At 48.9% G+C, this 72,089-nt stretch overlaps 1 pseudogene; it reads right to left on the reverse strand.

The window, feature by feature from the left end:
• Positions 1 to 27,039: 27,039 nt before the first annotated feature.
• LOC100612941 (uncharacterized protein C3orf38-like) lies at positions 27,040 to 32,382 on the reverse strand (annotated as a pseudogene).
• Positions 32,383 to 72,089: the final 39,707 nt, after the last annotated feature.

A 72,089-nucleotide genomic window follows, 5' to 3' on the forward strand; every position in this document is an offset into this window, starting at 1 on the left:
CCACATTGATTGACTCTGCCTTTCACAGGAGATGGCCCCCAGCACTGGAGGCTGCTTGATACCATTTTACCCACACTAGAAGGTCTTTCAAAATTAGAAATCCTCTCAAGCCTGCTGTGTTTTTTCGGTTATGAAATATTCTGAATCCTTTGTTGTCATTGCAACTATGTTCACAGCATCTGCCCCAGGAGGACGTTCTGTCTCAAGGAACCACTTTCTTTGTTCATCCCTAAGAAGCAACTCCTCATGTGTTCAAGTTGGATCCTGAGATTGCAGCAATTCAGCCCCTTCTTCAGGCTCCACTTCTTTTTTTTTTTTGAGACAGAGTCTCGCTCTGTCACCTAGGCTGGAGTGCGGTGGCGCAATCTTGGCTCACTGCAAGCTCCGCCTCCCGGGTTCACGCCATCCTCCTGCCTCAGCCTCCTGAGTAGCTGGGACTACAGGCGCCCGCCATCACGCCCGGCTAATTTTTTGTATTTTTAGTAGAGACGGGGTTTCACCGTGTTAGCCAGGATGGTCTCGAACTCCTGACCTCGTGATCCACCCACCTCACCTCGTGATCCACCCACCTCGGACTCCCAAAGTGCTGGGATTACCAGTGTGAGCCACTGCACCTGGTCTAGGCTCCACTTCTAAATCTGGTTCTCCTGCTGTTTCCCCCACATCTGCAGTGACTTTCTCCACTCAAGTCCTGAACCCTCAAAGTCATCCATGAGGGTTGGAATCTACTTCTTCCAAACTCCTATTAATGTTGATATTTTGACCTCTTCCCATGAAGCAAAAATGTTCTCTTTTTTTTTGAGACAGGGTCTCACTCGTTGCCCAGTCTGGAGTGCAGTGATGTGATCGCGAGGACATCAACAACCTTCTGGGCTCAGGTGAGCCCTGCCTCAGCCTCCCAATTAGCTGGAACTATAGGCATGCACCACCAAACCTGGCTAGTTTTTTTTTTTTTTTATAAACAGAGTCTCCATATGTTGCCCTGGCTGGTCTCAAACTCCTGGACTCAAGTGATTCTTCTACCTCAGCCTCCCGAATTGTTGGAATTAACAGGTGTAAGTCACCACAACTTGCTGCTTTTCATGGCATCTAGAATGGTGAATCTTTTCCAAAAGGTTTTCAATGTACTTTGCCCGAATCCATCAGAGGAATCACCATCTATGGCAACTATAGCCTTATGAAATGTATTTCTTGAATAATAAGACTTGAAATTGAAATTACTCTTCAATCCATGGGCTGCGGAATGGATGTTGTGTTAGCAGGCATGCAAACAGCTTTCATCTCCTTGTCCATCTCCATCACAGCTCCTGGATGACTAGGTGCAGTAATATTTTGAAAGGATTCTTTTTTTTTTTCTGAGCAGCATTTCTCAACAGTGGGCTTAAAATATTCAGTAAGCCCTGCTGTAAACAAATGTGCTGTCATCTAGGTTTTCTTGTTCCATTTCTAGAGCGCAGGCAGAGAAAATCTGGCATAATTCTTAAGGCCCTAGGATTTCTGGAATGGTGAATAAACATTGGCTTCAACATAAAGTCACCAGCTGCATTAGCCCCTAACAGAGCCAGCCTTTCCTTTGAAACTTTGAAGCCAGTCATTGACTTCTCCTCTCTAGCTCGGAAAGTCCTAGATGGCATCCTCTTCTGATAGAAGGCTGTTTCACCTACATTGACAATCTGTTGTTTAGTGTGGCCACCTTCATCAGTGATCTTAGCCAGATCTTCTGGATAACTTGCGGCAGCTTCTACATCAGCACTTGCTCCTTCACCTTGCACTTTTATGTTATGTAGATGGCTTCCTTCCTTACCCTCATGAACAAATCTCTACTAGCTTCTAACTTTTCTTCTGCAGCTTCCTCACCTCTCTCAGCCTTCATAGAATTGAAGAGAAGTAGGATCTTGCTCTGAATTAGGCTTTGACTTAAGGAAATGCATGGCTGGTTTGATCTTCTATCCAGACCACTACCACATTCTCCATATCAGCAATAAGGCTGTTTCACTTTCTTATCATTTGTGTCTTCACTGGAGGAGCACTTTTAATCTCCTTCAGGAACTTTACATTTGCATTCACAATTTGGTTATTTGGTGCAAGAGGTCTAGCTTTCAGCCTGTCTCAACTTTTGACAGCCTTCCTCACTAAGCTTAATCATTTCTAACTTTTGACTTAAAGTGAGAAATGTGCAACTCTTCCTTTCACTTGAACACTTAGAGGCCATTGTAGGGTTATTAATTGGCCTAATTTCAATATTGTTGTGTCTCAGGGAATAGGGAGGCCTAAGGAGAGGGAGAGAGATGGGGCATGGACAGTCAGTGGAGCAGTCAGAACACACATATTATCAGAAGTTCACTGTCTTATACAGGCATGGTTCCGGGCCCAAAACAATTACAATAGTAACATCAAAGATCACAGGCTGGGTGCATTGGCTCACACCTGCAATCTCAACACTTTGGGAGGCTGAAGCACGTAGATTGCTTGAGCCCAGGAGTTTGAGACCAGCCTGGGAAACATGGTGAAACCCAATTTCTACAAAAAATACAAAAATTATCCAGGCATGGTGGCACACGTGTGCCTGTGGTCCCAGCTACTCGGGAGGCTGAGGTGGGAGGATCTCCTGAGCCTGGGAGATTGAGGCTGCAGTGAACCATGACTGCAGTACTGCACTCCAGCCTGGGTGACAGAGTGAGACCCTGTCTCAAAAAAAAAAAAAAATCATTAGTCATGAGGCAGGAGAATAGGGTCTGGAAGCAGGGAACCTAAATCCTCACCTTTTCTGCACTGGCAGATGGGAAATTGGCTGTCTTCAACAAATCCGACTGATTGCCGGTGGAGTCTTTGTTTGCAACTTGTTAATTTCACTCCGGCCTCGGAATGGTTGCTGTCCACAATCAATCAGACTGATTGTGGGCAGAGTCTTTGTTTGCATAGAAGTATAACTCTGTAACTTCATCCTAGCCTCTGATTGCTTTTTGCAACCAATCAGATGTTTGCACAGGAGAGTGACCTTTGTAACATTACTTCAGCCTCTGGTTGGCTGCTTTCTGCAACCAATCAGAACGATTGTGGGCTATCACTTCATTTACATGAGATGAACATGAAGTGGCCAATGGGAAACTCCTTGGGGGTATTTGAACCCAGGAAGATTCTGTATCCGGGCCCTGAGACACTGCTTGGGCCCGCTCCCACACTGTGGCGTGTTCTTTCATTTTCAATAAACACCTGCTTTCATTCTTTTGTTGCTTCATTCTTTCTTTGCTTTACTGGGTGTTTTGTCCAATTCTTTGTTCAAAACACCAAGAACCTGGACAACTTGCAGTCACGACCCTCTACCGGCGACAGTCACCGATCACCATGATGGATACATAATAAGGAAAAAGTATGACATATTATGAGAATTACCAATGTGACACAGAGAGCCAGAGGTCACATACTGTTGGAAAAATGGCACCAAGAGACTTGCTAGACACAGGCTTGCCACAAGCCTTCAATTTGTAGAAAACACAATATCTATAAAATGCAATAAAGCAAACTACAATAAAATACAGGTGTGCCTGTATTCTATTTTGCCCCAACCTCCACAACAACCATGAGGTGCAAAGATATTTCACCCCCATTTTGTAGACCAGAAAACAAGCAGAGAGAGGCTAACTGTAAGGGTGTGTTTTTAGATCCCAATGCCAGGAAGGGTCTGAGTGCAGGTTCTGCCACTTTTGACATCATGCGGTCCAGGGGGCCACTGCACCTGATGCCCGTGTCATCAGGGCTGGGATTTGGTCTCCAATGCACCTGTGTGATCAAGGCCCAGGATGTGTGCCGGGGGGTGGCTTTCCTTCCTGGGGGAATGTGACTGGCCCATACCATTTCTGGGTTAACTTTCTAGTGAATCGATTTTCATGTCTTTAGAGTTTAAACTGTGCAGGCAGCCTCAGGGAGAGCCAAGAGTTCCGTGGACAGTCTTGAAGCTTGATGGGCTCTTCTGAGTGACAGCGTGAGCGCCAGGCACGAGTCCAGACTGTGATATGGGCTTTGACCCTCTGACCTCATTGCCTCTCTGTTTATCCACTTTGCTTCCTCTGCAGCTGATGTCATTGTGGTTCACATTTCGCAGTAGGATGATCCCTGGGGAGTGGGTGGTGAGGGTCACTTGTTGGGGAGGGCCTGTCTGGACGTAGGGACAGAGCTGGGATCACCAGCTGTGACCTGTTGGCCAGATCCCAGCACCGCTCTACCCCATGGCTCAGGGCTCAGGAGCTTACTATGTTTGTTACATTGCTAAATGGTCAGAAAGAAGGAAGAAGAAAGAAGGAGAAGAGGAGGAGGATTATTATTCATGATTGGCCTAAGGGGCTCACACCTGTAATCTCAGCACTTGGAAGGCTGAGGCGGTGGATTGCTTGAGGCCAACTCAATCCCCGTCTCTACAAAAAATTAAAAAATTAGCTGGGAGTGGTGGCATGAGCCTGTAGTCCTAGCTACTCAGAAGGATCGCTTGAGCCCAGGAGTTGGAGGCTGCAGTGAGTTATGATCGTAAAAAATAAAAAGATTTCATGACATGTGAAAATGATCTGAAATTCTAATTCACTGTCCATAAATGAGCTTTACTGGAACACAGTGGTGCCCATTCCTTTTGCTTTGTGTGGGCTGTTTTGCTCCCACGGCAAGGTTGAGTAGCTGGGACAGAGGCCATGTAGCCTGCAGAGCCTAACATATTTACCAACTGGCCCTTCCCACAAGACGCTTGCCAAGCCCAGGCCCTGCGTTCCCTCCCTTCCTGTGATGACAAAGTCAGGTTGGTAGTCACATTTCATGGGGTTGGCGCAAACCGTTGGTGCTTAATCAGAGTGGAAGAGGCTGTGCTGGGGGCCAACTGCACAACTGCACGGGTTCCAGAGAGAAGGCAGCGGCCCACATGCCATCAACTGTCCCACACCTGTGGCTGCCAGGGCCTGCCTCCGAGGGACACCCCCCCACCGCCGTGTGTTCATTAAGAGGGCCGGGGTCTGTGGTGGCCCCGCAGGCAGCGGGCCTCTGTCCTGTGCTCAGGTGGTGCTCTTTGAAGGGTGGCAGGGCCGGGGGCTCCTCTTGTGCTGCCAGAGCTGGTCCCAGAGACCCACCTGCCCAGGGCCAGCCCATGGGATGGCAGCCCCGTGCGTGACAGTGGCCTTCGCATAGTACCATCTGCTCCCAGTGGGGCGGTTCTAGACTTGCTCTGGGAAGCAGCCTTTCCAGATAACAGGAGACACCCCAGCCAGTCGGTGGGGAAGCAGGCCTGGGGTCGGCCATGGGGACTCTGGGGGGTCTCTTCAGGCCACAGCTGGTGTTTCCTGAGGAAGTGGGGCCGACACAGAAGGGCCAGGGCCGCATGGTTGAGAAGTAAGGATGAGGATGATGGGGGCTGCTAAGATCCCTGGCCCCATCACTGTGCAGCTTTTCTACTCACTTGTGGTAACAAACACCCAACATGACATTTATCATCATAACCATTTTTAAGCACACAGTTAACCTAAGTATATCCTTAGTATAACCTAAGTATATCTGCATTGTTGTGCATCCAGTCTCCAAAATCCTTTTCATCCTGCAAAACTGAAACACTGTACCCACTAAACCACAACTCTCCTTTCTCCCTTCTTTTCAGCCCCTCCCCAGCTTACCATTCTGCTTTCTGTCTGTGAATTTGGCTATTCTAGAGAACTCATGTCAGTGGACTCACTCCGCATTTGTCTTTCTGTGACTGACTTATTTTACTTTGCATAATATCCGCAAGGTCCATCCACGTGGCGGTGTGTGTCCGAGTTCCCTGCCTCTCCAGGCTGAGTGATGCTGCCTTCTGCGGATGTGTCATCTTTTCTTTATCCATTCATCTCCTCATGGGCACTCAGGTTCCCTCTATCTCTTCAGCATGGGTGTGCATTTGCCCCAATCCTGCTTTCACTTCTTTTGGATCTACACCTGGAAGTGGTGTGCTGGATCAGAGGCTCTTCTCACTTTTAACTTTTGAGGAGCAGCCACCCTGATTTCCATAGCAGCTGCACCATCTCACATTCCCACCATCGGCACACGAGGGTCCCACCATCAGCACATGAGGGTCCCACCGTCTTCATTCACATCCTCACCAGCATGTGTGTGTGTGTGTTTTTAATAGCAGTCATCCTAGTGGGTGTGATCGGTTTTGTTTTAAGTAAGGCATAATTTTCATACAACAAAATGCACAGATCTTGTTTCCCATAACAGGAGTTTTGGCAGATGAACTTTCATGAAATCTACATCCCACCCAGGGATAGGACATTTCCGGTGCTCTGGGAAGCTCCCTCTCACCTTTCCCTGTCATCCCTCCCCACCCGGCACCGGGTTGCTGTCACACCGGAAGAGCAGTGCCTGCCCCTGCCCTTGGTGCCGATGCACCCACAGTAAAGACAGAAAGGTTTGCGTGGGCCCAAGCCTGCCTCCCCATTAGGCAGCCCTGCTCAGGGCTGCTCCTCGCACCGGGGAGGAGGTGCCTGTGCCTCCAGGAGCAGGGAGAGGGCTGGGTTTGCAGGTGCTCTGCATCCAGCTCCAGCCTCTCCCCAGCCCGCTGTGTTTGCTTTTGGAGGGCCGAGCACAGGATGTGCCCGTCCTCTGCCTGATGACAGTGGAGTGATGTCAGGCCAGGTGCTTCCCGGAGGGAGGCAGGGCGTGCAGCCTGCTGCCTGGCAGGGGAGGGGGTGGGCAAGGTTCCCAAAGAGAGAGCTGAGCTATGGGCCGACTATGCATCAGCGATGTTTACAACAGCTTCCCGCCCTCACCAGTTTCGAAGTTTGCGTTTCCATTCTGAGAGCCTAATTTTCAGCCCCCCTTGCTGCTAAAGGGCAGTTTATCTTCAGAATCAACATTCGGATAGAATCGCGCACCCTCTAACCAGGGAGCAGAATGTGCTCGGCTTTGAAAACTATACAGTTTTTATGAGCAGCGGGCTCCTGAAAAGCTTGTGCTCCCAAGGCCAGGCTGGTGCCACAGGAAGGCCTGTCCCAGGCTGAGCTCCGTCTCTCCTCCCATGGATTTACCCAGTAACATTGCAGGAGTCTGCGCCCCGACAGTGTCGTGGGTTCATTCAACCTTCAGCAAATCATTATTCCTGTCAGACGCTTGGGATACAGAGTTGAGCAGGCTGGGAACCAGGGGGCAGACTCAGGGGATGACAGCATCACACATAAATACTCATATCCACCTAAGTGTGCATTCAGGCTGGGTGGTCAGGGGGTCCCTTAGAGGAAGCCACACCAGAAGGGTGGATGGGATTTAGCCAATGAGAAGAGCTGAGGTGGTGAGTCTCAGGGGAGCTCAGATGCAGCCTCTGTGGGGAGGTGTGTGAAGGGCCATGCCCTAAACAGCATCCAGGGCAGTGGGGTGACCAGCTCCTGACTGAGGGGGTTAATGGGGGTGGTGATAAACCCCAGAACCAGAATTGCTTTTCAGGCCTCAGTGGCTCAGATTCCAGAGGCTTTGGTGTCTTTGGCAGAAAGAGACTGAAGTTTCTATTTCAGTTCTCTCAGCGAAAACCAGCATTTCTCACCCTGGCTTTCATGCTTTGGCTGAGTTCTAGGCTCCTTTTCTCCCAAGACATGGAGCAGATTCCAGGCTGGTGGCCGTCTCTGTGTGGTGCCTGAGCTGCGTGGCATCGATGGCTGTGAGCTTTGTCCCCACTGGCTCACGAGCTCATAGGGCCACACTGCCTTCTCCACACCGTACCCCACAGCATCGCGGTGCCAGTGCCTCCTGGCCTCCAGAGGTGGCTATTGGCTGCCTCATGCCTTCCTCAGAGATCTGGTTTTTAAAGTAAAGTGAGGGTCAGTAAATGGAGGGAGACAGAAGCAAAGAAAAATGGGTTGGACACAGAAAACAAACTGGCTGTCAGAGCTCTGATCTGAATCTCAGGCATCCTTTCCTTTCTTTTAAAAATATGTGATTGTGGTCAAACATACAGAACATAAAATGTCTACCCATTTTTAAGTGCATAGTTCAGTGGTGTTAAATCCATTCTCACTGTGCTGCAGCCACTCCCTAGAACTCTTCATCTTGGCCTGGTGCGGTGGCTCACGCCTGTAATCCTAACACTTCGGGAAGCTGAGGCGGGCGGATCACCCGAGCTCGGGAGTTTGAAACCAGCTTGACCAACATGGTGAAACCCCGTCTCTACTAAAAATACAAAAATTAGCTAGGCGTGGTGGCACATGTCTGTAATCCCAGGTACTCAGGAGGCTAAGACAGAAGAACCACTTGAACCCAGGAGGTGAAGTTTGCAGTGAGCTGAGATTGTGTCATTGTACTCTGGCCTGGGCAACAGAGTGAAACTCTGTCCCAAAAAAAGAAAAAAAAAAAGAACTCTTCATCTTGCGTGAATATTAAGCATTTTTTGAAAAACAAAAGGAGGCCAGGCATTGTGGCTCATACCTATAGTCCCAGCACCTGTATTATCAAGGCCCAGGGTGTGTGCCTGGGTGTGGCTTCCTTCCTGGGAAGGATCACTTCAGTCCAGAAGTTCGGGACCAGCCTGGGCAACATGACAAAACCCCGTCTCTACAGAGAAATGCAAAAATTAGCCAGGCATAGTGGCACATGCTTGTAGTCCCAGCCACTCTGGAGGCTGAGGCAGGAGAATTGCTTAAGCCAGGGAGGTGGAGGTTGCAGTGAGCTGAGATTGCACCACTGCACTCCAGCCTGGGCAAAAAAGTGAGACCCTGTCTCAAAAAATAAATAAAAAATAAAAAAGGAAAGGAAAGAAAATAAACAGAGCAAGGTTCTCTTCAAAATTTAGCTGCAGCCAGGTGTCGTGGCTCATGCCTGTAATCCCAGCACTTTGAGAGGCCGAGGTAGGAGGATCACTTGAGCCCAGGAGTTTGAGACCAGCCTGGGCAACATAGTGAGACCTTGTGTCTACTAAAAAAAGAAAAAATTTTAAAAACCAGGCATGGTGGCATGTGCCTACAGTCTTAGCTGCTCAGGGAGCTGAGACGGAAGGATCCCTTGAGGCCAGTTCGAGGCTGCAGTGAGCTGTGATTGTTCCACTGCACTCCAGCCTGGGTGACAGAGCAAGAACTTTCTTAAAAAAAAAAAAAAAAAAAAGGCCGGGTGCGGTGGTTCCCAGCACTTTGGGAGGCCGAGGCGGGTGGATCACTTGAGGTCAGGAGTTGGAGGTCCCCCCTGGCTAACATGGTGAAACCCCATCTCTATTAAAAAATACAAAAATTAGCCAGTTGTGGTGGCATATGCCTGTAATCCCAGCTACTCAAGGGCTGAGGCAGGAGAATCGCTTGAACCTGGGAGGCTGAGGTTGCAGTCAGCCGAGACTGCGCCACTGTACTCCAGCCTGGGCAACAGAGACTCTATCTCAAAAAAAAAAAAAAGCTCAGCTGCCAGGAGCCAGCATTTTTCCTCTTCTCATCATTCCCTTTCTGCAGCCAACTCCTGCCCCTCCTCATGTGCATTGTGGGGGCTGTCACAGCCCTGTGGCTTCTGTGGGGCGGGGGCACAGCGGTGACTGCTGCCGAGGGTAGAGCTTGTGCAGAGGCTGGCTCCCCGTGACCTGCCTGCTCCTGAGTAAGTCACTGACACCCCTGCAGCTCTTAGCAAGCCAAGGGACAGGGCTGCTTGCTCTGCAGATTGGTGAGGTGAGGGACAACCCCCCAGCCTAGCGGCTCTAGTGCTGTGGGAAGGTGCAGTCTGCGGCAGAAGGGCCCAGGGACTTGGCCTTTTAAGGGCCACGCCAGGCTGTTTCCTTCATGTCTCACCTGCAGCACCACCACACCTGCCGCTGGTGGAGCCCCTCCCCCCTCACACCCCCACTTCTGCTCCTTAGCAGGTCTTAGTTCTTATTTTGCATCACAGTGGGCCATGTGGTTTTCCACAAAACAAGAGGGAGAAAGGCAATAATACAGTGGCTTTTGATTTGTTTCGATTTGTAGTAGTAAAGTCTTTCTTTAAATAAAATCTTCCCTGGTAATTGTGTCATGGAAGAAATAAGCAAAGCATCTCTAGTTGAGGCAGCTAGGGTGCCTCCCCGTGCTGGGGCGCCCCCACTCCCAAAGCCCGTATGCCCAGAGGCCCCTCTACTGACCCAGGAATTTGTAAACCCTCGCCTTGGTGTTCACCAGGAAGCTCACACAGGGGCAGCAACAAGCCCCACCGCCTCCCCAATCCCCCCGCTACGCCTACATTGAGGCTGCCCTCGCTCGAGGTGAGTTCATGCATACAGAAGTCCAAATTTAGACCACACGTTGGGGGTGATACTGCCTGAGGTATGAAGATAGGATTTGTCTGATAGGCAGATGTAAAGGTTGGAAATTATCTGCATGCTAAAAAGCAAAACAGAGATTCCAGGTTCCCATGGTGGAGGGAAGCACAGAATCTAGTAAGACAAACCTCCCAGAAACTCACCGCAGCAACCAAGTTGAAGAGAGGAACAACCGCAGGCCTCGAACTTCAGGAGCCCGTGGTCAGGGAGAAACAGAAGATTCGGGTGCAGCAGGGCATGGCTCCCAACACAGGCGTGAGGATGATGTGAGGCTGGGGTCTTAGGGGCTCCAGCTCCCCTGCTAATTTGGAGAGATGGGGGCTAGAGGCAGCCCTAGGAAAGGATGGGAAGGAGCTGCAGCCCCCCAGCACTACGAGTCTCGGTCCTGGGTGGCTGGCGAGCCCTGGGGCACTGTGCTGAGAGCACAGGGGGCCTACACTCATGGCCAAGTGGCAGCCCCTGGGTGGCCTACACTCGTGGCCAAGCGGCGGCCCCTGGGTGCTCCTCTCTGCTGCCATCACCGCCTTCTGCCTGGCTTTGTGTCCTCTCCCATCCCCTGCTGGGCTCCATCCTGCACAGGCCCCTCCCATGACCCACTCCCCTTCAACCCGTGTCTGCTGCTGAACCCCCAGCCTAGCCTGGGGTCCCATCCTTCCTGCTGGCCCCTCTGCCTCCCGTTGCCTCCTCAGCCCACCTTGGTTTCCCAGGCCTGCGACCGGCTTCGGACTCAGTGAGGCTCACATTCAGGAGTAAAGCTGAGGACCTGCACTCAGAGCTGGGCATTTTAAAAATCATCTTTATGAAGTTGATCAGACCAAAAAAAAAAAAGACAAAGAACTTGCTTGCATCACAAACATCCTAGTGTCCACCATCCCACTTCAGAAATGAGATCTGACAATGCACTCCACATCCCAGAGGCCCTCGAGGTGACAGTGGCAGTCCTGAATTTGGTGTTAACATTCTCTGCGTGGGTTTGTACTTCTAATGCCTAGGCTTATTCCTCCAAGTGATACAGATCACACTCTGCAGTAGCACAGGAGATATAGAGACCTATTACTTTTATGCATGGATAGATGTAGCTATCTCTCCATCTGTCTCCCTGCCCATGTATGTGTGCATTTCTCTATCCATTCATATATGTATGTATGTATCTATTCCGGTACATATACACCTGTCTATCCATCTAGCCATGTATATATGTGTGTGCCTAGCCATCCATCCATGTACATATGTACCTATCTATCCACCTATCCATTCATGTATGTACCTATTCATCCCCCTGTCTATTCATATGTGTATGTATCTATCTACCTATCTATCTACCTATCCATCCATGTATGTATGTACCTATCTATCCACCTATCCATTTATGTATGTATGTACCTATCTATCCACCTATCTATTCATATGTGTATGTACCTATCCATCCACCTATTTGTGTATGTATGTACCTATCCATCCACCGTCTATTCGTGTATGTATGTACCTATCCATCCACCTGTCTATTCGTGTATGTATGTATCTATCCATCCACCTGTCTATTCGTGTATGCATGTACCTATCCATCTGTCGTTCTCTTTCTTCTGCAGCTCCTTTCCTCACCTGCAGTGTGTGAGCCTGCCACGCTAACTGTGACATGTGTCACTCCAGTTCATTCATGAATAGTTGCAGGGTTGCTGGGGCACACAGAGTACCAGGGGAATGCCAGTCCTGGCTGGGCCACAGTGTCCATCCTACTGATGGAGTGTCAGCGGGGTGGGGGTGGGGCTCCAGTTTTCTGCAAGTCTAGCACGGCTACTGAACAGTCTCATGCAGGCGCAAGGGGTTCCAGGGCAGGTACTGAGACACGGGCTTGCCAGGTCCCACGGCATGGCTGTCCTTGGCCTCCTGACACCGCCACAGCTCTGGCCAAGGCTGCTCTGCATCACCCCCCACCACAGGCGTGGGAGCCGTCTTTCTGTGTTTCTGTGGTCCGTTCTGTTTCCAGTTTGTGAATTGCCAGTTCCTATTTTCCCCCTTTTCAATGGGTTCTTGGCCTTTTCTTAATTAAGTTATTAGATTCTATGAATATTCTGGATTCTAATGCTTAGTTGGCTCTATCCTCTGCAAAGCTTTTCTCCCAGTCTGTGGCTTAAAGTCTTTTCACTCCTTTATTGTGTCTTTTAATATATAGAACATTTACAATGGAATGTATACTAATCCAGCAATCTGCTCTGTGCTTTCAGTGTTTTAATCAAGAAGTTATATTTCATACCAAAGTCATAAAGCCTTCTGTATTTTCTTCTGAAAGTTGTACGGTTTTATCTTGAGGTCTTTGGAGTAAGGTGTGACATAGAGATTCAGTTGTTTTCTTTTTCCACATGGACATGAATCGAGTCCCTTCTCCCTCCTACAGGCTGTAATGCCACGTGGCCATCTGTTACGTGGCCACAGTTTCTTGAGTCTGGTCCTAGACTCTTCTCCGTCCTGGGACTGCTCATCTGTCCTGAGCCGGCACAGCCTTTGGGTATTTCAGCTTTGCGATCCATCTTTATGCTCCACGTTGCCCTTCAGAACACATCTGACTGTTCTCGGCTCTTGGCTTTCCCATCACATGTTTTAGAATCAGCCTGTAATCCCAACACTTTGAGAGGCCAAGACTGGAGGATCACTTGAAGACGAGTTCAAGACCACCCTGGGCAACAAACTGAGACACGGTCTACAAAAAAAGTTTTTTTAATTGTTAAATGTGGGGCCGGGCGCAGTGGCTCACGCCTGTAATCCCAGCAGTTTGGGAGGCCGAGGTGGGTAGATCACCTGAGGTCAGGAGTTCAAGACCAGCCTGGCCAACACGGTGAAACCCAGTCTCTACTAAACATACAAAAATGAGTCGGGCATGATGGCGGGCGCCTGTAGTCCCAGCTACTTGGGAGTCTGAGGCAGGAGAATCGCTTGAACCCGGGAGGCAGAGGTTGCAGTGAGCCAAGATCGCGCCACTGCACTCCAGCCTGGGTGACAGAGTGAGACTCCATCTCAAAATAAATAAATAAATAAAATAAATAGTTAAATGTGCTGCTGTGGTAAAGCACACTTAAAAAAAACTGCATTTTACAGTCATTTGTGTGAGTGAGCCTGAATGCTGCTGAATTCTGAATATTGCTCTTGGCTCCCACACCCTTCAGAGCTTTCTCTCTGACACTCACTGGGTCATGGTCTGCCACGTGACTCCACCTGCCTCTCTCTTTCCGGCTCCCACAGCCTTCAGCTTTCTGACATTTTACATGGTCGAGGGGCATCCTTGCCATGTTGAAAATAGAGGTGATGGCAGGCATGATACAGCAGAAATGTTAATACAAGAAGAGAGAACTTATTAGCTATGCATGACTCTGTGCTCCAACACTTGAACATTTCATTAAAATAGACAATTTCCTAGAAAAAATTAAATGTTCAAAACCTGGATCTAAAAAAAAAAGTAACCTTTCTATTGCCTCTTTGGGTGTTTTTTATAATTATTTTCAGCATATTGGACCCTTCTTAAGGGGAAATCATGTAGAGTAGAAAAAAAAAAGCACACCGGGTCACTGTGATGCCTCCCCAGTTACCACCCGAGTGCCTCCAGCAGACACTCCGGAGACCAGAGCCCGGCCACCAGAGCACCGCAGGGGACCGCCACCTGTCAGGGCTTTAAAAATACTGCGTTCCTTTCTCTGTTTCCTTCCACTCTACTTTCACTCTTTTTGAAAGTGAGGTTGGCCTTTTTACCCAAAAACTCTCAAAGTCCTCCCACACACTGTCGTTGGCCACTGTCATTTAGCAGGAGGGAGTGTGTCCAGCCCGGGAAGTGAGCGACTGCAACTCCGTGTTTGCCTAAACACAGTTTCTTGTTGCCGATGCCTGCTCTCTTCTCTTATTTACTCTGTGTACCGAGGGAGGCGGGCAGGCGGTGTGAGTAACCTCTCTGCTCCCGTCAAAGCGGCAGCCCCGTCCTTGTGTGTGTTCACAAACAACGTTGGCAGTACCATCATGACGACTGGTGCCACGTCCTGGACAATCGGCCCACGGCTGTCGGGATGCACCTGGGCTTGGGAACTGGTGTCTTGGATGTGGGACACTTCCCAGATCACAACGAGAGCTTCCATGGAGAGGGAGTCCTTCCCAGACTGTCAGATGGCCACCTCAGAGACAGTAGTCTTTGGGATGAATACTTTTGTCAATTTTGTCTGCATTCCTGAAGGAATAGGACATCATTTTGAAGAACTTGGGAGTATTATTTTACCTAAAGCTAGGAAAACAGGAAGGAACTGTGTTGTTATTTTAGATACTGTTCAGATACGATATGAGCATTGACATGAATAGGGTCATCAGTCGCTGTGGTTTGATTTTATTGTGGTAAAAACACATATTATACAATTTACCATCTTGATTTTTTTTTTTTGAGACAGAGTCTCACTCTGTCACTCAGGCTGGAGTGCAGTGGCACGATCCCGGCTCACTGCAACCTCTGCCTCCCGGGTTCAAGTGATTCTCCTGCCTCAGCCTTGCAAGCAGATGAGATTACAGACATGCGCCACTATGCCCAGCTAATTTCATTTTTTCTTATTTTTTGTAGAGACAGTGTCTCACTATGTTGCCCAGCGTGGTCTCGAACTCCTGACCTCAAGGGATCCTTCCACCTCAGCCTCCCAAAGTGCTGGCAAAGTGCTGGGATTACAGACATGAGCCACCACTCCCAGGCTTTCACTTATTTTTAGATTGGATTATTTGATTTTGTTGTTGTTGAGTTTTAAAAGTTTTTGTTGTTGTTGTGTGTTGTTGTTTTTTTTTCTTGAGACAGAGTTTTGCTCTGTCACCCATGAAGGAAATAATGTATACAGTGGTCTATTTCCAAGACAAAGTGCATTGAATTGGCTTAGGTCAGCAAACTACAGAAGAAACAGGATATACCAGGCCCCTGCTTGGATAGCCAATGACTGCTTGTTGGCCTTCCCCTTCCCTCTCTTCTTGCCACGCCCCACACCCCCACCCTCCCCACCCTTAGTTGCCTTCACCTGAACCAAAGAAATTTAGTCTAAGACGAAAGCTTACTAGTCTTCAAAATAGCTCGCTTTGTCTGTTCTTTTCAGCCTGCCCAGCTACTTAGGTCACAAGTCAAAAACTTGGAGAACCCCTGAGCTAACTAGGATTGCAATGCATTGTGGGCTGCAACAAAATGCAGCAAGATAACTGTAAAAAAAAAAAAAAAAAAAAAAACACCTACAGCCCCTACCTAACAATCAGAACAATCAGTAGGTGATGTCCGGGAAGGTTGTAACCCCATAGTACTCACTTTATGAGGAACTGGGGGAGGGACCTGCACACTAGGGGATACATTGCCTATTGAAACTGTGCTGGCTGTGCCTGCCTATCAGGCAAGATCGTCATTAAAAGTCTCACTTTGGCTGTTCTCTGGGTCTCTGAGTCCATTCTTTGGGTTTGGATGAGTGAGTTTGTTTCTCACACCCAGGCTGGAGTACTGTGGCGCGATCTCAGCTCACTGCAATCTCTGCCTCCCGGGTTCAAGCGTTTCTCCTGCTTCAGGCTCCCTGGTAGCTGGGATTACAGGCACGCACCACCACGCTCAGCTAATTTTTGTATTTTTGGTAGAAATGGGTTTTCACCACGTTGGCCAGGCTGTTCTCGAACTCCTGAACTCAGGTGATCCACCCTCTTCGGCCTTCCAAAGTGCTGGGATTACAGGCGTGAGCCACCGTGCCCAGCCAAGAGTTCTTTCTATGTTGTGGCTGTTAAACCTCGTCAGATGTATGATTTGCCAATATTTTTTCTCATTCTGTCAGTTGCCATTACTCTGCTGACTGAGTCCTCTGATGAGCAGAAGTGTTAAGGTTTGATGTAGTCCCTGCGGTCTGGCTTTTGTTAAAAACGTGTTGGCAGGGGGAGGGAGGGGGTCAGAACCCTGCAGGAGGTTCTATTACTTCTGGTGATGCATTGCTGAGCTGGGGCGTTCTGTGATCAAATTTAACTGGCTTTTCTTGATTTCTTTCCAGCCTGAAACTCAGGTGTGGAGTTTATGAAAGTTCTTCATGCAAAAGTGAGTGTTGTCCCCGAGATTGCCAAAGCCGATGCCCTCACCTGAAGGAAAGGGAGCATAGTGTAGGAACGCTGGTTCCTGGATGTCTTTCTTTGGGGCCTATGTCATGGGGGGCAGAGTCAGGTTCTAATGTTGATTCTAAAAGAGAAGACCCCCTTTGAGAGAGTAAGCATTGCTGGTTTGCTAAAGGTAAGAAAAGTTTCTACTCGTTAGAGAGACTGTCTCCTGCGGTTGCCTGGCCGCCCTTTGCACAGCCCGCGAAGGGCACGTGGGAATCCTGCTCCATTCCAGGTCCTGAGCCAGTAGCTCCAGGCTGCGCCAGGGTCGGTGCAGAGCGGCATTTCCCACCCCCACACACCTTGACAGGCCAGGTAACAAGAGAGGCCTTTCTAGAAAGTCCCTGGAAAAGGCTCTTTCCTCCCAAACCGGCAGATTATGCTTTGTATGTCTGTTGTGGCAAGAACCTTTTCTTGTTTTCTTTCTCAAAGTGACAAATTGATGACAGGGCAGATAAATCGTATTTTCTTTCTTTCTTTCTTTCTCTCTCTCTTTCTTTTTTTTTCTTGGTGACAGGGCAGATAAATCGTATTTTCTTTCTTTCTCTTTCTTTTTTATTTTTCTTTTTGAGATGGAGTCTCGCTCTGTCACCCAGGCTGGAGTGCAGTGGCACGATCCTGGCTCACTGCAACCTCCGCCTCCTGGGTTCAAGCGATTCTCCTGCCTCAGCCTCCTGAGTAGCTGGGATTACAGGCACGCACCACCACGCCCAGCTAATTTTTGTATTTTTAGTAGAGATGGGGTTTCACCATGTTGGGCAGGATGGTCTTGAACTCCTGACCTCAGGTGATCCACCCACCTCAGCCTCCCAAAGTGCTGGGATTACAGGCATGAGCCACCATGCCCAGCCTTTTTTTCTTTTCTTTTCTTAATAGACAGGGTCTCACTTTCAGTCACCCAGGCTGGGGTGCAGAGTTTCAATCCTAGCTCACTGCAGCTTTGACCTCCTAGGCTCAGCTGATCCTCCTGCCTCAGCCTCCCAAAGTGCTGGGATGACAGGTGTGAGCCATTGTTCCCAGCTAAATAGTGCTTTTTCTTCTCTCTAACATTGAGATATAGAAAGTATGAAAAAGCCACTCATGGTCAAGTGGCATGTCCCTGCAGAGCTGTCAGCCACACTGCCTCCCAGAATCCAGGTTGGGGGTTTCTGATGCTGTCTGTTCCATGTGACCCCACAGCCTCCTGAACCAACTGATGGCCCCAAATGTTTATCCCCATTCCAGATGGCACCTGGTGGTACCTGAAAGTGACCTCTGGGCTGCGAGGTGCGTGGTAATGTCCCTGTGGCCCATCTCTAGATCGTGAAGAGGGTGATGTGAATCATAGCACCCTCCAGGACATCACAGGGTCCCAGCACAATTGTGTATGCTGTGACTCCGTCACTCAACTACTTCGAGTCTTCAAAGACATTGAATTGCCATTGTTCTAATACTTATTTGCATTTGGTTCCCACTCCTTCCTCCCCGTGGTGGGAAGAAAGTTGGGGAATGTGCACCCAGAAGATGTCGGGGCTGGATCAAGCCCCTTTTCAGTCAGTCATTCATAGTTGAGATGTGAACTCTGCAAAGGCAGTGAGTACAGAACATTCTTGTTTCCAGTGCGAATCCACTGTGACCAGGAAGCTGTGCCTAGGTCTCTGACTCCAGCCACCCATACCTCCTCTCCCTGTACCCAGAGCCCTGGATGAAAGCATGAGTCTGGGATGCTGGGAAGAGGGCAGACAATGACAGCTCCCAGGTGCTGTGGACCAGGCAGGCTCTGTGTTGGGCTTTCCTGGCAGATGATGCTGTAGTTAGTTAATCCTCTTGAGGACACGTGAGATGAGAGTATAATTACCTTAGAGATGGAGGATCTGAGCCTCCAGCAGATAAGCAGCTGCCCTGCTGCAGAGAACTGAAAATGAAGCTAAGCTTGTTGGCTTTTCCCCACCAGCTGCCTCCCACTTCCTCCACCTGCTCTGTCTCTGCAGAAAACATCAAGAATGCAAATCCAGCCCCTTGGCCAGCTCATTTGCACACACACTCACCTCAGGGGTCTCTGGGGGTGTCTTGGATGCAGACCTCCATCCCTCACACCCTCACACCTGTCCGTCCAAGGGTCAGGCCGTGCTGGAGTGCCTGGGCTGGCCTGATGGAGATGCTGCGCCAGCTGAGTCATGGCGGGAAAACAGCTGGGAATCACCCAATGTCTATTCCTTCCTTCCTTTCCATTTTCTTTTACAACAGCAAAATGATGCCAAGATTTTTCTGTGCTTCCCCTGTTATCGGCTGATTTATGGCCTCCCTCCCAAGTTCCTATGTTGAACTCCTAACCACCCAGTCCCAACCCCATATGGCTGTATTTGGATAGAAGGTCTTTTTCTTTCTTTCTTTTTTGAGACGGAGTCTTGCTCTGTTGACCAGGCTGGAGTGCAGTGGTGCAATCTTAGCTCACTGCAACCTCTGCCACCTGGGTTCAAGAGATTCTTGTGCCTCAGCCTCCTAAGTAGCTGGGATTACAGGTGCGCACCACCACGCCTGGCTAATTTTTTGTATTTTTAGTAGAGATGGGATTTCACCAGGCTGGTCTTGAACTCATGACCTCAAGTGATCTACCTGCCTCGGCCTCCCAAAGTGTTGGGATTACAGGCGTGAGCCACTGCACCCGGCTGAGAGAGGGTCTTTAAACAGGTAATTCATTCAAAATGAGGTCATGAGGGTGGGCCCTACTCTTGTATGACTGGTGTCCTATAAGAAAAGGAGACTAGGGCCTAGCAAGGTGGCTCCCAACAGTTTGGGAGGCCAAAGCAGGAGGATTGCTCAAGCCCAGATGTTCGAGACCAGCCTAAGCAATATGGTGAGACCCCCCATCCCTACAAAAAAATTTAAAAATTAGCCAGGCATGGTGAGGTGCACCCATAGTCCCAGCTACTTGGGAGCCTGGGAGGCTGAGGCAAGAGGATCACTTGAGCACTGGGAATGTGGGGTTTCAGTGAGCCATGATTGTGCCACTGCACTCCAATCTGGGCAACACAGCAAGATCCTGTCTCTAAAACTAAATAAAGAAAGAAAAAGGAGAGGAGATTAGGACACAGGTATGCCCAGAGGGATGACCCTCTGAGGGCATGGCGAGAGGACAGCCATCGACAAGCCCGGGAGAAGGTCCCCGGAAGACATAACCCTGCCCACGCCTTGATCCCAGACTTCCAGCCCGCAGAATATAAGACAATAAAGGTCTGCGGTGAGGCCACCAGCCAGTGGCACTTTGTGATGGCAGCCCCGGGAGGCCAAAACAGCTGCCTGTTCCCCACGTCCCTCTCCCAGCAGAAGCGCATGGGCTGCTCTTGAGCCCCAGCTGCAGTCCGTCACTGTCAGTGCTAATGCGAAGCTCCCCTAAGACTGACTTGACAATATTGGCGAGTGGGCTTGACCCACCAGCCTGCATCCGGTGCCGGTGAATGGGCACTTACGTTCCGTATTGAAATGCTACTTGTGGCCCTCTGCTTCCCGGAGCTCCTGGCAACAGCCCAACTTTATGTTCCAAATAGGAAAAGGCTGCTTGATTTAAAGACTCGGACTTCATTAGGCGTTACCTTGATTTATGGAAAAATAATACTGAATGGTTGCATAACAATGGCCCACTGCTCACCTACGTGTGGCCTGGGGCTAATAAAACCGGCACATTTGTCTCTCCCACGATGACATCAACGTGTACCAGCCCTTCTCTTCCACATGGGAAACGTGTTATGTTGTTCCAATTGTACATTCACTTGGTGAAGGGTTGTGTTAAGTGATTCCAAAAATTGACTGTGTATATTTTCTCTAGGGAAGTTATTGTATATTATTTTAGCTGGGAACATCTCTCTCACACAATTACTAATCAGAAGTGAAAATCAGGATTTGTCCCCGGCCCACCTGGCGGATCTGATGCAGCCCCAGGGCAGCCCGTGAAGACGGGCGCTCTTCTTCCGTGACTTTGGGCCAGGCAGAAGGAGCCTTGGAGAGGCTGCAGGAGGAAGCCCGGCTTGAGGCCATTCCTGTTTTGTCTTGCTGGAATTCAAAGATATTTGTTAATCCTTTCCCCCCATTTGAGTTGAGAAGGCCTGGAATGAGGTTTCACAAGCTGTGCCCTGTAGAGCTCCTGGGGAAACTTGCTCAAAAGAATGACTTCTGGAGAGGGGAACTAATATTTGCTTATTTTCCCCCCACTAACTTCCCAAGGGAAGGCTAATCTTTAGAAACACAGAAACTTTGGAGGCCAATAAAATTGAGAGCAAGAGAAGCGAGATTGTTTCATTGTTGCCACCATGAAGGAGAGTTTGTTTTTACTGGGTTTCTTTTTCCCTTCAGGAAGGCTCTGGTAAGAGTCCTGATAGATTATTCTTGCACCCCTGGTTCTGGCTTTCCCCCCATTGTTTCAATTGCCCTTTTAATCACCACGATCTCAGTCAAGGTCAAGGCTGCTGTTTCATGTACTCGTGCCCCGCCTGCCCTCCTCTGCCGCGGATTCCCATGGGGATGTGTGTGGCTGCATGACCACCCTTCCGTGTCACCAATCACACTGAGTAGCCCTGAAGCCAGCGTGGGGTGTCGGCAGGGCGGTGGCACTCGGCATTTCCCAGCCTCTTCTTGGATGCCTGGGGTCCTCTCTGCGGGGTTTGGTAAGGCCCTGCTGGGGTGAGAGCCCTCGGCAGCCCCAACTGTGTCTGATCACAGGTGAAGCATTTATGAGGCAGCTGGATCCCATAACAGAAACAGGGAAACCAGAGGCAGAAGTGACATTACAAAGTGGCTTAGGGTGCTGCTAAGTCAGGGTTGGGGTAGCAAAGCATCATATAGGGAACTGAAGTGCTTTTCAGCGCACAATGGCAGTGAACTGGATGGGAATCTTCGGGCCGAGAGAAGTCCAGGCAGAGGGGTTAAAAAGTTTAGGCAAGGAAAAGGAGTGAAGGGCTGGACCTGGTGGGGTGGGGTCCCATTCCCAGGAGAGTCGGCCCTGCCCCAGCAGCTTCCAGCTGGAGCCTTCAAGGACCTGGAGGGGGCAGGACCAACCCCTCCACCCTCCCTGCCCTTCACCCTCAAGTTCACCTGCAGGGCTGTCTTCTTGCTTACTAAGGCCTGGGAGAGTTTAATTCCAAAGCAGAGGATGATGACTGGAGAAACGGATGCCCGGTTGAGTCACTTCTGGGGGCTCAGCATTGGAATCCCTCTGTAACCTCCCAGAAGCAGAAGTGGTGGTGTCCAAGGCTGCCCAGGCCCCTCCAGTGACGAGGAGCCCAGACCCTACAACACGCCTTTGCCCCCTGCACACCCTTCCTGCTGACAGCCCCATCCCACGCTCCTCCCCATCTGACCCGTGTGTGTGTGTTTGTGTGTTTGTGTGTGTGTGCGCCCCCCACCCCCGCAGACCTCCCGAGACAGCTCTGGCAGCCCCACCTGCCAGGGGTCAAGTGCAATTCCTCTGGAATTAGCATTTTTCACATGGAAACGTTCCTTTATTTTCAGTAGTTATGGTCGTCAGCGAGCCCTCTTAAAGGAGTCAGGTGTCCTGCTTTTGTTAAAATGACATTGTCTCCTAACTCTTAGAGAAGAGGAAAAATGTCTCTGCCCAGCTGGCATGCTGGGGCACAGACCACTGAAGCCAAGGCTTTGGACTCGGGGGTTCTGGAGGCTGGAGGAAGGGAGAAGGGGATGCAGCACAGCGTGTTGTGTGTGCATAGTGCTCCAGGGACTCCAGAGGAGAAAGGAGTCCTTGGGGAAGAGACGTGGGTCTGCCTCTTATCCTAAGTGCTTTCTGGTGCTCCAGGGAGAAGTGTTTCTTATCTGAGATGTGGCAGACATTTAGAATCATTGCTCAGAACTGTCTCATCTTAAACCTTTTAACCAGAAAGTACAGAACCATTGCTCCAGGGGAAACACAAGCTTGTGAGAGCTTCTGTTTGCAACATTTCATTCACTAATCCATACATAACCTTGTTGTGTGTCTGTTTCTGTTGAAAGACACTTTAATATATATTATTGCTTCTTTAATGTATTCACCACCAGCAACACCATAACTCTTGCCTGAACGCAGCTCATCTAACACACATATTTTCCGCATACAGTTCATTGCAGCCTTTTTTTTTTTTTTTGAGACGGAGTCTCGCTTTGTTGCCAGGCTGGAGTGTAGTGGCGGGTTCAAGCGGTTCTCCTGCCTCAGCCTCCCGAGTAGCTGGGATGACAGGTGCCTGCCACCATGCCCGGCTAATTTTTGTATTTTTAGGAGAGACAGGGTTTCACCATGTTGGCCAGGATGGTCTCAAACTCTTAACCTCATGATCCGCCTGCCTCAGCCTCCCAAAGTGCTGGGATTACAGGCGTGAGCCACCACACCCGGCCTTTTTTTTTTTTTTTAAGAGATGGGGATCTTGTTCTGTCACTCAGGTTGGAGGGCAGTGGCATGATCATAGGTCACTGCAGCCTTGACCTCCTGGGCTCAAGTGATTGCCCACCTCAGCCTCCCAAGTAGCTGGGACCACAGGCACATGCCACCACATCCGGCTCATCACAGCCTGTTTGTGCTTAGGAACACTAGACAGCCCTCAAGGTCTTTATCTATAAAGTAGAGATGTCAGAGATGTCAGAGGCACTTGAACCAGAGCAACTCCATCTTGAATAGGGGCTAGGTAAAATAAGGCTGAGACTTAGTGGGCTGCATTCTCAGACAGTCTTTTTTTTTTTTTTTTTTTTGAGACGGAGTCTCACTCAGTTTCCCAGGCTGGGGTGTAATGGCGTGATCTTGGCTCACTGCAACTACCACCACCCAGGTTCAAGCAATTCTCCTACCTTAGCCTCCTGAGTAGCTGGGACTACAGGTGTGCATGACCACGCCTGGCTAAGTTTTGTATTTTTAGTAGAGACGGGGTTTCGCCATGTTGGCCAGGCTGGTCTCGAACTCCTGGCCTCAGGTAATCCACCCACCGTGGCCTCCGAAAGTACTGGGATTACAGGTGTGAGCCACCACGCCTGGCACCCCCGGTTAGGCATTCTAAGTCACAGGATGAGATAGGAGGTTGCTGCAAGATACAGGTCATAAAGACCTTGCAGATTAAAACAGGTTGCAGTAAAGAAGCAGGCTAAAAAGCCATCAAAACCAAGATGGTGATGAGAATGACCTCTGGTCATTCTCACTGCTACACTCTCAAACTGTCAACAATTTGACAATTTACAAATGCCATGGCAATGTCAGGAAGTTACTCTGTATGGTCTAAAAAAGGGAGGCATGAATAACCCACCCCTTGTTTAGCATATAATCAAGAAGAAACCATAAAAATAAGCAACCGAGGCCGGGCATGGTGGCTCACGTCTGTAATCCCACCACTTTGGGAGGCCGAGGCGGGTGGATCACAAGGTCAGGAGATCAAGACCATCCTGGCCAACATGGTGAAACCCAACTCTACTAAAATGCAGAAAAAATTAGTTGGGTATGGTGGTGCGCACCTGTAGTCCCAGCTACTCCGGAGGCTGAGGTAGGGGAATTGCTTGAACCCGGGAGGTGGAGGTTGCAGTGAGCTGAGATCGTGCCACTGCACTCCAGCCTGACAACAGAGCGAGACTCCGTCTCAAATTAAAAAAAAAAAAAAAAAAAAAAAAAAAAGCAACCAGCATCCCTCAGGGCTGCTCTGACCATGGAGCAGCCATTCTTTATTCCTTCACTTTCTTAATAAACTTGCTTTCACTTTACTCTATGGACTCGCTCCTAATTCTTTCTTCCTCGAGATCCAAGAACCCTCTCTTAGGATCTGAATTGGGACCACTTTCCGGGAACAGAGACAGCAGGGCAATGGCCAGAGGCCACATGAGACAGTCAGTAGTGTATGGAGGCAGCAGCAGGTGCCCAGAGGCATCCCCGGCCCACCCCCAGAGCCTGGCCTGACATCCAGGCCTCGCAGGCTTCAGGCCAGGACCCTACCAGCAACCCCCCACCCCCAAGCACCCCAGGTGTGTATGGGTGGGTGGGGCCTCCCGTCAGCCCACCCAGGGGCCTGTCACACCCCTGCTGCACACAGCCTCTGCACTCTGGACTGCATGCTGGAGCCCGTGGGCATCAGAGTCACGGGCTGGGCTTGGCAGGATGCACTTCCCAGCAACGGTGTGGTCACTTCTCCTGTCCTCCCCTGGCTCTGATGACACTGTGAGGCAGCAAACCAGGGTCCTGAAGGGACCTCTAAAGATACAGTGTGTGCAGGGACCCCGCCCAGGGTGAGAGCAGCTGGAGCTCTTGCCGTGATCATCTCAGGCTGCCCAGGTGAAGGTGTTTCCCCAACAGCCCTGGCCACAGAGGAGGCCAGGCCTCTTCCCTGCCCACCAGTCTCATGGCCCTCCAGCCTTCCCTCCCGCCACCTGGGCCAGGGCCAAGACTCTTGGAGGGAGGTTCTTATTGCTACCCGGTGACCCCTGCTCCTGTCTGGCATGGAGCAAAGTCACCCTTGCTATCAATTTAACACAGATGAAAGATCATGCTTGTTCCCATTCCCACCACCTGGACATCCTCCTCTCCTGGACCCTACAGCCTGCGTGGGGGGTGCATTTGCAGGAATGGACCTTGCCTCCCTGGAGTACCTCTTGGCTTACAGCCCCATCCTCCCTGGGGTCTGCTATCCTACTGACCTGAGCGTGCACACTGCTGATCTCCTGACCCACTGTTTAGGAAGATCACTCCTTTCCAAGCCTCCTGTTTCCTTGCAAATGCTCTAGAGCAGGGGTCCCCAACCCCTGGGGTCACAGGAATGGGCCACACAGTAGGAGGTAAGACGCAGGCAAGCAAATGAAGCTTCATCTGTATTTACAGCTGCTCATTGCTTGAATTACCCCCTGAGCTCTGCCTCCCATCAGATCAGCAGCGGCATTATATTCCCATAGGAGCACAAACCCTATTGTGAACTGTGCATGTGGGGGATCCAGGCTGTGTGCTCACGAGAATCAAATGCCTGCTGATCTGTCACTGTCTCCCATCGCCCCCAGATGGGACCATCTAGTTGCAGGAAAACAAGCCCAGGGCTCCCACTGATTCTACATTATGGTGAATTGTATAGTTATTTCATTATATATTACAATGTAATAACGATGTCATAATGATAATATAATAATAACAGAAGTAAAGTGCACAATAAAAATGTAATGCACTTGAATCATCACAAAACCACCACTCCACCCTCGGTCTGTGGAAAAACTGTGTTCCACAAAACCAGTCCCTAGTGCCAAAAGGCTGGGGACCGCTGCTCTAAGGCATAGCAGTCTTTAACCTTTTGGGGCACCATGGAGACTTGCATAGCCTGATGAGCTCTACGGACCCCTTAGAACTGCTGATGTGTGTCGCTTACATTCAGAGATGGAGAAAATGGTAAACCTTAGTGAAAATAAAGATGCTTTTTCTCCCATCCAAGCTCCTGAGTGCCCTGAATGCCACCCATGGGGACCTTGGGGAAGCCCTAGGACAGGGATGTAGGTACAGATTGACAGTCCAGAGCTGCCATCAGGGAGAAGCATTTGCAAAGCACAGGCTCTGCAAACGGGGTCTACTTCCTCCATCCCCCAAGCCTGTCTTCTGCTTCACTTTGCCAAGACTCTGCCTTGCCCCAGTGTTGGAGCAGGATGCCAGATGGCAAGATGGGCTTATGGGCTGGGTCTCCTGTTTGGTCGCGGCAGAGCCCATGGCAGCTGTAGGAACTTTGACGGGGAAGGGGCAGGGGCTGGAGCAAACCTGTAGCGTGAAAGTATGTGAACGCTCTGTCATGGAAGGCACCCCAGGCCGTGTCCAGGCCAGCTTCACCCTGTCTCTGGGAGAAGGAAGCCTGGTCAGAGCTGAGGAGGCTCCAGGGCACCAGGCCTTGTCCCTCTTGCGCCTGGGCGTGATGCTCCCCAATGGCGTGCGCCAGTCCTGGGACCATTGCTGCCGGCCGTGTGTCTTCTTCCAGGGTGCAGAATCCCTTGTCAAGCTGGGTGGTTTGATGCCAGCCTCTAGGCCTCGAAGCTCCCTTCCTGATGGAGTGCTGCCATTTGGAAGGGGTAACTTTCGTGGTCATTTTTTAAAATCATGGTAAAATATACATAACTACATAACATAAAATTTACCGTTCTTTCTTTTCTTTTCTTTTCTTTTTTTTTCAGACGGAGTCTCGCTCTTTCGCCCAGGCCCGACTGCAGTGGCGCTCTCTCGGCTCACTGCAAGCTCCGCCTCCCGTGTTCACGCCATTCTCCTGCCTCAGCCTCCCGAGTAGGGGACTATAGGCGCCCGCCACCGCGCCTGGCTAATTTTTTGTATTTTTAGTAGAGACGGGGTTTCGTTGTGTTAGCCAAAATGGTCTCGATCTCCTGACCTCTTGATCCGCCCGCCTCGGCCTCCCAAAGTGCTGGGATTACAGGCATGAGCCACCGCACCCGGCCAAAATTTACCATTCTTTCTAACCATTTTAAAGTGTACAGTTCTGTGGTATTAAGTACATTAACACTGTTGTACAACCAGCACCACTGCCCATTTCCAGAAGGTCTTCATCTTCCTAAACTGTAATTCTGTGCCCATTAAACTCCCCATGTCTTCTTCTCCCAGCCCCTGGCAACCACGATTCTACTTTCTGTCTCTGGGAATTTGACGACTCTTATAATTGGAGCCATGCAATTTTTGTGTCTGGTTGGTTTTACTCAGCAGAATGTCGTTTCATCCATATTGTGGCCTGTGTCAGAAGTTCCTTCCTGTCCAAGGCGGAATGATACTCCATGGCAGGTTTACACCACATTTTGTGTTTCCACTCATCCGTGGAGAGATACTGGGTGGGTCCCTCCTTTTGGCTGTTGAGAATGATGCTGCTGTGAATGAAGTGGTTAGAAGGGGGCTTTCAGACGTGTGAAAGGTGTCTTTGGGAATTTTAATTTCAGCTCCCACAAATGAGTAAAATTTGTCTTTCTGTGCCTGGCTTATTTCACTTAACATAATGATCTCCAATTCCATCCATGCTGTTGCAAATGATAGGATCTCACTCTTTTTTCATGGCTTCGTAGTACTCCACGATGTATTTGTACCACATTTGCTTCACCCATTCGTCTGTTGATGTTCGACACCTTATTATTATCGACTGTAGTCACCCTGCTGTGTAATAGATCTCTTTTCTTTTTTATTGATATTTCAGAGTTGTGCATATTTTGGGGCACATATGATATTTTGATACATGTATATAATCTATAATGTTCTAATCAGGGTCGTTGGGTTATCCATCTCCTCAAGCATTTGTTTTTTCTTTGTGTTGGGAACATTCCAATTCTAGTTATTTTGAAATATACAGTCCGGGCGTGGTGGCTCATGCCTGTAATCCCGGCACTTTGGGAGACTGAGACAGGTGGATCACCTGAGATCAGGAGTTCGAGACCAGTTTAGCCAACATGGTGAAACCCCGTCTCTACTAAAAAATACAAAAAATTAGCTGGGCGCGGTGGCAGGCACCTGTAATCCCAGCTACTCAGGAGGCTAAGGCGGGAGAATCTCTTGAACCTGGGAGACGGAGGTTGCAGTGAGCTGAGATTGTGCCACTGCACTCCAGCCTGGGCAACAGAGTGAGACTCCATCTCAAAACAAAACAAAACAACCCCAGAAATACACAATTCATTATTGTTAACTATAACTTTCCTACTCTACTTTCAAATACTAGAACTTATTCCTTCTACCTAACTATATTTTTTAATTCCTGGTGATCTCTTTTCTTATGGGAGCAGTGTGCGCCCTGATGGTGTAAGGTGGAAACCCGCGCCTTGTTGGAACCAGGATTGAATATCAATGCACAGGAGCTGAAGGTTCCCACCCGGCAACGTCCCCCCTTGGCTGTGAAGCAGAGAGCCCAGGGCTGCTCGTTTCCAGTAGTCCTCCTGGCAGAGCACCGCTGAGGAGGGTGGTGAGGGGAGGAGAAGATGCATTCTGCAGGGAGAAGCATCATAGTGGGGGCCAGGGACTCTCCTGCGTCTCCTAATTGCCCGACTGTCATGTGACCGATCAGTGCACTCCCAGCATTACACAGAGCAGTCATCCAAAGAGAGGCAGCACCTCACAGCCCTTGGCTGGAGAGGAGAATGGAGGCTGGAGGCTCCAGAAATTTGGGATGGGAGGAGAAAAGGAAACAGAGGTGCCCCTTCCCCTGTCTTATTGCAGGGAATCAGTAAAACGACTACTGGAGTTCACTGGCTTCTCTGAATCTTTGTAGAATTTCTCCTGCACCTCTGATCCCATCCAGCTGCAGACACAGTGCCTGTTCAGCAGGGTGTGTGTGCAGACCACGGACTCACAGACGGGGACCCTGGGGACCCCAGGTTCTCTCCCCTCACTGAGGACAAGAGAGGGGCCCCCACCCCATGTTAATGATGCGGGGCCTGCAGGGACCTTAAGTTGCATTAGCATGGCATGGAACAAGAGAGAAAATTCAGAACCTCCAGCTTGTGATATGCAACAACCAAAAATGTGGCTGAGTGTGGCCGCCTTGCAAAGGCCTGGGCTCTCTTTAATGGGTGCTTGCTGCCCTCTAGTGGAGAGATGAGGACGGGGGTGTGGGCGAGCTTGCTCAAGGACACTCACTGGGGAAGGGCGGTTTGCAGACGGGTGTCGTGTTTTGGTATATATGTGTGTATGTGTGTTATGTGTTAGGTGCTGCGAGCATATGAAATGAATTACAACGTTGTTATGGGCTGTACTGTGTACCCCCAAATTCACTTGTTGAAGTCCTAAGCCCTGCTCCCTTAGAATGTGGCTGTATTTGGAGACAGGGTCTGTAAAGACCTGAATGAATTAAAATGAGGTCATTAGTGTGGGCCCTAATCCCATATGACGGGTCTTCTTCTTCTTCTTCTTTTTTTCTATAACATCTAAAGTGACATTTATTTGTGTTAAGCTTTCAGAACATTTCAGAACATTTGCTGCGACTCAGGTAAAAATAGGTAAGTATTCACAGAATATGTTAAGTCTAGAGTTCAGAAAGTTATTTCAACTAAAATAGGTCAATCCTCACATCTGAAATCACTTAGACATTACTGATGTATTTGGAAGCGTTTCTGTATAGATGTTTTAGGCTGACGGCGCTCAATGCTTTAGGGGGTCAGGTAAACCCAGTTCTCGTTTGTTCAGCAGTGCCTCATTTCCACTACATAAAGCTTGTTCTCCAGTTCCACCACCAATGCCTACTTTACATGATGTTGCACTGTGTTGGTGCCATGTAAGGTGATTATATTATGAAAGGCCTCTAGACCACCTTGTTCAAATGTAACAGCTGGTTTCAGTAATTCCAGGAGCAAGGGAACTGTCTCCAACAATTCTCAGGTTGATAAATTTGATTTTCCAAGTATTCTCCACAAAAGGGCAGCAGGTGAGCCCAAAACTTTGTTCAAAAATGCCCAAGCAAGTGTTCCCTCGATGTCCCAGCAGTTCCCAGCAGTTCCAACCATCACCAGCCCATGAAGAGAAGAAGTACATTTCTACATTGGGCTGAGAAAAAGAAATTCTTCTTTTACTAGTGACGGCAAACGGAGGCTCATGATTTCTGTTCCATGGTAGTCCATCCCTTTTTTTTTTTTTTTGACGGAGTCTCGCTCTGTTGCCCAGGCTGGAGTGCAGTGGCATGATCTCGGCTCACTGCAAGCTCCACCTCCCGGGTTCACGCCATTCTCCTGCCTTAGCCTTCCAAGTAGGGGACTATAGGTGCCCACCACCGCGCCCGGCTGATTTTTTGTATTTTTAGTAGAGACGGTGTTTCATTGTGTTAGCCAAGATGGTGTTGATCTCCTGACCTCGTGATCCGCCCGCCTCGGCCTCCCAAAGTGCTGGGATTACAGGCGTGAGCCACCGCGCCTGACCTCTTTTTTTTTTTTTTTTTTTGAGACAGAGTCTTGCTTGGTTGTCCAGGCTGGAGTGCAGTGGCGTGATCTCGGGGCACTGCAGCCTCTGCCTCCCAGGTTCAAGTGATTCCCTGACTCAGCCTTCCGAGTAGCTGGGACCACAGGCATGTGCCACCACACCTGGCTAATTTTTGTATTTTTAGCAGAGATGGGGTTTCACCATGTTGGCCAGGCTGGTCTCAAACTCCTGACCTCAAGTGATCCACCCACCTCAGCCTCCCAAAGTGCTGGTGTGAGCCACCACACCCAGCCAGTCTATCATGTTTTGTTCTGACTTGTTGTAATAGAATCTAAGCTGAGTCTATCACGTTTTGTTCTGACTTGTTGTAATAGAATCTAAGCTGGACATCATGCTGTGGTTCCCATTCATCTTGAGGTGGTCCCAGGAAAGAATTGTGAGAATTAAGAAGTCCAAAGACCCGGTGACAGAATTCTCCCAGGCAATGAAAATCAACCTTTTCAGCTTTTTAATCTTTTGCCTGCTGTCGAAAGAGCTGGATGTCCTCTGTCTTTGTAACTGGCTCTGGTGTTTCCTTCAATTTTGGCTGTGATTGCTTTTATACGCTGAATAAGACTGTGTTTTTTAGTAACTGGAGGTATAACAACCACCCCCTGGTGTTGCCAAGTACTTAAATGTGACCAGAAAGGTGGACGTTTTTACGCCTCAGAAGTTCTGCCCTTGGACTGTCCACTAACATTACATGAAAGGTGCTCCAAATCCTCAAATCAGCAAGTGCTGCCCATGACATGGATAATCCTGGAAGCTGCGCCATTGTCACTGCCACCACCACCTGGCGGGCCTGGCTGCCTAAGCCTGTGTAGTGGTTCCGAAACGGGAAAGGTTCCTTTGTCCGCCTTGCAGGGAGTGGGATGGGGGTGTGGCTCGTTTCTTCAGTGTCCTGCTTCTCCCACCGCTAGAGGGGGCATACAGATGGGCAGGTTGTGGGGCTCCGGCCCCACAGCAGGGTCTAGAGATGAATGTTTACAGCTGAAGCCCCAGTTGGCGTATGCTACTGTTTGTTCTTTTAGTTTTGCTGTCTATAGGCAGCTTGTGTTAACCAGCTCAATTAGACCCTCTACTTGTCGCGTGGACAGAGGGCTTTCTGTATCCCGGGTTCTTGCCTTGGTGTACCGGAAGAGTCGGATCACACATGAGCTTGGATAATGGGTGCAAGGTTTTATTGAGTGGAAGTAGCTCTCAGCAGATGGGGGAACCAGAAGACAGATGGTTTTCCCCTGGAGTGGGGCAGCTGGGTGGCCCAGACACTCTTCCGACTCCCGGCCAAACTCCACGTCATTCCGCGATCAGTGGCATGCCTGTGCCTGTGGGCGCATTCCTCTCGCCAGCTGGCCACTTGTGGATTCCTCCGCCAGTGTGCTCCTCTCCACGTCCAGCCGCCCCTGTCTCTGCCTTGCTAGGGTCTGGGTTTTTATAGACGCCGGATGGGGCGTGGCAGCAAGAGCGGTCTTGGAAAATGTAAGGCAGGAAATGCCTGTCCTCACTTAGGTCCGTGGGGGTGGAGCCTTAGTAAGAAACGGTCTTTGCTTTGGGAGGCCAAAGTGGGAGGATCACTTGAGCCCAGGAGTTTGAGACTAGCCTGGACAACACAATAAGATCCTGTTTCTACCAAAAAAATTAGCCAGGTGTGGTGTTGTGTACCTGTAGTCACAGCTACTGAGAAGGCTGAGGTAGGAGGGTCAGAAAACGCCCTCCTATACCCGCACTTCCCTTGGCACTTCCCTTACCCCCTTCCGTATCATTTAAAGGGACCATGCTTCTCCCTTCTCAGCAATTCCGTATCAGTTTCAGAGCAGTGGATCTGCCATGGTGGCAGGGATTCCCCAGGATTCTGCCTAAGCAGGGTCTGAGACTAACTGGGTTCTAGGCCCCGAACCCCCTCCACTCCCAGGCTCCAGTGACCTGGGATCAGCATGAGGCTTAGGAAGGAGTGGCTGTCTTCCATGGCACAGGTCTGCCCTTACATTGGTGGTCTTCAGGCTGCACCAGGCAATTGGTGACGGTGTTGCACAGGGCCATGAATCTCCTCATTGTCCAGTAGCCCAAGTAGGTTACGACAGCCCTCCGTCTCTGGAGAGCTGAGTCCTGACATCTCGACCCCCGGGACAGAGGGAGAGGACGATGGCAATAATGTTGCCCTATGGCCCACCAGGCCCGCACCTTGGCAACACACACCAGAAGTCATGGCAAGTGTTCTTATAAGAAGAAGAGATGAGGCCTATAATCCCAGTGCTTTGGGAGGCCAAAGTGGGAGGATCGCTTGAGCCCAGGAGTTTGAGACTAGCCTGAACAGCAGAGTGAGATCCCATTTCTACCAAAAAAAAGTTAGCCAGGTGCGGTCTTGTGTATCTGTAGTCACAGCTACTCAGAAGGCTGAGGTAGGAGGGTCACTTGAGCCCAGGAATTCAAGACCAGCCTGGGCAATATAGCAAGACCCTGTCTCTACAAAAAATTCAAAAATTAGCCTGGGACTATGCCTGTAGTCCCAGCTACTTGGGAGGCTGAGGTGGGAGGATCATTTGAGCCCTGCAGTGAGCTACGATCATGCCACTGTGCTGCAGCCTGGATGACAGAGCAAAACCCTGTCTCAAAGAAGGAGAAGAAGAGATTAGGACCCAGACAGGCACAGAGGAAAAGGAAAGACCCCGTGAGAACGCAGGGAGAGAACGGCCATTGACAAGCCAGGGAGAGAGGCCTGAGAAGGACCAACCCTTCCAGCCTCCAGGACTGCAAGGAGTAGGTGTCTGTTGTTTAAGGCGCCCAGCCTGTGGTACTTCATCATGGCAGCCCCAGCAGACGAACACACACGGATTCTGTCCTTCAGGAGCCAGTATTTGTAGATAAATCACGACTGAATGGCAGTGGTGAGCAAAACTTAATGGCCCTTGCCAGCTTCCAAACGCCCAGCGCTTTCTGCGTGCACCCTCAGGCAGTGGCATCGGGCACACAACCATTCCTAGCTCAGGAAACCAAGGGGAAGAGGTTCCGCTGCAGGCCCAGGAGCCCAGCCGATCCCAAAGACTAAAGACCTAAGCCCCGGGCTTCCCAGAGAAGGGGCACAGCCTTTTGAAAGCGAGAGGAACTTCTGACAAGGTGAGCAGGGTGAGGAAGTTATTGATTTTGATTTTGATTTCCCCTGAATTCTCTATAAAAATAGAGGGGGCAACCAGAACCCAGGTAGTGAAACCAAAGCCCATGTTGGAATTTACAACCTAGTGAGGGGAGGCCGCGGCCTCGGGGCGAATCCATGAGGGGTTGGCATGTGTGGTGGGGGGAGTGCTGGGGGAGACTGGGGGACATGGCAGCGGGATGGGGAGGGGAAGATAACACCAAGCAGAGGAGAACGAGGATGCAAGCAGAGGGAGACGGCGGACTGCAGAACGAGCAGAGGAGCGCAACAGACGCTGGCAGGCCGCAGAGAAGGGGCACCCTCCTTTAAGTTTAAGGACGCAAATTTCAAGGTCAAATCCTATGCAAAGGATTATAAGTGTATTACAAGAAAAAAGAAAATAGGACGAATAATGTAAAATGGATGAAAACTATGCCCTAATCATGTCCAAACAAACTTTAAACAAGAAACTGATACAAGATACATGACAACATACATACATTTCTCTGAACTTAAAACTTTTAAAAAATTGAAAATGAATGGCAAGAAATTAGGAAAGGGTTGTAATGAACATTTAAATATCATTTCAGAGATGAATATTAAACAAGAAAGACAGGAGCAAATAGACAAGGGCCTAAGAGAAATAGAAGTTGAAAAGAAAGAAAATCTTTGAGCATAAAGAAAAGAGAAACACGTAAAATCTCTCTACAGACCAGCGCTAACAGAAGAACATTTCAACTTGATGACAGGGAACACTAGTTTTGAATCTTGATTAAGCAAAAAGTTTCTCCTGTGCACACAGGAGGAATTCCAAGGATAACAAGTGTTGATGAGGTAGTGGGAAATTAGAACCCTTGTGCACTGTTCCTGGGAATGCAAAATGGTACAGCCACCATGGAAAACAGTATGGGGATTCCTCAAAAAATTAAAAATAGGGCCAGGCAAGGTGGCTCACACCTGTAATCCTACCACTTTGGGAGGCTGAGGCAGGAGGATCACTTGAGGCCAGGAGTTCAAGACCAGCCTGGGTAACATAGTGAGACCCTGTCTCTACAAAAGAAAAAAAAAAAATTAGCCAGACAAGGTGATATGCACCTGTGGTCCTGGCTACTCAGGAGGCTGAGGCAACAGGATCACTTGAGCCAAGGGGTTCGATTTTGCAGTGAGCCATGATTGTACCACTGCACTCCAGCCTGGGTGACAGCAAGACCCTGTTTCAAAAAAATAAATAAACTAGAATGACCACGTGATCCAGCAATTTTATTTGTCAGTATGCCGGAAAGGTTTGAAAAGCAAGGTCTCCAGGAGGTACCTGCACACCCATGTTCACAGCAGCATCATTCACAACAGCCAACCTAACCTGGGTTGCTTGGGGCGGAGCAACCTAAGTGTCAGTCAACAGAAGAAGAGATGAACGAAGTGTGGTTTATACATACACTGGGAAATTTAGCCTCAAAAAGGAAAGGAATTCTGATACATGCCCTAATATTGATGAACCTTGAGGTCATTATGCTCAGTGAAATAAGCCAATCACACAAAAGACGAATACTGTATGATTCCATTTATATGAGATGCCCTGTGTAGTCAAACCCATAGAGACAGAAAGCAGAACGGTGGTTGCCAGGGGCTGGGGAGGTGGGGATGGAGCATTGGCGTCTAATGGGACAGTCTCGGGTTTTACACAATGACAAAGCTCTGGAGGTGGGTGTGGTGAGAGCCGAATGTGAATGCACTTATTGCCCCTGAACTGCATGCTTAGAAATGGTCAGAGTGGTGAATGTTACGTGTATTCTGCCACAATTTAAATAACTTAATTAAAAAACAATTCCATTCTTCTCATTAGTAGACCTATCTTATGAAAAACTGTACTGTTATTATATTTGAATTTCGTCAATAAAAATTGTGTGGAAATGTGTTTCTCTCTTGTGATGTAAGTACCTACATGGTATCTCCAGTTTTGGCTCTTCTCCTGCAAGGTCTGAAACATATTCTCTCTGGCCCCGCACAGAAAACAGTTCCGGACCCTTCCTCTAGAACAGGGTTCGGCATGCGTCAGATGCCCAGGAAAGAGTGAAGGACCAAGCTTCCTCCCTTCTTCACCAGATCCCTCTGGCAGCTTCGGGTCCAGTGAAAGAGAACCCAGGCCAGTCCCTTCGCCGTGAGCCTCACCCCACAAACACCGGCCTCCCTTGCCTCATCTCTCGCATCTTAAATCTCTTTCACCTACGAACTGACTCAAGCATCAGCCTTAGAAGGATGCCCTGGGCCCCGTTCCTCTGTCCATGCACATCCAGGCTCTACCCCGGGAGTTCAAGGCCACCTTCAGTTCCTATATCCTGTCCCTGCTCTCTGTGACCTCTGACCCCACAGGCCCAGGTCTCTAAGGGTCCTCCCACCTGAGCCGCTGCTCAGGCCAGCCCTGAGCAGCCCTCTGTGGGTCCTGATTCCCAAAGAGCATGATCCCAGGTCTTTCTGGGTCCCTCCCACCTTGCCCTACTTCATGCTTCCGTGCCTAGCCACACCCCTGCACAACCTGTGATCTGGCCTCAGGAAATCTGTTTCTCAGGTCTGCTGTATAGGCTTGGCTGCCCATGGCAGCAGGAAGAACCTCGCCTCCCTTGCTCACACAACAAAGGCGTTTAGGCCTCATATTGGGGAAGACCAGGGTGGGAGGCCCCTGACTCTTCGGACCCATGACAACATCAAGGGTATCTTCGTATATGTGCTCTGCCATCCTCAGCTGGCTTTCCTCAGCTGCCATTTCAGTCTTCACACCAGATGTGATAGTGTCCCAGGAAGAAGAGGCGATCTCTTCCCATGGCTCTCTTCGTCAATACAGAGTACATTCTAGAAGCCCCGTGGTAGGCTTCCCTATGGCTTGCACAGGACTGAATCACAGAACTGTGCCCTCAGCAGTCACTGGCAGGGGACAGGGGTCACCCGAACTGGGTGGAGGCCCGAACCTGACACCCCTGAGCTGTGCTAGGCAGAGGGCTCCTGAACAGAATTGAGATTGAGGCCAGAGGGCCAGGCTGACTCCCTCCTGCCCCACGTGCTCTCCGGTGAGACCGTGCTTGGTCTGCAAAGCCCAGCTCGCTGCCCTCCCTACCTCTTCTCTCCTAGGCCTCATCCACGGCCTTGTCTTGGGTCAGATAGCCATGTGCCATGTCTGTCCTCCCATGCAGCATCTGCACCGTGGGGGTCGGGGGGGAGATTCTCTGCCACGTTCAGCACCTCAAAGGCAGGGGGTGCATTTCACTCAGCTCTGCATCCTGTGCACCCTCAGCCATGCCGGCAGAGCATGTGTGGGGAAGGGCCCGAGGGACCCCAGGGAAGGAAGAGCACTGTGTCTGCATCCAGAAGAAAGTTCCGAAAAAAATGGGAACCTCTGTGACTACAATGAACTTGTAACAAAAGCAATGACTTTGCTCTTCCAGGAGGCACAAAAGGAGCCCCGGGCAGTGCGCAGGACCCCCAGGCAGTGGTCAGGAGCCCTGGGCAGTGAGGAGGAGCCCCAGGCAGTGGTCAGGAGCCCAGGGCAGTGAGGAGGAGCCCCAGGCAGTGGTCAGGGGGCCTGGGAAGCAGCCAAGAGCCCTGGGCAGTGGACAGGAAGCCCAGGCAGTGGCCAGGGGCCCCAGGCAGTGAGTAGGAGCCATGGGCAGTGGCCAGGAGCTGCAGCGTGCCAGTGTTCGCTCTGGCACTCAGGCAGGGACATCTGGACCAGCATCCTGCATGGGCTGGGTCTCAGGCTCCTTGCTCCATGAATTAGCAGAATCTCAGGCACCTGCTCTTGAATATGGGAAGGTGACATAGCACTTCTAGTAGGTCTTTTCCTAACCTCTTCCCTTTGCAGTTATTCTTTTTCAACCTAAGCATGCCAGGGGATGACTTTGTGATTCTCCTAACATACAAATGGCAGGCATGGAATAGTTCCTACCCAGGGTGCTGTGCTGGCCAAGGCTTTTCCAGCTTGGAGCAGACCTCATGCTCAGCCAGGAGACTGCCCACGGCCTTGGTGAGTTCCAGAGTCTCCTCTCCCTGCAGGGGTGTCTTCAGGAGCCCACAACCCAGCAAGTCCCTCTTCAGTGAAATGTGCGGGAGGAGGCACTGCAAGGCCCCAGGCCTCCAGGAAGCCGGAAGGTGCTGATGGGGTGCGAGGCAGGGCAGGGCTGGGGGGGTGGTGCAAGGTTCACAGAGGCAGTGAGTGGAGTTCTGTTAACAGGGAAATGAATTAAAATATGTGGTGCGTGGACTTTGGGTCTCGAGGCCCAGAAAGCTGAGGCAAGGGGGCCTGAGTCAAATGGACAGGGATTGTCTGCCCAGGAGCTGGTTCAGCCGACATCAGAGATCATCTGTCTGCACAACGGCCTGCTAGTAAAGATTTTCAAGTTGTTCACACGTGTTACCCTGGAGGGTTTAGAAACACTCCCTGGGCACTCCCAGGGTGCTCAGACAGATGCTGTGGACTGGTGGCCAGTGAGCACTAATCATGATTTTTTTTTTCTTTTTGAGACAAGGGTCTCACTTTGTCACACAGGCTGGAGTGCAGTGGCACGATCACAGTTCACTGCAGCCTCAAACTCCTGGGCTCAAGTAATTCTCCTGACTTAGCCTCCAGAGTAGCTGGGACTACAGGTGCATACCACCACACCCAACTAATTTTCTATTTTTAGTAGAGATGAGGTCTCACTTTGTTGCCCAGGCTGGTCTCAAACTCCTGACCTCAAGTAATCCTCCCATCTCGGCCTTGAAAAGTGCTTGAATTATAGGCATGAGCAACTGCACCTGGCGTAATCATGCTGTTTATATGTTATGATGTTTTGATATCTTGGGAGGCCAGGCTGGCTGGGAAGAGACTGTCCCTCCCAGAGACAGCTAAATCCTACAGATGATAAACAACTTGCCTGGGAGCCTGTTTATTCACATGCAGACCAACCCATCCCAAGTCCATACTCCCAACCACCCCCTCTATCTAACTCTTACAACCAAGCCATTATTTCCTGGGCCCTGAATCCCACAGGGTCAGGCAGCAGGCACTAGGGATGGCCCTATACCCTGGCCAGCCAGCCTTATTCAGACCAGCTGGTCCTGAGCTGTTCATCTGCCCCACCTTGAAAGGCTCTGGTCTCAGCTTTCCCTGTCTCCTCTCTGCTTCCTGACCCAACCTGGGTCACCCACTGTGGCCTTGTGGGTGGGGTGAGTGTGCCCCTCCTCTCCAGAAATACGAATAATGAAGTCTTTCAGTGGCGCTGGCCACTCTCTGTGGGTGCTGACACCTCTGTAAGTTAAACTCCCACAGGCACGATGGAGACGCCTTGTGACTCAGCTCCTCAGTGCCAACACGGGCTGCCCCATTGGCCACAGCGTGGCCAAAGAGCCCAGAGAGCGTTAGCATCTGTAGCCAGGCCCCTGTTGCCACCCCAGCTCTCCCGTAACCTCACATGCATGGCGCTGCTCTACTTCACCTCAGAAAAAGGACACACATTTACGTTCCATTTTTTACTTCAAAGAATTGTTTAGATTGTGGTAAAATACTTATAACACAACATTGGCCATTTGAACCAATTGGGTGGCACTAAGCACATCCACAGATTGTGCCACCATCTCCACCATCCGTCTCCAGGACTTTTCAACCATCTCTACCATCTGGCTCCAGGACTCTTCAGCTTCCCACCACAAACTCTATCCCCATGAAGCACTCATTCCCCATCCCCATTCTCCTCCCCTTGCCCCTGGCGCCCACCATTCTATTTCTGTCTCCATGGATTTGACTCCTCTAGGGTACCTCATGTAAGTGGAACCATGCAGTATTTGTATTTGTCTTTCTGTGACTGGTTTATTTCACTGAGCATAATGACCTCAGAGTTCATCCCTGTTGTAACATGTGTCACAATTCCTTCTTTCTTTTTCTTTTTTTTTTTTTTTTGGGCAAGGTCTCACTCCGTCACTCAAGCTGGAGTGCAATGGTAGGATCATGGCTCACTGCAGCTTCAAACTCCTGGGCTCAAGAGCTCCTCCTGCCTCAGTCTTCCCAGTAGCTGGGACTATAGGCATGCACCACCATGCGTGGCTAGCATTTTATTTTTGTTGAGAGAGGGTCTCGCTAGGTTGCAATTCTCCCATCTTAGCCTCCAAAGTGCTGGGATAACAGGTGTGAGCCACTGCACCCGACCCAGAATTTCCTCCTTTTGACGGCTGAGTGATGTTCCATTGTCCGCACACACACATTTTGTTTATCCTTTCATCCATTGATGGATACTTGTGTTGCCTCCACCTACTCGTAGCACCCTGGCTGTTATGAGTAGTGAGTGCACTATCTCTTGTGTGCAGCAGTTGTCTCATGGAGACCTTGCTTTCCTGCCTGTGGCGTTAGTGCAGGTGGCAGGCAGGTCGGTCGGCAAGCAGGTGTGCCCTGTGGATGACGAGAAGCTTTTTCTGCTTAAAGCCCTGAATGGATCAAAAGTTGGAAAATATATTTGATTTTTACAATTTGTTCAAAATTAATCAAGCAAACACTGATTTTCATGTATTTTCTGAGATCTCTGCTATAAAACAGAAAACCACCACCCTCTTTCCAGGGAAGCATCTTCTTCCTGGCTCCCTCCTTCCCTTCGGGCCATGGCGGCATCCTCGGCTCCTCCCTAGCCCATTCATATCACACGGCTTTTCCTCCTCTGCATCTCGATGCCACTGGCTCCTTTGGGAGGTTCCTCTGAGCCACCCATGCGCGGGGTGGGTTGTCATGAAAAGTCACCAGTTCCACCTCCAGCCAGAAGTCCCACAAAAGCGAAGGGCACTGAAGACAAAACCACCCTTCCCTTCTCTAAAGGAGGAGGGGCGGTGCTTCAGAGGGTGTCCCCCAAACCCGTTCTTTAGAGCAGGGTCCCCAACCCCTGGGCTGCGGAGTGGTACAGGTCTGTGGCCTGTTAGGAACGGGCTTCAGAGCAGGAGGTGTGCGGTGGGCGAGTTTACCGCCGAGCTCCGCCCCCTGTCGGATCAGCTGGGCATTCCATGCTCATGGGAGGCAAACTCTATCGTGAACTGCGCATGTGAGGGATCCAGGTGGTGCGCTCCTTCCGGGAATCTAATGTCTGATGATCAGAGGTGGAACAATTTCACCCCGAAACTATCCCCCACCCAACCCCATCGGTGGAAAAATTGTCTTCCACGAAACCGGTCCCTGGTGCCAAGAAGGTTGGGGACTGCTACTTTAGAGCATGTCCTCGGAGTGGAGGTACCTGCTCTCCACGCAGTACAGCATCTGGCTGTGTGGTGGCTGCAGTCCAGTGGGCCTGAGAGGGGTGGAGGGGGAAGGTGGAGAAGGAGAGGAGGGAGGAGGGGAGGGAGGGAAAGGTGAGAGGGGAAGACGAAGGGAAGGAGAAGAGGTGGGGGAGGGGGCAGGGGGGCAGCAATGGCCAGGTAAGGGCGTGTCCACTGCGAGGCACCGTGGGATTCCTGGGCGAGGACTGTGAGACACTGGTGAGCGTGTGTGCAGGGCTCTTTCGGGCTTCCTCTGTTTTAAATGACATCAGAGTGCGTGCCATGCATGGGGCTGTCCTGGTGTTGGCACTGACCGCTTGGAGCCCAGCTGCTGCCCCCTTTCTCAGGCCACAGATGCGCCCAAGAGCAGGGTTTGTCCAGGCCCGCCTGGGCCCACTCCACACCATCCTGCGGTGCCCACGCAGCAGCGGTGCCAGGTCTTCCTTCAGCACCCATGCGTGGTTACCTGTGGCCGATGTGGCAGGCGTGTAGGGTGTGACTGCAGAACTGCATGGACCAGGCACTGTCTGCCTCCTAAGGGAGCAATGGGACCGAGGAAGTGGGCCCCATGTTGGCCTTGACCAGCTGTGCCCATCTCCTTTTGGGAACAGATGTGCCAAGAACAACCAGGCTAAGGAAACGTGGCTCGCACACCGGGAGCCCTGGGGAAAGACTACAACGATCCTTTTAATAATACTTTTTACTGACTGTAGTCATAGTGTAATAATTTTAGAAAATTCAGAAACCATAGAAAAGTATACAGAAGAAAATTAAAATTACCTGGTGCCCCCACCAAGCCACAGTGATCATTGTTCAAGCATTAACAAATTTTCCTGGATTTTGGTAAACAGATATAAGTGCATATTTTAAGTGGAAATATTCTATATTTAGTTTTGATCCTTGTTTTCATCCCTTGAAAAGGATTTTTCATATTATTCAATCATCTCCCAAAATACAGTTACCAGTAACTGCCTTCATTCCATTAGATGCTGAAATGGATTTAACTGTTCTCTGGTGGTTAGTCATATATTCTTGTTTCTTTCTTCTTTCCTGGTATACATAATATTGGGAACATCTTGGAACAAGATGGCTGTACTCAATTATTGAAATTCCTAAACGATAAATGACTGGAGGAGAATCCTGGATCAAGGAGGGGCTCCTGGAAGTGCTCTGGGCCCTGCTGGAGGCACAGGCCTTGGCCACAGGCCGCCACACATACCCTTTGGAAAGAGACTTTGCCATTGTGATCGGCCAAAAATGAAACCTCACTTTATTTTATTGTGAGACAGTGTCTCATTATGTCACCCAGGCTGGACTGCAGGCTCACTGCAGCCTCGACCTCCTGGGCTCAAGTGATCCTCCCACCTCAGCCTCCCTAGTAGCTGGGACCACAGGTGGGCGCCACCATGCCAGGCTAATTTTGTATTTTTTGTAGAGATGGCATTTAGCCATGTTGGCCAGGCTGGTCTCAAACTCCTAGGCTCAAGGGATTCGCTCGTCTTAGCCTCCCAAAGTGCTGAGATTACAGGTGTGAGCCACCACGCCCAGCCTTTTTCACTTAATTTTGAAGCTTGGAGATAAGTTTTATATAGGCCCATATACGGCTGCCTGAAACCTCACTTTAAAACTAGGTATATTTGTTTGCTGCCTGCTGAGGCTGAGTGCTCATTGCCTGTTGCTTGGCTATTTGTATTTGTCTTTTGTGAATTGCTTTTTCTTATCATTTGCCCATTTTTGTACTGGAATGTTTACCTTTTCCTGGCTGATGTGCAAAAGCTCTTCAATTCCCTTGTCATATGCCTTCCAGCATGTTATCATGGCCTTTGCACGTCTATGGGTTTCCACAGCCAGACCTCTGGCTTCTTATCTTCACGGCATCACCTTTGCTCCTATGCTTAGACGATGCTTGCACATTTGAGGGAAAGGGAGCATTTTCCTGTTTTTCCCCTGTATTTGGTTTATTACATTTGGCTCTTAAATCCGGTGGTTCCCAATTAGGGGTATGCATCAGATTTCCCAGGAGGGCTTTTCTAACCATAAGTGCCTGCCTCAGTCCATCCAGATCTTCCCATCAGCCCCCAGGGTGGGGCGGGCGATGGCGGGTGGGGGTACAGCCTTGTTGTTTTGGAAAAAGTGCCACAGATGGTGCAGATGCAAGCCTCTGATTATGGGCTTCTTCCTTCTGCCACATGTGTGATGTAAGATAAGGATGCTATTTTTATTGGCTTATATTTTAAGAATAGCTGATTGCACAAGTATATTTATTGTGCAAACGTGCCTTCTTTCCCCACTCAGTGACATTATATCTAAACCAAATTCTCAATTATAACACGGGAGCGTTTCCCTTTAGCCTGCGAAGATCCAGTGTCTCGGTTATGGTGTTTCTGGTTCCCCGGCCACTTGGAAGACACCTGGAGCTCTGTGATCTTGGTGGGGACCTCAATGTCAGCCGGGACCTCAATGTCAGCAGACCCTGTGTCCCCAGTGTGGCTGGGCTTTGCTAGACCTTTGGAGCAATAGCTAGTCAGGCTTGTGGCCCCAATCCAGCCAGCATCACACACTGTCCAGCCTCCCTCTGACATCAGCATAGGTCTAATGTCAGCATAGGCCCTCTGCCGCAGGGCTGTGCCCAAGGACACTCTCCTGCTCTGGGTCCTAAGGGAGGGAGGATCTCAGGAGAGGCCTCTCCTCATCCCTGGCAGATCTCTCAAAATGGCCTGCAGCCAGGATTCCAGACACCTGAGCTGGTGTGAGCCCACTCCCCACCGCTGGCTCTCAGGCTGGAGTGGGGCCAGGATGTCACTGAGCTCCTCAGAGTTTGCAGACCATTTGCCCCTCAGCTGGACCCCTGGCCCACCAGGGACTTGAGCAAAGCTGTTCCATCAACGCAGGGGAGGTGAGACCACATCTAATCAGGGGTCTGATGTACACACAGCACCATCACCATCTCAGAAAGGTTCATCACCCAAGCACAAAGAAGCTGGACTTGGACATCTGACAGCAAAGCATGACCCATTTTATGTGAGGCAACGAGTCTGAAAGCAGGTAACCGGGACACCCAAAAGCTGAAAGCACAGAGGGGCTGGCGAGGAGTGCCTGGACCTCTCCCTCCCCAGGGGTGTCTTCCTGTCAGATTTATGCATGCTCTTGCCAGAGAGGGCAAGCTTGACAGCCAACTGCCACTTGATCAGCCTGCCCCTCCTGCCTCACCTCCTGTGCCTCAGCACGTGGCCATGTCCCCATGTCCCCCCAAATCTCGCACCCTCGCCACCGCACAGAGCTCTGTCTTAGGTCCCCAAGGGCCACATGGGCAGCCTGAGTCCTTCCCTTACTTCGCATGTTTTTCCACAGCACTGGTGTTGATTGCTCCCTCCCTTAGGGAGCTCTCTCCTGACTCTAAGCTCTCCTCTCGAGCTCCTGCCTCTTGCTCCCTGGCTGGGCACCTCCCTTTCCTCTCTGAGATGATGCCCTCCAGGGCTGTTTCTCTGCAGCTTTCCTCACTCAAAGTGTTTTCATTCTTTTCCAGGGCCTTGCCTCTCTTTTTATATGGGGGCCCCAGAACTTGTTTGGAGCCACAGACCTGTTGTCCCCGCTGCTCTAGGGGCCTCTGCAATTGGGCACACATAGATATTTCCCAGTTTACTCCCACCCCAGTGAGCGGTCCCACAGCCTCCTGCTGCCTTCACAGGCATCTGGGGGCACACACATTCATGTGGTCTGACGGCATCTCACCTTGCATTTCTTCCTGCTCGCCTGTTGGAGGTGCCACAGAGGCCCCTCCATGCCACGACATGTGGCTGAGTAGGTTTCCACACTTACTTTTTTTTTTTTTTTACAGTTTTATTCAGGTATTATTTACTTAACTCCAAATTCACCCATTGTATTGAGTTTAAGTAAATTTATAGAGTCGTGCCACTATCCCCTCAGTCCAGTTTTAGAACATTTCTATCACCCAAAAAACATTTTCTTGTGCCTGTTTGCAATCCCCACTCTCTGCCCCACCCCTGGCTCAAAGCAGACCCGGATCTGCTTTCTACCTGTAGATCTGCCCCTTCAGGATCTTGAACATTTACTTTTCGCCAGTTCGCTGCAAGAGGTTGGGTCTCAGCAAGAGTAAGGAATGGCTCTGGAGAGGTGACACCAGCTAAATGGTGGACTAAGGACCTTCGGAAATTCTCTCCTCCAGAAACTTGACAACAATGCTGGCAAAAAATCATCATAATCAGCTGTTTCAAAACTCTGGAAATTAACCAAAGGCCCACAGAAATTTAGGGAATGCTTATTCAAGAAAAACAGCTGACTTTCAATAAGAACAATGGGCTTCGTGGTGTTTTGTGGGTTTTTTTTGAGACAGGTTATTGCTCTGTCCCCCAGGCTGGAGTACAGTGGTGCCATCATAGCTCGCCGTAACCTGGAACTCCTGGGCTCAACGGATCCTCCCACCTTAACCTCTCAAAATGCTGGGACTGCAGGTGTGAACCACCACGACTTGCTAATTTTTAAATTTATTATAGAGATGGGGTCTCACTATGTTGCCCAGACTGGTCTAGATCTCCTGACCTCAAGCAATCCTCCTGCTTCAGCCTCCCAAAATGTTGGGATTACAGGTATGAGCCACGGTGCCTGATCTGTGTGATGTTTTAGCCTGCACTGTTCTCATCATTCTCCCCTCAGCTCCACAATGGTCTTGGAGACTAACAGCCCACCACTATGGTGAAAATGAACATATGGCAGCTGCTGAAAGGTGTAGAGAGGGTTGGAGCCCCATTTCCACAGAATTGTCATTATTTGACCACTCTGGTGGTTCCATAAAGACCCCACCCACAAGACTTTCTTTATTTGATCGGACTTGGGGGATGCCCAGTATAAAGAGCTGTTTCCCTAGGAGCATTTGTTGAAAACAACCAGAGGTGATTGTTGTATATCATGGTTGCCTGAGGTGGTATATAACAGTTGGAGCAAATAACAAGCTAACCCAGATATTTAAAAGGAAAAGCTGGGAAACAAGATGTCTATAGGGGCTTTGACAAGCTCTGACACATTCTTGGGCATCTAGAAGGCCATGTGCAGGGATGAGTGTATACTCAGGAGAACCTCACCTCTCACCTCTGGCTAACCTTGAAGCTCTGCAGAAGTGGGAAGTAAAAAGTAAGGTGGAGTTGCCAACTGCTTGGCTGAGGGTCAAAAGTGTGCCCCTACCCATACACAGAGCCCCTCGGCAAAGGCTAAGAGACATACTGGTTCCAGGTATCTAAAAATATTTGTGTCCAGTCATTTAGCTGCCCATTAAGCTAACTGAATAGAGACTTCAGTAGCCACACACAAAAACAAATACAAATTTTACATAATTAGCCCAGGAAAGTCACTGAACAAACAAACAGCAACAAACCCTGGGGAGGAGGGGGTGCAGGAATCTGATTTCCAGAGTTGCCATGTTATATTATTTTAAAATATCAGTTTTTAACAACAAAAATTATGAGACACTGTCCATGAGAAAGCCCAGATTGTTGGATTCACCGTACAAGCACCTTAAATGAACTGCTTTTAAATATGTTCAAGAACTAAAAGGAACTATGTCTAAAGAACTAACAAAAAATATGAGAATGATGTCTTACCAAATAGAGAATATTAATAAAGAGAATATATATATATTTTTTGAGATGGAGTCTCACTCTGTTGCCCAGGCTGGAGTGCAGTGGTGTGATCTTGGCTCACTTCTGCTTCCCGGGTTTTCAAGCGATTCTCCTGCCTCAGCCTCCTGAGTAGCTGGGATTACAGGCATGTGCCACCATGTCCAGCTAATTTTTGTATTTTTAGTAGAGGTGGGGTTTCACCATGTTGGCCAGACTGGTCTCAAACTCCTGGCCTCAAGTGATCTGCCCACCTCAGTCTCCCAAAGTGCTGGGGTTATAGGTTTGAGCCACCATGCCCAGCCATAAATTATTTAAAAAACAAAAAGACATTCTGGAGTGAAATATATGATAACTAAAATAAAAAATTCACCAGAGAGGCTCAACAGCAGATTTATGGCCAGGCGTGGTGGCTCATGCCTGTAATCCAAACACTTTGGGAGGCCAAGGTGGATGGATCACCTGAGGTCAGGAGTTTGAGACCAGCTTGGCTAACATGGTGAAACCCTGTTTCTACTAAAAATACAAAAAAATTAGCCAGGCATGGTGGTGCATGCCTGTAATCCCAGCTACATGGGAGGCTGAAGCAGGAGAATCACTTGAACCCGAGAGTTCAAGAGGGCAGTGAGCCGTGATCGCGCCATTGCACTCCAGCTTGGGCAACAAAAGCAAAACTCTGTCTCAAACAAACAAACAAAACAGCAGATTTATGTGGGTAGAAAAAAGAATCATTACACTTAAAGAGGTCAGTTGGGGTTATCTAAGGAATAGAAAGAAAATAATTGAGTCTGAAAAACAGAAAGAACAGGATGAAGAAAAATGAACAGAGCTCCAGAGACCTGTGGTACAACAACAACCAAGCATACCAATAAATGCATAATAGGAGTGCCAGAAGGAAAGGAGAGGAGAAAGGAATAAAACAATATCTGAAGAAATAATGGCTGAAATTTTTGATAAAAAACATATATGTATAGTTCAAGAAGCTCAAGAAACTCCAAGTGGAGTAAACTGAAAGACATCTACACCTAGATGCATCATAATCAAACTGTCAAAAACCAAAGACAAAGCAAGCATCTCAGAGCAGCAGGACAGAAGCCACTTGTCACACACAGTAGAGCCTCAATAAGATTGACAGCTGATTTCTCACCAGAAACTATGGAGACCAGAAGGAAGTGACATATTCAAAGTGCTAAAGGAAAACAACAAAACAAAACAAAGCAAAGCAAAACAAAACAAAACACTGTTAACCATCAATCTATATCAGCCAAAACTATCCTGCAAAAATGAAGGAGAAATTAGGACATTCCCAGATAAACAAAAACAGAGTTTCTCACTAGCAGAGCAGCACTACAACAAATGGTATCGGCCGGGTGTCTTTCACCCTGAAATAAAAGGACATTAGGTAATATTTCAACTCCAAATAAAGAAATAAAGAACTCCAAGAAGGATAACCACATAGGTAAATATCAAAAACAGTATAAATGTATTTTTATTTGTAACTATTTTTTTCTATCTAATTTAAATGACAACTGCATAAGCAATCATTATAAGTTTAGGTTGATGGGCACACACTGTAGAAAGATGTAATTTGTGCTACTGTGGCATGAGTGGAGGACACAGCTATACACACACACACATTCATATATATATAAGAAATTTCTATTTCTCAGTCATTTGAAGATAATTAAAGGGTACACATTTAACACAAAAGAAGAAGTGGAGAAATGAACAAAACAGACATAAGGCATGTACAAAACACATAACAAAATGGCAGATAATCCTATTCAAGAGTAATTACATTAAGTGTAAATGTTTAAAGAGCCCAATTAAAAGGGAGAAATTGGCAGAATGAATATAAAAACAAGATCCAGTTATATGTTCTCCCAAGAAATATACCTTAGATTTAAAGACACAAGTATGTTGAAAGTAAAAGAATGGAAAATGATATACCATGCAAACAGTACCCAAAAAGGAGCTGGAGTGGCTATACTAATATTAGACAAAATAGGCTTTAGCACAAAAAATGTTACTAGAAACAAAGTGGGATGTTTTATAATAATAAAGGGTATATTCATCAAGAAGATATAACAATGATAAACATATATGCACTTAGCAACAAAGTCCCAGGATACATGAAGTAAAAAATGACAGATTAAAGAGAGAAATAAAGAATTCAACAATAATAGTCATAGAGTTCAAGAGGTCATTCTCAGAAGTTCAACAAGAAAATAGAAGAGTTGGCCAGGTGCGGTGGCTCACACCTGTAATCCCCGCACTTTGGGAGGCTGAGGCGGGTGGATCATGAGGTCAGGAGATTGAGACCATCCTGGCTAACACGGTGAAACCCCGTCTCTACTAAAAATACGAAAAAAATCAGCCAGGCATGGTGGCAGGCGCCTGTAGTCCCAGGTACTCAGGAGGCTGAGGCAGGAGAATGGCGTGAACCCAGGAGGCGGAGCTTGCAGTGAGCTGAGATTGTTCCACTGCACTCCAGCCTGGGCAACAGAGTGAGACTCCATCTCAAAAAAAAACCAACAAAAAACAAAAAACAACAACAACAACAAAAGAAAATAGAAGAGTTGAACAATATTATAAGCCAACTATACCTAACAGACATCTGTAGAACACTCCACCCACTAGCAGAATATACATGCTTTTCAATTGCACATGAAACATCTTTAGGATAGACCATATATTAGGCCATAAAATGAGTCTCAATAAATTTAAAAGGACTGAAATCATACAAATTGTCTTCTCAAATCACAATGGAATAAAATTAGAAATCAATAGTGGAAGGAAATTTGGGAAATTCACAAATATGTGGAAATTAAACAACACAGTAACCAATGGGTAAAACAAGAAATCATAAGGGAAATTAGGAAATACTTTGAGATTAAAGAAGAATAAGACACAGCATACCAAAACTTATGGGATGCACTAAAATAGTGCTTAGAGAGAAATTTAAAGCTATAAACACCTATATTAGTAAACAAGGAAAATTCAGTTTAATAATATAAACTTTCACCTTCAGAAACTAGAAAAGGAAGAGCAAACCAAAAATAATGCAAGTGGAAGGAAGTAAAAAATACAGATAACAGTGGAAATAAATTTTAAAAGAGAAAAGAAAATAATAATCAATAAAACCAAAAGTTGACTTTTCAAAAAAGATCAACAAAGTTGACAGCCTTTTGCTATACTGACTAAGAAAAAAAGTCAGACTCAAATTACTAAAATTAGGAATGAAAAAGAAAACATCACCACCAACATTACAGAAAAATGATTATAAGGGAACACTATGAACAAATGTACGCTGTGGCAGGTGGCATAATGTTCCCCTAAGATGTCTATGTCCTAATCCCTGGAACCTATGAAGATGTTACCTTAAATGGCAGATGGGATTTTGAAGATATGATTAAGTTAAGGATCTTGATATGGGAGTCTTAACTTGGATTATTTGGATGAGCTCAAGATAACCACAAGGATTCTTACAGATGAAAGAGGGAAGCAAGAGGGTTAGAGTCAAAGATTTGAAGATGCTATGCTGCTGGCTTTCAAGATAGAGAAAAGGGTCAGAAGCCAAGGAATATAGGTGACTTTTAGAAGCCAGAAAAGGCAAAGGGACAGAGTCTATCCTGGAGCCTCCAAAAGGAATGCAGCCTTGCTAACACCTTGAATTTAGCTCCTTGAAATCCATTTTGGATATCTGACCTCAAGAACTACATGATATTAAATTTGTTTGCTTCCAAGCCACTAAGTTTGTGGAAATTTATCAGTGCAATAGAAAGCTAATACACATGCCAACAAGTTAGATAAACTAAACAAAACAGACAAATTTCTAGAAAGTTAGAAACTTCTGAAACTGACTCAAGAAGAAATAGAAGATCTGAATAGAACTACAAGTAAAGAGATTGAATTAGTAAAAAACAAAATAAAACAAAACAAACAAACTTCCCATAAGCAAAGCCTAGGGTGAGATGGTGTCACTGGTGAATTCTACCAAATGCTTAAAGAGTATTTAACACCAATACTTTACAGACTCTTCCAAACAGTAAAAAAGAAGAGAACATTTCCCAACTCATTCCGTGAATAACCACAAAACAATGCCAGACAAAAGCACACACAAAAGAAAGCTATAAGCCAATATCTTTTAAGAATTTAAATACAAAAATCTTCAACAAAATACTAGCAAACAAAATCCAGCAACATATACAAAGGATTCTGCACTATGAGTCAGTAGCATTTATGTGAGGAGTGCAAAGTTGGTCCAACAATCAATCAATCAAGTCAATCATATTAATAAAATGATGGGCAAAAAAACACATGAGCATATTAATAAATGCAGAAAAAACATCTAACAAAAATCCATCAGTCTTTCATGATAAACACTCAACAAACTAGGGCTGTAAGGGAATTTCTCAACCTGATAAAAGGCATCCATAAAAACCCCCACAGCTAACATCATAATGGTGGAAGACTGAAAGCTTTCCCCCTATGATCAAGAACAAGACAAAGATGTTCACTCTTACTACCTCTATTCGGCATTGTAATAGAGGTTCCAAACAGGGCAATTAGATAAGAAAAACCACCCAGATTATAAAGAAGCAAAACTATTTCTATTTGAAAATGATGTGATTTTGTATAAAGAAAATGCTAAGAAATCCAAAACAAAAGAAAACAATTACTAATAAACTAGTTCAGCAAGGTTGCAGGATACAAGATCAATATACAGAAATCCATTGTATTTCTATACAGTAGCAATAAGCAATGTAAAAATAAAAGTAAGAAGATAATTTGATTATAATAGCATGAAAAAAATAAAATACTTGGGATAAATTTAACCCAAAAAGTGAAAGACATGTACAAAACATTGTTGAAAGAAATTAAGGAAGACCCAAGTAAATGGGAAGACATCCTGTGTTTGTGGATTAGAAGATGTACAGTTGGCCAGGCATGATGGCTCAGGACTGTAATCCCAGCATTCTGGGAGGCCAAGGTGGGCGGATCACTTCAGGTCAGGAGTTCAAGACCTGCCTGACCAACATGGCAAAACCCCATCTCGACTAAAAATACAAAAATTAGCCAGGCATGTTGGTGGGCGCCTGTAGTCCCAGCTGCACGGCAGACTAAGGCAGAAAATCGCTTGAAATCAAGAGGCAGAGGTTGCAGTGGGTTGAAATTGTACCACTGCACTCCAGCCTAGGCAACAGAGTGAGACTGTGTCTCAAAAAAAAGAAGAAGAACACGTACAGTAGACCTTTGAATGATGGTGGCAATTCGGGGCACACGTGAAAATCCGCATATAATTTTTGACTCCCCAGAAACTTAACTATGACTAGCCTACTGTTTCCTGAAAGCCTTACCAATAATATAAACCATCAATTAACACATATTTTGTATGTTATGTGTATTGTATACTGTATTGTTACAATAAAGTAAGCTAGAGAAAAGAAAATGTTATTAAGAAAATCACAAGGAAGATAACACATGCTTCCTATTCATTAAGTGAAAGTGGATCATCATAAAGATCTTCATCCTTGTTGCCTTCACGTCCAAGGAGGAGAAGGAAGGGTGGGGTTAGCCTTGCTGCCTCAGGGGTGGCAGAGGCAGAAGAAAATGTGTTCATATGTGGACCTGTGTCATTCAAACCTGGGTTGTTCAAGGATCAACTGTAATAATGCAATACTCCCCAAATTGATCTACAAATTCAGTGCCACCTGACTTCTTTGCAGAAATGGGCAAGCTGATCTTAAATTCATATGGAAATGTAAGGGGTCCAGAATAATAAAAACAATCTTGAAAAACAAAATAAGAGCAATGTTGAGGACTCACACTTGCTGATCCCAAAACTTGCTACAAAGCTATAGTGAGGGAGACGATGTGACACTGGCATAAAAATAGACATATAGGCCGGGTGTGGTGGCTCACGCCTGTAACCCTAGCACTTAGGGAGGCCAAGACAGGTGGATCACCTGAGGTCAGGAGTTTGAGACTAGCCTGGCCAATATGGTGAAACCTGGTCTCTACTAAAAATAAAAAAATTAGCCAGACTTGGTGGTGTGCGCCTATAGTCCCAGCTACTTGGGAGGCTGAATCACTTGAACCCGTGAGGCAGAGGTTGCAGTGAGCAAAACTCTGTCCAAAAAAAAAAAGAAAGAAAGAAAGAAACCCCATCTCTACTAAAAATACAAAAATTAGCCAGTTGTAGTGGCTCATGCCTGTAATCCCAGCTACTCAGGAGGCTGAGGCTGGAGAATTGCTTGAACCCGGAAGGCGAAGATTGCTGTGAGCCGAGATGGCGCCAGTGCACTCCAGCCTGGGCAACAGAGTGAGACTCTCTCAAAAAAAAAAAAAAAAAAAAAAAAAGACATATAAATGAATGGAATGGAATTTAGAGTCTAGAAATAGACCCTCATATTTATGGCTAACTGAGTTTTGATAAGGATGCCAAAAAGATTTAATGGGGGAAAGAGTATTCTTTTCAACAATTGTGCTGAGACAACTGGATATATCCACATTCAAAAGAATAAAGTTAGGCTCCACCTCATACCATATACAAAAATTAACTCAGAATTGATCAAAGACTAAGTATAAGAACTAAAACTATAAAAGTCTTAAAAGAAAATAGAGGTATGAATCTTCACGACCTTGGATTTGGCAATGGTTTCTAAGACACGACACCAAAAGCATAAGCAACCAAAAAAAAAATAGATAAATGATAAATTATTAAATAAATTATTCAAAAATAAAAGTATTCATTAAATCAATAAATGTAAATACTTTTATGCTTCAAAGGACACTATAAAGAAGTGAAAAAGACAACACAAAGAATGGGAGAAAATCTTTGCAAATCATACATATGTAAGTCCCTGATGGAACTTGTATCTAGAATATAAAAATAACTTTTGCAACTCAATAATAAAAAGACAACACAATTTAAAAATGTACAAAGGAGCTGAGTGTGGTGGCTCAGGTCTGTAATCCCAGCACTTTGCGAGGCTGAGGTGGGAGGATCACTTGAGCCCAGGAGTTCAGGACCAGCCTGGGTGGCATTGTGAAACCCTATCTCTACTAAAAATATACACACACACACACAAAATAGCTGGGTGTGATGGCACACACCTGTAGTCCCAGCTACTCAGGAGGCTGAGGTGAGAGAATCACCTGAGCCTGGGAAGTAGGGGCTGCAGTGAGCCGTGATGACATCCACACTCCAGCCTGGGTGATGGGAGTGAGATCCTGTTTAAAAAAAAAAATGCACAAAGGACTTGAATAGGCATTTCTCCAAAGATATGCAAATGGCCAATAAGCACATGAAAAGATGCTCAATGTCATCAGCCATCCGGGAAATGCAAATCAAAGCCACAATGAGATACCCCCTAGGATGATGGCTATAATCAAAAAGTTATTACAATAATAAGTATTGGCAAGGATATGAAAAAACTGGAACCCTCATGCACTGCTGATGAGAATATAAAATGATGCAGCTGCTGTGGAAAACAGTTTGGCAGTTCCTCAAAAAGTTCAACATTGAGTTATCACAAGACCCAGCAATTCCACTCCTGGGCATATACTTAAAAGAATTAAAAATGTGTGTGGGACACAGTGGTTAACACCTGTAATTTCAGTGCTTTGAGAGGCAGGAGGTTCACTTGAGCCCACGAGTTGGAGGCTGCAGTGAGCTACGATCGTGCCACTGCACTCCAACATAGGTGGTAGAGCAATATCCTGTTTCCACATATATGTTTATAAACATATACATAATAGTCAAAAGATGGCCATCAACTGATGAGTGGATTAAAAAAACGTAAAAGATCCATACAGTGGAATATTATTTAGTCATAAAAAGGAAAGGCCCAGGCGCTACCTAAAATATACCAAGCCCCAGGTTTACATAGGGCCCCAGGTCACACTAGGCTCCAGGTAGACACTGGACTCTAAGTAGACTTTAGGCCCCAGGTTCACAGCCACACCTCAGGAGGATACCACACCCCAGGTAGCTGTAAGACTCAATCCAGACACCAGTCCCCTGGTGGAGAATCTACGCCCCAGCTGGACATCAGGTTCCAGGTAAACACCAAGCCCCAGTTGGGTTTACTGGGTCCATTGGTGGACATCAGGCACCAGGTTGGCACACAGCCCCCACATAGATATCTACACCACAGGTGGACATGAGGCCCCAGGTACATACCCAGTCCCCAGGTGACTATCAGGCCCTAGGTGAACACTAGGTCTTAGATGAACTTCGGGACCCAGGTGGATACCCAGGCCCCTGGGGAACATCAGGCTCCAGGTGGACACCAGGACCCATGTGGGCAACCAGGTCCAGAGGTACATCAGGTTCCACATAAACACCCAACCTCCAAGTGGATACTGAGCCCCCAGATGTACACACCAGTCCCTCGACAACTGAAAGGTCACATACTGTCAGGCCAAATGCAGTAGAGTCATCTCTCCCAAAAATATGTATTTGGGAAAGCGAAAACTACACGTCTCAATCATTCTCAAGTCAAATGGACTCTTAATAGAAGGCCAAATACACACTGAAAGAACCAACCATGAAATTCCCACATCCAACAGGAGTGCAATGCTGCTCAACTAGTCCCAGAGCAAGACCCACCACAGGCTTTGCATGGAGGATACACAGATTAGAAGGGAAGAATGGAAATGTGGGACCTGAGATTGCAATATAAGAAAAGAGAAAAAGGCAACCGTGCATACCAAGAAACCCAAGAAAGAAAGGGTGACGTGGAGAAATAACTAACCCAGGCCCAGTTTTCCCAGAAACATTAGAACCCACACTGCGAATGAAGTGGCAGGCCAAGTCGAGCCCTGTCTAGATTTTCAAGTGTGGGTCTCTCCTAGATGACTTAAAAGCCTACAAATTGCTAAGGCCACCCTGACCATGTCTGACCCCCCTTGCAGAAATTCACCACTGGGAAAAGACACCCAAACCAATGCATTTCCAGAGCTTACCTTGCAGAAGCTTCCTGCAGTCCCTGGGTGCCACTGGCTGGCTCTGCGGCTTTCTTGGAGGGCCCGCGGCCTCATCCCGGCTCCCTCCCTCAGCTCTGGTGCGTGGCCGCAGATGACCCGTGCGGCCTGGGCTTGGGCTTCTGGTGCCCTCGAGGAGCTGCCCTGTGTGCTCACACAGGCTCCTGGCGGCGGGCAGCACAGCACTCTCACTTTTGGTCACCAGTCCTTTCCCGAGGGCAGTCTGGCGGGGCACGGCTCCAGGGCCCTGAGTCCAGCACCTCCCTGAAATCTTCATGCCACAGGCAAAGCAGTAGGGCAACTTACCCAGGCACTGCCTGAGCCAAGATGGCGCCTTCCTCACAGCCTGTGCAGGAGGGCGAGGTCCCAGATGATGAGGCGTGGGGCAAGGGCAACTCGCCACCCATTCTTCCCAGAAAGAGGGCAGGTGCATGGGGGCACACCCCCTACAGGTGGACATAAGGCCCCAGTGGACACCGAGGCCACGGGAAAACATCAGGCCACAAATAGACACTGGACATCAGACACCAGGTTGACACCAGGACCTGGGTGGACACCAGGTCTCAAGGGGCCTCCAGTCCCTGCACAAACATCAGGCCCCAAATGGACAAATCAGGTCACAGTTTGGCACATAGGCAGGCCCCAGGTGGACACCAGGCCACAGGTACATACCAGGCCCCAGGCCAAAACCAGGTCCCAGAAGGACATCAGACATCTTAGTGTATGTCAGGTTCCAGGTTGACATATAGGCCCCAGTGGAACACCAGGCCCCACTTGCCAGTTTCCAAGTGGATATCCAGACCCCAGGTAAATATCAGGGTCAAGGTGAACAGGAGGCCCCAGGTGGACAACAGGCCTCAGCTAGATGCCTAGGCCCCTGGTGAACTCCAGCCCCCTGATGAACATTAGGCCCCAGGTGGACACCCTGGCCCCAGGGGAACATCTAGTTCCAGATGGACATCAGGCCCCAGGGAAGTCTTTCCATCTTGAGACACCTAGTCTCAAGATGGAAATCAGGCCCTAGGTGAACATCAGGCCCCAGGTGGACATCAGACCCAAGGTAAATACCCATCCCCAGGTAAACACCAGACCCCAGGCAGATTACAGGTCCCAGAAAAACACCCAGGTCCCATGAAGAAATCAGACCCTAGGTGAACTCTGGTCTGCAGGGGGACATGAGGCTGGGTATCCACCTGGGACCTGGTGTTCATGGGGTGGGGGCCGATGTCCACCTTGGGCCTGTTGTTCATCTGTGGCCTCGTATTCACCTGGGCCCTGAGAGTCAACCTGGTGCCTGATAACCACCTGGGGCCTACATAGCCACCTGGGGGCCTTGTGGTCACTTGAAGCCTGGTGTCCTCCTGGGGCCTGTTGCCAACATGTGGTGTAGGTATCCACTAGGGGCCTGATGTCCACCTGAGGTCTGGGGTTCACCTGGGGCTTGGTGTCCACCTGGAGCCTTGGTGTCACCCTGGGGCCTAATGTCCACCTGGAGCGTGGTATCCATATAAAGCCTGCGGTCTGCCTGGGGCATTACTATGTCCCTTGAAGACTAAGTATCCAACTAGGACCTGATTTTCACATAAGGCCTGGGTATCTGCCTGAAGCCTTGGTATCCTCCTTGGGCCTGAAGTCCATCTGTGACATTCTGTCCAACTAGGGCCTGGGTGTAAACCCGGTGCCTGAAGTATGCCTCAAGTCCAGTGTGCACCCACCTGGGACCTGATGGCCACCTGAGGCCATATATCCACATGGAGCCAGGGTGTCCACTTGGGGCCTAATGTTCACCAGGAACATAAGTATCCACCTGCGGCCTCATGTCTTCCTGGGGCCTAGGTGTCAATGTGGGGCGTGGGCATCCACCTGGGGCCTGATGTTCAACTGGAGCCTGGTGTCCACCTGGAACCAATTTTTCAACTGGGAACCTGATGTCCACCTGGTGCCTGATGTCCATTTGGAAACTGGAGTCCACATGGGAACTGGCATACACCTAAGACATAGTGTTGAGCCGGTGTTTGATGTCCAATGTTCACCAGGCTCCAGGTGGACACCGTGCCTCAGGTTGACACCCAGGCTCCAGGTGGACACCAGGCCCCAGATGAATGCCAGGTCCCCGGTGAACATCAGGCCTCAGGTGAATATCAGGCTCCCGGTGAACATCAGGCCCCAGTGAACATCAGGCCTCAGGTGAACATGAGGCCCCAGGTGAACACCCAGGCCCCAAGTGGAAACCAAAACCCCAGATGTCTAGGCATTAGACCCCATGTGGACATCCAGGCCCCAGGAAGTCATCAGGCCCCAGTGGACACTCAGGCCCCAGGTGGACATTCAGTCCCAGGTTGACACCCAGGCCTCCAGTGAACAGCAGGCCAAGGAGAATTCCAGGCCCAGCAGGCCCTAGGTGGACAGCAGGATCCAGGTGGACACAAGGCCCCCAGATGGATACATAAGACCCTGGTGATCATCAGGCCCCACATGGACACCCAGGCCCTAGAAGAACACCAGGCCCCGCGAGGATACGAAAATTCAAATAAACACTAGGCCCCAGGCTGAAATCAGTTCCAAGGAGGACACTAGACCTCAAATGACAACCTGGCCCCAGGTGGCTATGTGGGCCCCAGGTGGACAGCAGGTACCAGATTGACATCCAGGGCCCAGGTAAACACCAGGCCCCAGAAGGATAACAGGCACAAGGTAGACATAGGCCCCAGGTGCACACCAGATCCCACATGGATATCTAGGACCCAGGTGAACAACAGGCCCAAGGTGAAAATCCGGTCTCCAGGAGGGCACCAAGCCCCAGGCAGACACCAGGTCCTAAGAGGACACCAGGATACAAATGGACATCAGGCCTCGGGTGGACACCAGGCTCCAAGTGGACATCAGCCCCCAGGTGAGTATCCGGCCCCAGGTGAATACCCAGTCTCAAGGTAGACATCAGGCCCTAGGTAGACAGTAGCCACTGGGTGAACACTGTGCCCCAGGTGGACACCAGGTCTCAAGTAGACACCCAGTCCCCAGGTGGGCACCAGAGACCAGGCAGCCTGATGAGTCCCCAGGTGGGCACCAGAGACCAGGCAGCCTGATGAGTCCCCAGGTGGACACCAGAGACCGGGCAGCCTGATGAGGCTCCAGGTGGACACCAGAGACCAGGAAGCCTGATGAGGCTCTAGGTGGACACCAGGCTGCAGGTGGTACCAGGCTCCTAGCTGATACCCAGGCCCCAGGGGAACACCCAGGCCCCAGGTAGACAGCAGGAAGCCAGTGCACACTAGGCACCCAGGTAGATACTAGGCCCCTGGTGAACATCAGGCCTCAGCTGGACACCCAGGCCCCAGGGAAACACCCAGGCCCCATATGTCAGGTCGTTATGTCCCATATGGACAATTAGGCCCCAAGAAGTCATCAGGCCCTGGTAGACACTGAGACCCCAGGTGACTATCCAGTCCCAGGCTGACACACAGGCCTCAGGTGGACACCGGGCCCTAGGAGAACTCCAGGCCCCAGCTGAAGATCAATGCCCCGGGTGGACACCCAGGCCCTAGCTAACTACCAGGCCCCAGGATTCCATCAGGCTCCAGGTTTTCATCAGGCCCCAGGTGGATACTAAACTCTCGGTGGACATCAGCAAATGCCCAGGTCCCAGGTCAAAACCAGGCCCCTGATGGACCCCCTGACCCCAGGTAAACATGAGGCTTCAGGTGGACACGTGACTCTAACTGGACATCAGGCCCCGGATGGACACCCGACCCCATATGGACACCTAAACCCCTGATGAACATCAAGTCTCGGGTGCACCTCTAGGTCCCAAGTAAACACCTAGGCCTCAGAAGTCCACACATCAGGCCCCATGTGGAAATCCGGGTCCCAGGAACTCCTCAGGTACCAGGAAACACTCAGGCCTCAGTTGGATATCTGGCCCCAAGTTGACACCCACGCCTCAGGTGGACACCAGGTGCTAAGAAAACGTCAGGCCCCAGCTGAGATCAACCCCTGGGTGGTCAGTACTGGCACATGCTAAAACATGTATGAGCCTTAAAAACATCATGCTAAGTGAAAGAAGCCAGGCACAAAAAGCCACATAGTTTGTCATTCCATTTACATGAATGTCTAGAATAGGCAGATCCACAAGAGACAGAAAGTGGGTTAGTGGTTGCCAGAAGCTGGAGACAAGGGAGAATGGCGAGTGACTGTTAATGGGTACGGAATGTTATTGGGAGGTGATGAAAATATTCTGGAATTACATAGTTTATGATGTGGCATAACATTTAAAATACGCTAACAACCACTGAATTGTACACTTTAAAAAGGTGAGTCTTTTTTTTTTTTTTTTTTTGAGATGAATTCTCACTCTGTCGCCCAGTCTAGAGGGCAGTGGCCCGATCTCGGCTCACTGCAACCTCTGCCTCCTGGGTTCAAGCAATTCGCTGCCTCAGCCTCTCGAGCAGCTGGGATTATAGGCGCCCGCCGCCACACCTGGCTAAGTTTTTTATTTTTAGTAGAGACAGGGTTTCACCATGTTGCCCAGGCTGGTCTCAATCTCTTGACCTCATGATCCACCCGCCTCGGCCTCCCAAAATGCTGGGATTACCAGCGTGAGCCACCGTGCATGGCCAAAAAGGTAAATCTCATAGCATGTAAATTACATGTCATTAAAAAAAACACACACACATGAGGTGGGTGTGGTGGCTCAGGCCTGTAATCCCAGTACTTTGGGAGGCCAAGGCGAGAGGATAGCTTGAGCCCAGGAGTTTGTGACAAGCCTGGTCAACAGAGCAAGACCCTATCTCTACAAAATAAAAATTAAAAAAAAATTAGCTGGGTATGGTGGCATGCACCTGTAGTCCTGGCTGCTTGGTAAGGCTGAGGCAGGAGGATCGCTTGAACCCAAAATCTGAGGCTGTAGTGAGCTATTATTACACCACTACACTCCAGCTTAGGTGACAGAGGAAGACCCCATCTCTTAAAAAACAAAAAAAAACAAAAAAAAACCTAATAAAATAAAAACATGAAATCCAAACCAAAAAGAGATGAGAGGGAAGGTAGGCAGAGAGAGACAGAGGGAGAGAGAGACCAGGAGAGAGCCAGGGAGAGAGGAAGGGAGAGAGGCTTGGACTGAGTGTCTGAGTCTCCATACAGACAGTCAGATCACTAGTATGTTGTGGGGGTGCAGTTGGAGAAATGAGGAAACTCCAGGCATCAGGGGGCCCCATTTGAGATGTACCATCCAGAGTGTGAGAATTCTAATGAGTAGGCAAGGGCCATAAGGACAATTTTCTTCCTCCCTCCCTTCCTTCCTTCCTTCCTTCCTTCTTCCCTCCCTCCCGCCCTCCCTTCTTTCCTTCCTTTTTTGTTTTTGAAATAGGGTCTCACTCTGTCACCCAAGCTGGAGTGCAGTGACACAATCATAGCTCACTGCTGCCTCGAACTCCTTGGCTAAAGCAATCCTCCCACCTTAGCCTCCTGAGGAGCTAGGACTACAGGCATGCACCACCACACCCAATTAATTTTAAAAAATTTAATAGAGATGGGGTCTTGCCGTGTTCCAGGCTGGTCTTGAGCTCCTGGACTCAAGTGATCCTCCCACCTCGGCCTCCCAAAGAGCCAGGATTGTAGGCATGAGCCACCGTGTCCAGCCTCTTTATAAATAAAAGATCAGTGACACAGAAAATGGTTTAGTTAAAATACTTTATATTTCTTCCTAAACTCTTCTTCCAAAGTAAAATAAATATATTTTTAGTTATAAGTAAATTTGCTGGAATGTATTTCCACCTGCTGGGGCAAAGGTCCTCCCCTTCCACCCCTGCCTGCTGCCCCCGGTCCTGTCGAGGGGCAGATTTCCTCCCTCACAGGGCAGACAAGCCACATCGGGGCAGTGTCTGCCGCTGCTTCCGAACTCCCTGCTCACGGACTGGGAGCGGGGCCTCTGGCCCCTGAGTGAGCTGGGGCAACAGACTTCAGAATGTCGCAGCCCGAGGGAGAGTCACCTGGAGAGCCACTGGGGAGACGCTGATGTGGGCTGATGCTGGATGATGGAAAACACTGTGTTTCGTGTTTTTTTTTTTGTCAGGTGTGATGACAGTATAATGGGATGATATGTTAAAATTCCTTTTTTTTTTTTTTTGAGATGAAGTCTAGCTCTTGTCCCCCAGGCTGGAGTGCAATGGCACGATCTCGGCTCACTGCAACCTCTGCCTCCCAGGTTCAAGGGATTCTCCTGCCTCGGCCTCCCGAGTAGCTGGGATTACAGGCGCCTGCCACCATGCCCGGCTAATTTTTGTATTTTTAGTAGAGACGGGGCTTCACCATGTTGGCCAGGCTGGTCTTGAACTCCTGACCTCAGGTGATCATCCTGCCTCGGCCTCCCAAAGCACTGGGATTACAGGCGTGAGCCACCGCACCTGGCCTAAAATTCTTATCTTTTCATGTATCTCAAAATATTTAGGGATCAAATGTGTCTGGGCCATGCTGGAAATACTTTAGACAAAGAAAACGGGAGAGACAAAGCAGATAAAACAAAATGTTGATAATTTTAAATCTAGCTGATGGGTATATGGGGGTTCCATTTAATATTTTCTCTCCTACTCATATACGTGTGTGTGTGTGTGTGTGTGTGTGTGTGTGTGTATGCCTTTCATGCCTTTCAAAATTCTCATTGAAAAGTGGCTGATCGGAAGTGCACCCTCAAAGATGTTTTCTCCTTTTCTCCACTAACTCACTTTTTTTTTTTTTTTTTTTTTTTTTGAGACCAAATCTTGCTCTGTCACCCAGGCTGGAGTGCAATGGTGTGATCTTGGCTCACTGCAACCTCTGCCTCCCGGGTTCGAGCTATTTTCCTGCTTCAGCTTCCCGAGTAGCTGGGACTACAGGCATGCAGCACCATGCCCGGCTATTTTTTTTTTTTTTTTTTTTTTTTTGTATTTTTAGCAGAGACAGAATTTTGCCATGTTGGCCAGGCTGGTCTCAAACTCCTGACCTCAAGTGATCCGCCCGCCTCGGCCTCCCAAAGTGCTGGGATTACAGGTGTGAGCCATCAATGCCTGGCCCACTAACTCACTTCTAAATGATCTTGTTCTCTTTGAACAGAAATAAAGGATATTATGATCTTACCACTTTATAAATTAGAATGATGAAATTTAGAAAAACTAGAGATGACTAAGATGAAGACAGACATGAAATCGTGCCAAAAAGTGCCCATGCTGTATCCAGCAGGTGCTGCAGCCACAGAAATGCTCGAGTTGTCAGCGAGGGTACTCACTGCTTGATCATCTATCTAGCACTGCCAGATACTGTAAACCGCCGCACACCTATCAGCAGGGCACTGGCTACATCACACAGATTGCTGTGCCATGGTTTAAGGTCACATTGCAGCAGAGCAGGAAGCATGTGGCTGGGAGTGGCATGGGGCCAGCTTTCAGGATGTATGGTCTGGACTGAGCTGCAGTCCTTGGGGCCTGGACAGCTGCTCTGGCCCTGAGCCCTCCTCCCCTCCCTGTGGTCTCTCCCTTTCCATCTCTCTCTGCTACATAGCCTCCCTTCCCTCTCTCTGCTCTATTCTCCTTCCCCCATCCCCTTTCCCCTCACCCCCAGGTCAATTTTCTTAGATATCTCCAGGTCCAAGTTTGGAGGTTCCCAATTAAGGTGCAGGCTGGCCCTCAGGTGCGTGGGGGTCCACCTCGTCCAGCCATGGCTGGCCCCAGTGCTACGTCACAATGTAGGGACTGAGAGTGGATGCGGTGGAGGTGGGCATTTACCACACTGTAAGGGATCAGTCAAAACAGACCAGGAGCAGGCCGAATAGTCAGTACCCGTGCAGTTCCGGAAAACCCACTCGTTTTGTGAAGAGCGTCTGCCAGCTCCTGCATCTGCCAGGGCCCTGCTGTGCCTCCTCCCCTCTCCTGCCCCCTGGGACTCCGCCTCCCTCCCCTGCTTTCTTTTCTCCTGGCGCTTGTCCCCATCCCACGCTCCACCGCGGGATATAGCAATGACTTATTTGTGTATTGAGGTCAGTAGATCTCCTCTCTATGATGACAGGTCCCTCAGGGACAGGGCTGTCTGTGCTGGTGGCCGCAGCAGCCCAGCCCCTAAAGCCTGCCCCACATGGTAGACAGGCAGCTATTTGCTGAGTAAATGAAGGGGTCAGGGGATCACTAATAATTTTCATTTTATGTTTTATGCTTTCCTTTTGGTTTTCAACTGTTCTGTAAAGAAGACATTTTATACTAGAAAATAATATTGCTTTAAAATGTAAATGTGCATGGAGCAACAGGAACTCTCTCATTCATTACTGGTGGGAATAGAAAGTGGTCCAGCTATTTTGGAAGACAGTTTGGCAGTTTTATACAAAACAAAACATACTTTTACTATACAATCCAGCAATCACACTCCTTGGCATTGGCCCAGATGAACTGAAAACTTAAGTCCACACAAAAACCTGCGCATGGATGTTTATAGCAGCTTTATTTATAATTTTGTCAAAACTTGATAGCAACCAAGATGTTCTTCAGTGGGTGGGTGGATAAATAAACTGTGGTACATCCAGACAACAGAATATTATTCAGTGCTAAAGAGAAATGAGCTATCAAGCCATGAAAAGCCTTGGAGGAAACTTAAATGCATATTACTAATTGGAAGACTCCAGTCTGAAAAGGCTACGTACTGTACAATGCCAACTCTATGACAGTCTGGAAACAGCAAAACCATGGAGACAGTAAAAAGATCAGTGACCCCCCGCCAGGTTCAATGGCTCACTCCTGTAATCCCAACACTTTGAGAGGCCGAGGCAGGTGGATTGCTTGAGCCCAGGAGTTCAAGACCAGCCTGGACAACATGGTAAAACCGTATCTTCTCTACTAAAAACACAAAAATTAGCCTGGCGTGGGGGGTGGGGGGGGGTGCCTGTAATCCCAGCTACTCCGCAGGCTGAGGCACGAGAATTGCTTGAACCCAGGAGGTGGAGGTTGCAGTGAACCGAGATCGTGCCACTGCGCTCTAGCCTGGGCGACAGAGCGAGACTCTGCCTAGAAAAAAAAAATCAGTGGCTCTCATAAAAACATCAGTGGCTCCCAGGGGTTGTAGAAGGGAGGTGAACATGTGAAGCAGGAAGGGCTTTCCGGGCAGTGAAACTGCTCTGTATGATTCTATAATGGTGGACACGTCATTATGCATTTGTCCGAATTCTCACGAAGTGCAGCATCCGGAATGAACCCTAGTGTGCACTGTGGACTCTGGGGGATAGGCTGTGTTTACCTAGGTTCATGGATTTAGCAAGTGCACCCCTCTGTGGGGTGCTGACGGGGGAGGCTGTGCCTGTGGGAGCGGAACATATGGCACATCTCTGTAACTTCTGCTCAGTTTTGCTATGAACCTAAAACACCTCTAAAAGCTAAAGTCTATTAAAACATTTTAAAAAGTAGATTTCAGGCTCAGTGAGGTGGGAGAGGGCGGTGGGGGGTTCCCAGGCACAGAGGGAGCAGGCACACCCTACCCTCGCACCCTGGGAGAAGCTGGGCTGGCTGAACTTGGGGAGGCCTGGCCCTGGGACCTGCAGGTAGCCTCTGGAATGCGGACGTGCAGGCTGACCCTGATGGTCCTGTGAATGCCAACCAACCTGCCACTCCTGGGCTCCCTGGCACAGTCACCACAAGTGTCACCCCAGGTCACTCGCAGATGCACCCTTATCTCCAGACCAGCTGGAGACCTGGCCTGAAGCTGAGGGTTGGCGGCAGGAGAATGGCCCAGGCAAAAGTTCTCCTCCTAAAGTTGCTTTGGAAGGAGGGCCGGGGAGGGCCCTCCGGGACTGTGGAAGCATGAAGACCTCCCCTCTGGAGTGAAGACAGGGAGAGAGCCAGGCGTGGCAGGCACAGCCAGGGTGCGCACAGAGGATGGCTGCCCGGGGCTTAGCATCTGCTCACCTCATGAGGTTGGCACTGCTGCCTGGACAACCCATGTAATACCCCAGGCCTCACCATTTTGGACTGAGAGATGAGCTCAGCGTCCCCTCACAGGGCTCTGGAGGGTTTAGCAAGAGGCTGCGGTGAAAGTCACACCTGGTCCACGGCTGTCTCTGCCACCTGGGACTCTCTGCTTCCTTTGCCTGTGACTCTGCAGCCACTTGGCCCTGCCCCCAGTGCTGGGCACCCCTCTAGATGAGCGATTTGCCTTCCTCTCTGGGTACAGATGATGAAGGGGCCTCTCCCGGTGTCCTGGGTATTTCTGGCAACCAAATGGCCCCTGCCCAGGCAAGAGTCCCGCTAGGAATCAGCACAGCCTGCTTGGGCTGAGTTCGTGGGTGGAGGGCATGAGCTTCCGAGAAGCCCCTGCAGGCGCCAAGCTGGGGGGCCACCAAGCCCGTTTTCCGCCGTGGCCGCCTGGGTGCAGCGGCAATGCCTGTGGCATGGGCTGCTGGCCTGGCCTGTGGGGCAGCTGCAAGTTTCCCTTTTAATGGAAATCTCTCTCTTGCAGCCATACATTGTGTTTGACTCGAGTGTGTTTTTCTTGGCTTTAAGAAACAGGATTAGTTGCACTCTTTGTAATTTTTGGTATTAAAGGTATTTTTAACAAATGCAGTCAGTATCGTGGGAACATCCTGAAGTTCCTGGAATGTCTGTAGTCTAAAGTCAAGCCTGTTCCCACCCCTGGCCTTCCTCTTTAAAGGCTTGATGTTGTTTGATGGGATGTCTATTTTTGTTCATTTAGGTTTCAAATTGAAGCGTGACTAGCACTGGGAAATTGGCATTCCCCTGCAGTCAGCGCTTCTTCCTCCAGCCCCAGATGTGGGACGGCAGAGCAGAGGGGCAAAAGGATCGGACGGCACTGTGTGCTCTAGGCAGGGACAGCTGAGGGGCCAATGCCCTGCCCCTCCCAGCCAGAGGAGGATGCCCCCATCTGTTCACTGCACCCTCCAGTGGGAAACGAGCAAAACAAGAGGCAATGCATTTGCAGTCACTACAGTAGGAAGAGGTATTCGCTTTCCACCAGTAAGTGACAAATCACTGATAAGGGAGTGCTGGGAAGGGAAGAGCATGATCCCTTTAAATGATACCAAGTGGGGAAAGGAAGTGCTGGGTAGAGGAGGTCGTGGTCCCTGGCTAGGGCTCCACCCCCACGGACCTAGGTGAGGACAGGCATTTTTGTTTGCCTGCCCAAATGTTGCATTTCCCAAGACCACCCTGGCCTGCCATGCCCCTGTCCTGTGCCTGTAAAATCCCCTGACATTCTAGCAGGCAGACACACAACCGGCTGGATGTGGAGAGAAGCGGATCGGCGGAAGAAGACACAAGCGGCTGGACGTCAAGGGGAGCGCGCTGGCGGAAGAAGAGCACACCAACAGAAGAGCACACTGACAGACGCCGGCAGGCCACCCACCCTGGCAGAATGACACAGGGTTTGGCTGGGGCAGTCAGAAGAGAGCCTGGGCCGCTGAGCGCCCGACTCCAGGGGAAAACCATCTCTTGTCTGGCTCCCCCATCTACTGAGAGCTACTTCCACTCAATAAAACCTTGCACCCATTCTCCAAGTCCAGGCGTGATCTGATTCTTCTGGTACACCAAGGCAAGAACCCAGATACAGAAAGCCCTTCGGCCTTACAACAAGGTAGAGGGTCTAATTGAGCTGGTTAACACAAGCTGCCGATAGAGCACCCTGTAACACATGCCCACCGGGGCTTCAAAAACTGTAAACATTCACCCCTAGACACTGCTGTGGGGTCGGAGCCCCACAGCCTGCCTGTCTGTATGCTCCCCTCGAGGTCTGAGCAGTGGGGCACTGAAGAAGTGAGCTACACCCCCATCGCACGCCCTGCGAGGGGATCAAAGGAACTCTTCCCATTTCATCACCACCAACAGCAGCTTGAGACAACACCCATTTGCAGCCTCACAGTTCCACGAGGCAGGAACTTGAATGTGGCTTAGCTGGATGCTCTGCTTCTGGGTGTCTCCCGAGGCTGCAGTCAAGGTGTCTGCCAGGGCGGTAGTCTCATCCAAGGCTTTGCTGGGTGGGGCTGCCCATCCAAGCTCACTCATGTGCTCTTTGGCAGGACCCAGTTTCTCTGGCTGCTGGACCAAGGCCCCAGCTCTCGGCTGTCTCTTGGCTGGAGGCCGACTTTTGTTCCTTGCTGCATGAGCCTTCCATAGTGGCAGCTTCCTGCACCAAAGCCAGCAAGGGTAAGATTCTAGTCTTTTGTAGTCTAATCACAGTGTGACATCCTCAATGTCGCTGCGTTCTGTTAGAAGGAAGTTACTCAAGGGGTGAATACAAGACCATGCCTTCCATGAGGCAGGATCGTGGGGCCACCTCAGACACTGTCTGCCACAGAAGCGTGTAGAAACGATCCACCCCTTGCTCATATGTGCATTCACCAGAAGGTGCTTTGGCCCCTGGTCCAGAGCGGGAGCACCAGGGTGAGGCTCTGACCCCCTGCAATCCTTTCAACTCTCCCATCCCGCCATCTCCTTCTCTTTAGAACGGGGGTGATGGAATCCACTGTGCGGTTTTGTAATGTTTTTAAATTAGATGTTGTATTGGGCCATTCTTGCATTGTTACAAAGAAATACCTGAAACTGGATAATTTATAAAGAAAAAAGCTTTACTTGGCTCACGGTTCTGCAGGCTGTACAGGAAGCATAACAGCATCTGCCTTTGAGGAGGCCTCAGGAAAACTTCCAGTCTTGGTGGAAGGTGAACGGGCCGCAGGCACAGCGCATGGTGAAAGCAGGAGCTGCGGTGGCGGGGGCGGGGGATGCCACACACTTGAAAATGACCAGATCCATAAGAACCCGCTCACTATTGCCAGGACAGCACCAAGAGCATAGTGCTAAACTATTCATGAGAAAACCACCCCCATGAGCCAATCACCTCCCACCAGGCCTCACCTCCAACACTAGGGATTACATTTCAACATGAGATCTGGGGAGAGCCACACATCCAAACTATATCAGATGGGATGAGAAATAATGAAGAGCTGGCCTTGGCATTTTGCTCATAGTGGGAACCCAGAAATCCTTGAATGAATGAATGAGTTTCCTGTTGACACAATGTAAGTGCTATGATACAAATGTATGTGTCCCTCCCAAAGTTCACATGCTGAAACATAACCCCAAGTTGATGCTATTAAGAGGTTGGGCCTATGGAAGTTGATGGCCATGGGGGCAGAGTGTCCTTATAAAAGAGGCTCCAGAGAGCTTGTTCAGCCCTTCTGCCACGTGAGGATGCAGCCAATAAGGCTGCTTGGAGGCAGAGAGCAAGTAAGACTCACCAGATACAAAACCTGCCAGTGTCTTGATCTTGGACTTTTCAGCCACCAGAACCATAAGCAAAAAACTTCTGTTGTTTATAAACTATCCAGTCTCAGTTATTTTGTTTTATTAGCAGCTGGACAGCCCAAGGCAGGGACAAAGCCCCATTTGGAGACTTTGGCAGCAAGAAATACATGAGAATTCCTTCAGAATATGTGGATTCCTGGGGAAGTGAAACCCAGCTCAGCCCCTAGGGAGTGGGGAAGGTCAGGCCTCTAGCTTGGACTTGGCCCTTTGTTCTAGAGAATTAGACACTCAACAAAGCTCTGCGGTGCTCACAGCTGAGGCTGGAGAAGGGACAACCCAGATGAGGAAGGAACAACATATTTTTTTTTCTGGCTTCTACTTTATTTTATTTTATTTTGAGACACAGTCTCACTCTGTCACCCACGCTGGAGTGCAGTGGTGTGATCTTAGCTCACTATAGCCTCTCTCTGCCTCCCAGGCTCAAGCAATCCTCCTGCTTCAGCCTCCCAAGTAGCTGGGACTACAGGCCAGTGCCACTACATCTGGCTAATTTTTAAACATTCTTTATGGAGATGGGGTTTCACCATGATGCCCGGGCTGGTCTCAAACTCCTGAACTCAAGTGATCCACCTGCCTCAGCCTCCCAAAGTGCTGTGATTAACAGGTGTGAGCCACTGCACCTGGCCTCTGTCTTCTATTTTAAAAAAGAAACTTTTATGTGGTTATAAAAGTGATGCTGGCTAGCAGGAAGACCTTAATGGAGAGGCTAGAAAGGAATGCAATCCCACTGCCCAGAGAGGCCGGCCTGGCTGTGCCAGAATCATAGAGTGGGGGTACACTTTCACCTGGCACAGCCAAGCCCACTCAGACCTGCCCAGTCAGAGCTGGGGCAGAGCTGGGCAGGAGGCGGTTGGAGACATCCTCTGAGTGATTCTGACAACCTCCTGGTTGCAAAGTGCCCTCTATGCAGCTTCTCCCGTGGGTGAGGTCAGGCTCTTGGAGCAGTTTTCTTTGTCTGCTTTTCCCCATGCAGCATTATATCATCCACATTTTCCAATGATGTTCTCTCCCTGTGACTCTCACACCTGTAATCCCAGCACTTTGAAAGGCTGAGGCAAGCAGATCACTTGAGGTCACGAGTTTGAGACCAGTCTGGGCAACATGGCGAAACCCCATCTCCATAAAAAATATTTAAAAATTAGCCAGGTGTGGTAGCACTGGGCTGTAGTCCCAGCTACTTGGGAGGCTGAAGCAGGAAGATTGCTTGAGCCCGGGAGACAGAGGCTATAGTGAGCTAAGATCACACCACTGCACTCCAGTCTGGGTGACAGAGTGAGACTGTGTCTCAACATAAAATTCTCCAGGTGTTCTCCCAGCCCACAGCCCTCGTCAGTTTGGCATATGACATTGTAGGCCTTTTCTTCTGTGTTTCCATAATTACATATTTACGTGGCAATATAGTTTTGGATTGTTTTTTTCTCTTTATATAAATGGTATCATACCACAAGTGGCATCCTGTGTCTTACCAGTTTCCCACTGTGATATGTCTTGGTATTTTTTCCATGGTTGGACATGTCACTGACACACATTCTTTTCATTGCTTCATGGTTTTGAGGTTCCAAGGTTCTGAGATTCCATAGTTCCAGGGTTAGATGGTTCCATGATTCACTGGTTCCAAGGCCCAAGGTTACATGGTTCAAAGGTTCCAAGGTACTATGGTTCCATGCTTCCAAGATGCAATGGTTCCAAGGTTCCAAGGATTAATAGTTCCATGTTTCCAAAGTTCCTTGGCTCAAAGGTTCAATGTTACCATTGTTCCAAGGTTCCATGTTTCCAAGATTCAGTGGTTCCAAGGTTCTATGATTCCATGGTTCCAAAGATCAGTGATTTCACCGTTCCAAAGCTACATGGTTTCCTGGCTCCAAGGTACAATGGTTCCAAGGATCCAAAGTACCGTGGCTTCATAGTTCCAAGGTTCCAGGGTTCACTGGTCCCAAGGCCCAAAATTACATAGTTCAAAGGTTCCAAAGTACCGTGGTTTCATGCTTCCACGGTGCAATGGTTCCAAGGTTCCAAGGTTCAATGGTTCCATCTTTCCAAGGTTCCAAGATTCCATTATCAAGGTTCAGTGTTACCATTGTTCCAAAGTTCCATGGTTTAATGGGCCCAAGATTCAATGGTTTCAATATTACAGAGTTCTAAAATTCAGTGGATCTGTGGTTCCAACGTTACAAGGTTGTAAGATTCAGTGGTGAATGGTTCCAAGGTTCCAAGGTTACAGGGTTTCAAGTTTACAGGGTTCTAAGGTTCTGTGGCTCTGTGGTTACAAAGTTACATGGTTTCCTTGTTCCAAGATTACATGGTTCCAAGGTTTCTTGATTCCATGGCTCCAAGGTCCCATGTTTCCATACTTCCATATTTCAGTTGCTCCAAGGTTCCATGGTACCAAGGTTTCATGTTTCCCGGTTTCGAGGTTCAGTGGTTTCAAGACTCCACGGTTGCAAGGTTTCATGGTCCCATGGTCCAAGGTTCCAAGGCTCCAAGTTTCCAAGGTGCCATGGTTTCAGAGTTCATGGTATCAAGGTTTAGTGGTTCCTTGCTTCCCAGTTTCCCTGGTTTGTTGCTTCCAAGTTATCAACATTTCATTTTTCATTTGCCTCCACCTATTTGTAGACACTCAGATTGCATCAGGAGATTTTGCTCTTATCAACAACGCCACCACTATCAGCCTTGCTTTTTTTTTCCTTGTGCACATTTAGGAGTGTTCCTGAAGGGAAAAAATCAGGAGCAGAATTGCTGGATCCCAAGAAGTAATATGTGAAATTTAATCAATAGAGCCATATTGCCCTCTAATGCATCTGTATCAGTTGCAGTCTTCCAGCAGTGTATCTGAGTACCATTTGCTCGTCATCCTTGCTATGACACAATCTTTTTTTTTTTTTTTTTTTTTGGAGACAGAATCTCACTGTGTTGACAGGCTGGGATGCAATGGTGCGATCTTGGCTCACTGCAACCTCCGCCTCCAGGTTCAAGCAATTCTTCTGCCTCAGCCTCCTGAGTAGCTGGGATTATAGTCATGTGCCACCAGGCCCGGGTACTTTTTGTATTTTTAATTGAGATAGGGTTTTGTCATGTTGGTCAGGCTGGTCTTGAATTCCTGGCCTCAAGTGATCTGCCCACCTTGGCCTCCCGAACTTCTGGGATTACAGGCATGAGCCACTGTGGCCGGCCAATCTTTGATAATCTGACGGATGACAAGAATATCTCATTGTAATTTTTGTTTCACTTGAGTTTGAACTCTTTTACAATATGTTTATTGACCACTTGTGTTTCATTGTTACCTGTGAATTGTCTGTTTTTATTACGTAGGTGGTCTTGTTGCTATGTAAAGATTCTTTTCTTTCTTTCTTTTCTTTTTTTTTTTTTTTTTTTTTTTTTTTTTTGCGGGGGGACAGAGTCTCGCTCTGTCTCCCAGGCTGGAGTGCAGGGGCAGGATCTCAGCTCACTGCAGCCTCTGCCTCCCGGGTTCCAGCGATTCTCCTGCCTC

This window comes from Pan troglodytes, chromosome 23 (assembly GCF_028858775.2).
Source record: "Pan troglodytes isolate AG18354 chromosome 23, NHGRI_mPanTro3-v2.0_pri, whole genome shotgun sequence".
Lineage (NCBI taxonomy): Eukaryota > Metazoa > Chordata > Mammalia > Primates > Hominidae > Pan > Pan troglodytes.